The following is a 72,089-nucleotide window of genomic DNA, read 5'->3' as shown; positions in this document are numbered from 1 at the left end:
GTTGGGGTAGGGTTTCCCTGTCCTATTTTGTCAGGAGCTAGGGTTTCACTACGCACGCAGCGGCTTCAAACAACCTATAAACGGGTAAGCAACCTGTCCTAGTTTGGAATGGTCACTATAGATCCGAATATGCACTAGGTCGAATGGTCAAAGAGGGTGCCCCGGCGAAACCGGGGTTTGTGTTCCCATACTGGCAGAGCCCACAACCGGTCAGCCTTATGGTCATGCCTTGACAAGACAAGCCTCCGGCAAACCGTTCAGGAATAGCAGATGGCAAACACGGTGTCCTAGGCGCACCAATGCAAATGCAATGCAAAGAAACACACAAGTGTAGTCAAAAACAGATATCATGAGTTCGAGTCAAGTTCTCTAAATCCCCAGCAGAGTCGCCAGAAACTGTAACAAGCCCGCGGGGGACCTCGCTACAGCTCGGACTCGACTCTTGCAGTCACGGTTCTAAATCTGAACCAAAGAGTCCAAATCCGGCAAATCGTTTTAGGAAAACTGATTTTTGAAAGAAGTGCCAAACATGGACTGCTTTGCCAGATACAGAGTCGCCACCTAAATATTTTATTTTGGGAAATTTAGGAAACCCTGACTCGGTGCCAAAAGGCCACGTGTCCGTCATCACCAAAGTTGCCTCGGCTCGGGAACTTGGGTACGATTGGGGAAGGTCACTTCGTGAGCACCCCCGCTCGCCCGGTCATAGACCGGCCTCTACTAACCATGATATCAATTTTTGAAAACATTGTGAGTTCTTATTCCGGTTATTAGCCTAGGTTACTATGTGATGCTCACAGCATATAAGTATAGATCGGGTCGCCCGAATTGGAACAAAACATTTTATGTTTATTTTTGAAAATGGTTTGCTACCCGCAGGTAGGTTTGAAACATTTTGATGATTCATTCCAATTCAGATAACCCAACCTTCACCCACAGGCATTCAGGCAGATATATCAGATAAGCACATAGCCTCATGGTAAGCATGCTATCATGGCATTCACTCGCACGCATGCAAGGATGCTAAAGCATAAAACTCACCGAGTACTCCAAGCCAAAATAGAAACTATATTAGAAATCATGCATGATCCTAAGTGTACAGAAATGCCTAATGCAACACATGCAAAATGCAACTATAGTAGGCTCGGCTATTCTAAGATGGCATACGAAATGCTACAACTAACATGTATTCAACTTGGAATTGAAAGTACAATGCAGTTAATATGATGCGCCGAGCCCGATGCATGCAATACAGATGAATGATGCAAACATGCTGTCATACTGTATGCTAATTGAAATATGCCTTAATCTAACCATCAAAAGCGGATAAATAAAAGGGAGAAAGACGTGGGGTTGGAAGACATACATCACACTCACCCACACTTATTACAGTTGTGCCCTCACTCGGAGGGTCCGAATAAATAATACAGTCCAAATATTACAGTCCCCAAATAAAAGAATATTACAGTCCAAAATATTACAGAATTCTAATTAATTAATGAATTAACTAGAAAGCAAATAAACTGGCGTGCAAGCCGGGGACTGCCTTGCTTTTGGTGGATGATGCATGTCCGGACTGTCTTGCGCGGAAATCCACCGGAATGCCCCAATTAGCCTCTGTTTACACCTGTTATTCTTGAAAAGCGTGCCAAGTCCCGGAAAGTTGCTGATTCCTGGTTTTGCTGTAACAGAGAGCAGGAAAGGGGCATAGCAATGTATTTGCACAAATATATGCATGTCTCGATCCTCGTGCCACCAATCACGCATACCGAGGCATGATGGCCGAGGAGTCGAAATGCACAACTCAATATAGGATGAATGCACATGAAACTACAGCTAAAACCTAACTCCATCATGGATAATCCGGAGTGTCGGTGATTGGGGAATTGAGACACATTCCGTCACTCGGAGTACGAAATGTACCTCGTTTCCCGTGCCCGAGCTAACTCCTATTCCGGACACGATGCAATATGCATGATATGCACGAAATTCAACTAAGATACAATCCTAACGTACACAATGCTATGAAATGAGATGCCTCGAAATGCGTGCACGCGGGCACGCAAACCGAGAAAATGCAGAATGCTATGAAAATGAAATGCCTCGGAGTGCGTGAACACGGGCACACAAACCGAGAAAATGATATGTGTCTCGAAGTACGTGCACGCAAACCGAGGCGATGATATGTGTCTCGAAGTACGTGCACGCGGGCACGCAAACCGAGGCAATGATATATGTCTCGAAGTACGTGCACGCGGGCACGCAAACCGAGGCGATGATATGTGTCTCGAAGCACGTGCACGCGGGCACGCAAACCGAGGCGATGATATGTGTCTCGAAGCACGTGCACGCGGGCACGCAAACCGAGGCGATGATATGTGTCTCGAAGTACGTGCACGCGGGCACGCAAACCGAGGCGATGATATGTGTCTCGAAGCACGTGCATGCGGGCACGCAAACCGAGGCGATGATATGTGAATGACAAATGGGCTTATACCAACATGAGTGAGCCTCAGCCACACTCACATGGGATGCCGTCGGATAAAAAAATGAAGTGCCTCGAAATGCGTGCACACTGGCACGCAAACCGAGGCGATGCGAAAGCGATGCAAATTTCATGAAAAATGCAACATGGACTTATACTAACATGAAAGAGCCTCAGCCGCACTCACATAAGATGCCGATGGCAGAAAATGAAGTGCCTCGAAATGCGTGCACACGGGCACGCAAACCGAGGCAATGCATACGCAATGCAAATGACATGGAAAATGAAGTATGGACTTATACTAACATGATAGAGCCTCAGCCGCACTCACATAAGATGCCGATGGCAGAAAATGAAGTGCCTCGAAATGCGTGCACACGGGCACGCAAACCGAGGCAATGCATACGCAATGCAAATGACATGGAAAATGACAAATGGGCTTATACCAACACGAGTGAGCCTCAGCCACACTCACATCGGATGCCGACGGATAAAAATGAGGTGCCTCGAAATGCGTGCACACGGGCACGCAAACCGAGGCGATGGCAGAATGCGATGTAATGACATGAAATGGATGGCAATCATTCTAACAGAATTTCAGCAACAAAATATGGGGGAAAACAGTTCCGAAATGAAGCGAAATGACACCAAATGCATGAAATTGTCCCGAAATATGAATTTAGGCACCCGAAATGGCCTATAGCTAGGCCAAACATGCACAATATGGACATGCAATGCAAAGACAGAAGCTAGACAGTCCCAAAATAAACACTTTTCCAGTTTATAGCATGGCCAAACAGTAAGTATAGATATGGCAAAAATGGTATGCAAGAATACGGTATTTTCAAGGGGTAATGAAGCAAGTGATATAAACAAAACCCAAACTGAAAAATTTCCTTCTACAACACTGAAGATGGACCAAAAATATGAACATTTACAGTATATGGAAGCCTCAAAATCAGTATACAAATATGCTAAAAATGTGATGCAAAACAAAGCTCAAAAGGTGCTATAACATGAAGTATACAAAATAATCACCAAACAGAAAAAAAGTGTTAATGAAACATGAAGTATAGATCAAAATAAGACTATCTCTAGGCCTGTAAAATGGCCGAAAACAAAAGCATGGTAGGCTAACTAAACATGCAAGAAAACGATATTTACAAAGGGTATTGAAGCAAGTAGCATATGGAGGGCTCAAACAGGGTTGAGCCCTTAATGAAAAGTGACAATGAGCTCAAAAGAGGGCCCTTTTCAGTTAGGGCCGGAGCTTGAAACAAAAAGCATGGATGGCTTAGAGATGGTGCAAGAATGAGCTAGAAAAGAGGGAAATTGGACTTACCTTTGAAGACCAACACTTTTGTTGCTTCTTGGACCAGATTTGGTGACTCTAAGCTGCTGGAATTCTTCCCCTTGCTGCTGGAATGGAAGGGTGGTGGTAGAGCTTGAAGATGATGAAGAAATGGAACCCAAAACTTGAAGGAAATGGGGTGCTATGTATGTATCTCCTCCAAGAAAGCCTTGTAACCCCTTTCTTGAGTTGGGAGGTCAACAAAATTTAAGAGAGAGAGAGAAGAGCCTCTTCAAAAGTCTAGTGAAAAATGAGCCTTTTTCTTCTTTCAAAAGGGGCCCCGGATGTAGATATTCTTTGGGGGAAAACCAAGGCACAGCTGGAATGCACTCAACCTGAAGAAGCAGGCCGGCCAGTTACTTTTTCTGCATATGGCCGGCCAGCCACTTAACATAGCCGGCCGGCTAGGTCAAAGAAAAAAACGGCCGACCGGCCAGAAAAAATGGCCGGTCACCCCCTAGGATGAAGCCCCAGAAGTTAGCTTTCCAATGGCGCAAACCTTGCATTAAAATTCCTCCTGTAGAAAAAGTTATGCCCTTTTCCGTGAAGCCGCGCAGATTCAGTCCAAGCGGACTTCAACCAACCACATCTCTCCCCCCCGGACTTGGACTTGGGAGATTCTTGAGTGCAAAATGAAGCCCCGAAAGTAAGCTTTCCAATGGTGGTGGCCTCATATCTTAATTCCTCTTGTGCAAAGAGTTACGCCCGTTTCGGTGAAGCCGCGCAGCTTTTTCTCCTTCCCGGATTCATGCTGAAACACTTTTGACCAAAAAGAAGTTGGCTTTTTGGCAAAATTACTAGCCTCCCACCAACTTTTGGTGTCCTCTCATGTGTGTAGATCACATATATGTGGTTTGGGGTTGGCAACAGTGACTCCAGGGTGTTCAACATTGCATTTGAAGAGGAGGGGCAAAAATGGAAAGAAAAATTAATGGCCGGCCATAAACTTTTAGGGTCCTCCCAAGTGTGTACATCACAGATATGTGGTTCAAAGTTCAAGAAAGTGGGCCCAAGGTGTTCAACATTGGCCCGGAAGAGGAGGGGCAAAAATGGAAATAACAATTAATGGCCGGCCATGACTTTTTTGGGTCCTCCAAGGTGTGTAGATCACAGTTATGTGGTTGAAAGTTGGCAACACTACCCCTAGGGTGTTCAACATTAGCCCGGAAGTTGGAAAAACGGGCGCCGGGAGGCTCCGGAGGAGAGATAACTGGTTGCTGCAACAATTACTAGCCTCCCACCCTCCAGTGACCTTCCTGGTAATAAAACAGAGGTACCTGCCAAAAATGAACGAAAACCGATGCAAAACGAATGTTCGGGGGCCAAAACACGCAGTTCGGGGCCCCGGAAACTGCCCGTTAAACACCGAAAGTGGCGTTCGGCCACGAAGTGGGTTTCTCAGACCCCAGTGTCCCTCAAAAGGGAGAAAATAAGATGTATGCCAAAAATCAGAGCAAACGGAGATGGTTAGGCGGTTCCGAACCGAGGCACACGGCCTGACGGCTCCGAAAACCGGGAACCGGACTCCGAAATGGGCAAAATGGCCTACGGCCACCAAATGTAGCCTACGGACATTGAGAGATGGTCTACAGGACCTCTCCCTCCCCTCAGGAAAAGAAACAAAGAAAACCGAGTCTGGTTCGCAAACCGAGACAAGGCACAGAAGAGGGTTCGGAAGTCCGGAGGCAGGGCTCACGGCCGCAACTCTGAAGCTTCTGAACAAGCACATTATGCAACATCACCAAGCGCTCAATCGGTGACGTCTGAGTCTTAAGGTCGGTCAAAAATGGGGTGTCTACACATATAAATAGCCTAGTTGTTTCCATTGATCAACACGCTATACCACTACTTATCCTCTAAACCCTAAACTCAGAACACACACAAAAAACAAACATAACAAAAATGATAGAGTGACAAGATGTTTACAAGGTGGTGGTAGCCATGGTACCACTATAAGTAACCCTAATGTTAAGCTATGGTTCAATAAAGTGGTGGAAGATCTTCACCCCTGAAGAGTGCGACGCTGTGAACTGCATCGTCTGCTATTTCACCCTTCCCCTCTTCACCTTTGAGTTCACCGCCCACGTCGATCTTTTCAAAATGAACAACAAATTCATCGGCGTAGACACAATCTCCAAAGTCATCATAGTGGTTGTGCTTGCCTTTTGGGCTATATACAGTAGCAAAGGAAGCTATTGTTGGTCCATCACAAGCTTTTCTTTATATACATTGACTAATTCTTTGGTTGTAGACGTTCCTCTTTTGAAAGCCATGTATGGCCTGAACTACCAATGATTGAACAATCAAGTTGACAACGATCTGGACATACATGGCTTTTAAAAGAGGAAAGCCTACAACCAAAGAATTAGTCAATGTAGACAAAGAAAAGCTTGTGATGGACCAACAATAGCTTCCTTTGCCACTGCATTTAGCCTTAAAGGCAAGCACAACCACTATGATGACTTTGGACCTTGTGTCTGCGCTGATGAATTTGTTGTTCATTTTGAAAGGATCGACGAGGGTAGTGAACTCAAAGGTGAAGAGGGGTAGGGTGAAGTAGCAGACGAGGCGGTTTACAGCGTCGCACTGTTAGAGGGTGAAGATCTTCCACCACTTTATTGAAGCATAGCCTAACATTATGGCTACATATAGTGGTACCATGGCTACCACCATCTTGTAAACATCTTGCCACTCTATCATTTTTGCTGTGTTTGTTTTTTGTGTGTGTTCTGAGTTTAGGGTTTAGAGAATATGTAGTGGTATAGCGTGTTGATCAATGGAAACGACTAGGCTATTTATATGCATTATGTTTTTTCTATTTGTTTCAAAAAAAAAAAAAACATAATGCATATAAATAGCCTAGTCGTTTCCATTGATCAACACACTATACCACCACTTATCCTCTAAACCCTAAACTCAGAACACACACAAAAAACAAACAGAAAAAACAGAATGCATATAAATTGCATAGTCGTTTCCATTGATCAACACGCTATACCACTACTTATCCTCTAAACCCTAAACTCAGAACACACACAAAAAACAAACAGAGCAAAAAATGATAGAGTGGCAAGATGTTTACAAGGTGGTGTTAGCCATGGTACCACTATACGTAGCCGTAATGTTAGGCTATGGTTCAATAAAGTGGTGGAAGATCTTCACCCTTGAAGAGTGTGATGCCGTGAACTGCCTCGTCTGCCACTTCACCCTTCCCTTCTTCACCTTTGAGTTCACCGCCCATGTCGATCCTTTCAAAATGAACAACAAATTCATCAGCGCAGACGCAATCTCCAAAGTCATCATAGTGGTTGTGTTTGCCTTTTGGGCTAAAGGCAGTAGCAAAGGAAGCCGTTGTTGGTCCATCACAAGCTTTTCTTTGTCTACATTGACTAATTCTTTGGTTGTAGGTGTTCATCTTTTGAAAGCCATGTATGGCCAGATCGCTGTGGACTTGGTTGTTCAATCATTGGTAGTTCAGGACATACATGGCTTTCAAAAGAGGAACACCTCCAACCAAATAATTAGTCAATGTAGACAATGAAAAGCTTGTGATGGACCAACAATAGCTCCCTTTGCTGCTGCATTTAGCCCAAAAGGCAAGCCACTATGATGACTTTGGAGATTGCATCTGCACTAATGAATTTGTAGTTCATTTTGAAAGGATTGACGAGGGCGGTGAACTCAAAGGTGAAGAGATGGAGGGTGAAGTAGCAGATGAGGCGGTTCACGGCGTCGAACTGTTCAAGGGTGAAGATCTTCCACCACTTTATTAGGGCTACATATAATGGTACCATGGCTACCAGCACCTTGTAAACATTTTGCCCCTCTATCATTTTTTTCTCTATTTGTTTTTTATAGGACTCTAATGTGGTTGTGTGTTAAGTGGTTGAAGACTATAGGACTCTATATATTATATACAGGGGCACTGTTTCGTTTTTTTTTTTTTTTTCTCTTTCACTTGGTTCAATGTGGCCTCATTTTCCTTTTGTCAATTTTCAAAATTCATTTTCAAATCAAGATGGTGAGTCCCTCCTCAAAAGTTAAGGTTTTGTTAAAAAAATATAAAACAAAAATTCATACCTACTAAAAAATTGAACGAGTTTGATTGGTTTTAAAAATTAAAAAAAAAAGTAAAAACTTGTATGGAAATTGAATTCTACAATATTTGTATGTCTCAAAAATAACTAATTTTTTTTTTTAAAAAAAAATTGTATGGAAATTGAATTCCACAATATTTATAAAAAAAATTAAAAATAAACATAACAAAAAAAAAAATTAAAATAGATATACAAATAGGTAAAAATAACAAATTTGATCTTTATCACTTCAATCAAAATCTTTCTTAATTAACAAATTTGATCTTTATCTCTTTAGTTAAAATATTTCTTTTGCCTTTCAATATTTAATTTTAAATTTTAAAAATCTTTAAAGTCTATCTAAATAAATCTAATTTTAAAATTTGAATTTTTTGTTTTTTTATAATAGCTTCAAACAATCTCTGAATTTTAAAATTTTCAAAAATAAAAAATGTCATATAGTGATTTGGTACATCTAACAATATTTATGAAGTCTCCTTTACTCATTTTTCTAATTTTTAATTTTTTTTGGAAATAAACATAACAATTTTTTTTTAAATCAAATATACAAACAAATAAAATTAACAAATTTAATCTTTACGTTAAAATTTTTCTTAATTAACAAATTTGATCTCGCCTTTCAATGTCTAATTTTAAATTTTAAAAATCTTCAAAATCTATCTAAACAAATCTAATTTTAAAATTTGAATTATTTTTCCTTACAACAGCTTCAAAACCTTAAACGTAATTTCTCAATTTTAAAATAAAAAATATATTTAGCATAAAGTGATTGGTACATCTAACAATATTTAATTTTAAAATCTTTAAATTTCATCTAAACATATCTAATTTAAAAGATTTAATTTTTTTTCAATATCAAAAATAAAAGTGGCTCAAATCTATTAGTTATGGCATAATCTTACTGGATTTAACATTTAAATTTTAAAATTAACAAAAATATTGAGCTATATGATTTGAGGAATTCCAATACCTTATTCTTAATTTTTTAATGTTTTTACAAAATTTAAGTGCTAAGTGTTGATTTTTTTTTGGTTATCCATGATTTTATCCAAAATTGTTGGTTAATGATTGATCCCAATTATTTTTGTAGGCTATAATGATAACAATTGACTACCATCAATTTTAAATTTTTACATATAGTCTTTTTTTATAAAAATCATCATCAAGCATGCAATTTAAAAATTAAATATATTTTATTCTATTACAACTTTATTAAAAAGTAAATTTATTTTGTTACCGAAAATGTATATGCTTTTATTTTTAATAACAAGCAAAATTAAATTATCTTCTACTCATACATAATCTCTTATAAATATCTTAATATTTTTAAATTTTTTTATTATCCCACATTTCTTTGTTTTTGTTTTGTAGGATGTTTATTTTATTTTTATCTTCAATTTTCAAATTAGATTTAATATCTATCTTTTTATCTATATACTTATTTATATCTATATTTATACTATATACATAATCCAATACTAGTGGCTGATACACACAATGCATGTGCAAATCAAATAAATAAATAAATATACAAAATACTTGCTATATGTTATATGCAATTCAAATAGTAAAGAACCTTGTTATTAAATTTGTGGTTTTAAGTTCAAGTCACACCCTCTTTTCTATTTATTTTTTTTCTTCTCCTTTTTGTGAATAGAAAATTGGACAGTTGGCATAAAGAGAAAAAAAGTTTCAAAACACCAAAGTAGGTGCTCCCATATATAATTGTATAGATAGATAGATAATGTGTTCTCTAAAATATTCAAAATCTCAATATTCAATTCTCAAACAGAGTTGAGATTCTTTTTCCTACGTACCACTCTTTCAAAACTATCTTTTTAATTTTCCTTCATCCTTAACTTTTAAAATTTTGTAGGGTAAATTGCGCTAATAGTCCCTGTACTTTGGTTTTTGTGTCATTTTGGTCCTATAATTTCAATTGGCTCGATTTTGACCTTAAATTTATGATTTTGTTTCAATTAGGCCTAATTGATTACAACTCTTAGCAATTTTTTATGAAAAATATACATATAAGTGGCATGTGTCATATTTTTTAGAATAAAATTATAAATTTACTAAATTCAATGAGCTAACCTCAACTAATCTAGTGATTATTTTCCATCAAAAACACTAATGACATTATCAGTTGACCAAATTTGCACAAAATTTAAAATTAATGGTCAAAATTGAGCCAATTGATAGTGGAGTGACTAAAATGATACAAGGAACAAAATGTAGGGACCACTTGTATAAATTGTCCGTCTTTTTATTATCAGACTCCTGATCTTTTCTTATTTTATTTTTTATTTTGCTTAATCTTCTCCAGTATCTTCATTTATCTTTAATTTCTTATTTCTTCATTTTTTTTTAATTTCCAATCCTATCATTATCTCCAACTTCATTTTTATCATATTTTTCATACGAACCCTTTTTTTTTAAATTTAACTCGCACAACACTTCTTTATAACTTGTTGGCCCCCACGCATTTCACGTGTGGGGTCGCATCGCTGTTACATCATAAACTAAAACAAAAAGTAAATACAAAAGCGGTTACTTAAACATTAGGTAGAGGAAATACGACAACACAGCATCAACAATTAAAACTATTTAAAGTGATTGAAATGGTAAGATGAAGCATGTGATCGAGCAGAAATTTTCAAAAGAATTCATGTGTTACCCAAAAAAAAAAAAAATCAGAGAACTATTCCATGTGAAATACTGTCAAAAATATACTATCAAAAGTATAACTACCACATAAATGACACTGGAATGCAAATATTCTGCATTGGTAAATAGCTTACCCAGAATAATTCCATATGCACCTATATAGTAAGAGCTTATCAATGCTCCAAACCTCTCATGTCCAGCTGCAAATCAAAAAATTTAATAGCCTCATATCTAAATATTGAATAATATATGTTTGAATAAAATAAGTTAAGTAAAGCTTGTCCAGAAAAAAGCTTTTCTAAATTGTTGTTTTTGTTTGTGTTTGAAGGATAGATTGTAAGAAATAATGTATAGAGAAAGAGAGAGAGAATAAATTGTATGTATTATTGATTGATATAATGTTGATATCTATTACAATGATTCATGATTCCTATATATAGAAGAGGGTGAGTGTGTAGTAGGTAAGGAGTAGGTGAAGTGGAGGTGGTAGTGGTGTAGTGGGTTAGGTTTAGTGGAGTAGGTGAGGTGGTAGTGGTGTAGTGGGTTAGATTTAGTGGAGTAGGTTTAAGTGGGTGAAGTAGGTGGAGAGTAGGTGGATTTTAACAGCCCCCCGCAAACTCAAGGGGGATAGGAACTAACCAACTTGAGTTTGGAGAGAGTAACAAAACAAGAAAATACATAAAAATAAAAGATGATAAGAGACACTGTATGGTCGTGTCAGACCATTGGTGAAGACACTGGATGGTGGTGTCATAACGTTGTAGAGGACACTGTATGGGGGTGTCATAACCATGTAGAGGACACTGTATGGTGGTGTCATAACAGTGTAGAGGACACTGGATGGCGGTGTCAGACCGATGTAGAAGACAGTTTATGGGGTCATGTCGGACCGTTGTAGCAGACAATGTTGTGACAGTTGTGGTGACAGTTTACGGAGTCTTGCTGGACCCTTGTAGAAACTAACCGGAATCAATGTCGGGACAGTTTACAGAGTCTTGTCGGACCCATGAAGGAGCTAACCGGAATCAATGTCGGGACAGTTTACAGAGTCTTGTCGGACCCTTGTAGAAATTAACCGGAAACAATGTCGGGACAGTTTACAGAGTCTTGTCGGACCCTTGTAGAAACTAACCGGAATCTATGTCGGGACAGTTTACAGAGTCTTGTCGGACCCTTAAAAAGTCGCACCCTCAAAAGGTGTGCCCAATCTTTCAAAAGGCGTGCCATCAAAAGGCGTGCCCAATCCATAAAAAGGCGTGCCATCAAAAGGCGTGCCCAATCCATAAAAAGACGTGCCATCAAAAGGCGCGCCAAACACGCGGCGATGCACGTGATCGACAGTGCGCGTGTCGGCCTCTTCGTCATGTGCTATATAAATGAAGGCGGAGGCTGAGAGAACATGTGGAAATCAAACCAGTCTGAAACCTCTGAAAAACTCTTCGTGGGCTGAGAGAGATACACTGGTAACACTCTGTAAAAACCACTCTGTAACCAACCCATCTCTGAAACACTCAGCAACCATAACATGGCCTCTTCTTCCCGTCCAGCTACCCAGAACATGGCCTCCTCTTCCCGTGGTCTGCTTACGCTCTTTCCAGAACTGAACGAGTCCACAAGAGAAATAACTGGTGCGGTGGCCAGTGAACCCCAACCAAACACTTCTGGGTTTGCTCCTTTGAACTTTCCGATGCGGTCGGTGGAGCAAAAAATGGCGGTGCAAACTGATATTGAGGCCAATCAGTATACTCTGAAGTCATGTGTGGAAACCATGACGGCGGTCACAAACTTGTCGCACCGGCTGCAGAGCAGGACAAATGAAGTGCAACAGTTAAACTCCCAGCTGGCTCTGCTCCAACGCATGTATAAGGATGCGCGAGCAGAGATAAGCGTGCTAAAGATGGAAAACAAGGAGCTGAAGCGGAAGGCCACCGTGATGTTCCGTTTTGGAGGTCCACCATATGCTGCAGTGGAGGAGCAGGGAGGAGGCAACTTGCTTGGTGGTCGAGGAAGCACGGAGGCAACACCGTCAAGGACCGCCCAGGACGGAGGCAAGAAGAAAAGACCGGCGGAATAGGCGAGAAGAAAAATCCCACTGTTCCGATTTGTGTTGGTTGTGTTTTGTTTTGTTTTGTGTTTTTTTTTATTTTTATTTTATTTTTATTTTATTTTATTTTATTTTTTTTATGGTGTAAAATGCTGATCGGGGTTGATCCCCGGCATGAAGAAATGACAAGTTTGTAAAATGTTATTTTTTTTTTATTTTGTTTTTTTGTTTTTTTGTTTTTTTTTTTTGGGAGTGTTTTGTTGAAAAAATAAAAATAAAATGAAAGAAAACAAGGGAGAAAGAAAATAGATAAAAAATATTTATAGGTGGATTATATGAAAAACATCAGTGCGATTGTTTCAAAATAAAGTGGGGTATTTAAAAAAGAGGAAAAGTGATTTGGAAAAAATAAATAAAAATAAGTGATTTTTGAAATCAAATGGAGGAGAGAGAGGGACAAACCCATGTGATAAAGTGGAGAGAGAGTCGGTGAGTGGGGTGCAAAAGGTGAAGGAGAAATGATGGATTGAAAATGGTTTGGGTCAAAAGTGGACACTGTTAGTGGGGAACATGAGTGCATTGATTATTTGATATAATAATAATAATAATAAAAATAAAAAGTTAGAACAGTTGGAGAGAATGAGTGGAGTATGGTAAGGGTTTCATCCAAAGCCAAAATTCCTGCAGCGAATCACTTCGCAAATCCTAGCATGAGCTTTTTCTCTTTCCAGGCTTATTCATGAATTTCCTGGTGATTTCAAGAGCCTCTGGTGGCATTGTGGCAGAGAACACCCCAACCTGGATTTTGGGTGGCAGCAACTGAGAACACCCCAACCTGGATTTTGGGTGGCAGCAACTGGAAAATATCATAGATCTGATTTTTAAAAACCTCGTGACAGCATTTCATCAGCTTCATCCAAGACAAACATTTTGATGCAAACAGGGCGAAGTGATTGTCTCCGCAACATGTCAAACACACGACCAGGAGTACCAACAACAACATGAACCCCACTGGAGAGAATGCGCTGATCTTCGCGCACACTAGTCCCTCCAACACAAGCATGAACCTTCACACTTTGCTGGGCAAGTTCAAGAGTGGGTGGAAGAACCAAAGCTTGGCACTCAACCAAGCTATAATCTAGCTGCTGCAGAATTCCAGAGCAGAATGTTGCAGTGTTTCCAGTTCCAGACTGTCTCGTCATATGAGGTGAAGAATTCTTCTCCATCAGCCTCACACATGACTACAGTTGCACAAATCTTTGTTGATTTTATTAGCGGAATAGGTTGAGGTCCGGCGGGCGGCTAAGGTGAGGTTGCCGCCCGCCGGGGAAGCGAAAATACTAGGTTTTAAACCAGCTCTGATACCATGTAAGAAATAATGTATAGAGAAAGAGAGAGAGAATAAATTGTATGTATTATTGATTGATATAATGTTGATATCTATTACAATGATTCATGATTCCTATATATAGAAGAGGGTGAGTGTGTAGTAGGTAAGGAGTAGGTGAAGTGGAGGTGGTAGTGGTGTAGTGGGTTAGGTTTAGTGGAGTAGGTGAGGTGGTAGTGGTGTAGTGGGTTAGGTTTAGTGGAGTAGGTTTAAGTGGGTGAAGTAGGTGGAGAGTAGGTGGATTTTAACATAGATACATGTCAATATCTAATTTAAGGGCCCTCCTTCCACAACTCCGAAACCACTCGAACTTGCACAAACACTTCGGCAGTTATTTTTTATCTCAACTTTTCATAAAGGCACTAGTAGGGTTTTGGTATTGGAAAGTAGCTATTTTAGCAACTGTTTTAGCCGTTTCACAGTGTGTAAAAAACTACTCAAAAAATCGTTTATGGAACATTAGATTACCTAACCGCATTTTTTATTATATTGCTCAAGGACAATTTGTAAAATTCAAAAATTCATTGAAGTATAGTGTAAGAAAGTTGAAAAACCACCATTTATAGGCTTTTTTCGTTTCAAGCCCAAAAATAACTTAAAAAGGCTTAACAAGCCAGGTTACTGTGAAAATGAAAAACAGTACCAAAAAAGAAACATTCCTGTCTTGAGTCGGAGATTTATAACAAAAACATCCAAGAAAAAACTAAAAAAATTGTTACATGTATGAGGAGGAAATACTATTGGGATCCAAGAAATTTTCCACATTGAATAAACAAAATAGTTCCAAATAGCAAGTCATCTATGTTAATTACCTGTGTCCCAAATCGTAAGTTTCAATCTTTTTCCACCTACTGTCAGCAGCTTGATCTTGAAATCCACACGTGGAAATGGTCATGGCAAGGACTTTAAGCTCAATATTTAATGAATTCAAATAAAAAACGAGTAAAGCCCATCAAAAGAAAAATAAAGTGCACATTGATTTTTCAGTTTATATCATTACCATGCTTCACATGAAAACTATATTAGCTAAATAAGCAAAAGGAAACTACATTTCTAAGCCAAATTGCTGCATGGAAGTTCAAAAAACGCAAATGGATAAAAAAATTGTGAGGCATAGTGGATGTTCACTGCTGAGACTACTGATCCAATAAAAGGTAACATCTAGAGAATGCCGAGTATATCAAGGATGTCCTGCATATTCTATATCAGTAAAGTGCCCGTTAAGATAGCAAAGCCTTCCTATACAATTAGAAAGCATATTGCTACTGATACCAATGCTAAAGCCCCCTGAAATCTACTGTCCTACTTAATTCTGCAAATTAGCAAAATGCAACTCTGAGTGTGCATGAGCTCTGCATTGCTGATGCTGAACATCTAGATCATCCAAACTAAATCACCAAAATGGAATTTACAAATTGTAATAACATACTAAGTCGTATGAAGTATCTGCATGATATATGCCCCAACAATCATGTCAAGCGATAGAAATATGACATAAATTGATCTTTCCTTTCCATTCTTTTCGGTTCTTTTCTTTTCTTTTTAGGGGTTGCTCTTAACAACAATATTAATTCCATCTATCCCCCTAATCACCCATTCAAATATTTTGAAAGGTTGAGTTAAGCCCCCCCCCCCCCCCCCCAAAAAAAAAAAAAAACAAAAAAAAAAAAAAACTAATCTCTAAAAGAGTTTTCCTTTTGGTATTTTAATTGAAATAAATCAACAAACAAAGTCAAGAAAGTATGAATTATCCCAGTATGAGAAAAGAAACTTCTGATTCCCAAATGGACAATTCAAAGAGCACAAGTTTGAAATCATAAAGAAGCCAACGATGATCCTCAGCACCATCATGAAAAAATGCCTAAGACCCATTACACAGGCATGAGGTGTACTTCCATTATTAGCCAACCCAAAAACAGAGCAATCAAATTTGATTCCCCTATTTATGTCAATTAAATTCACCTTAAAACTACCAACATAGAAATTTGCAACTAAACCCACAAGCCTTCAATCAAATTTTCCAAATGTTCTATTTAAAATTGTTATAAACCCAGAATTTAAACCATGTTTATTGAAGAACCAACTACAAATATTCATAAACCAAGAAGAATCAAGTCCCACACACACCCATGTGTTTGTTTGTATATATGTGTGTATGGAGAGAGAAAGAGTGGGAAAGAGATGTACCAATGGTGGGAGAGAGATCTCCAAAATCAACAGAATAGATTATGCTAAAAGAGGCACCAAGGGGGTGCAAATCATATAAAAGAATAGACTAACATCTCAATTTTCAAAATTCACATTAAAAAATTCATTATGTAGTGCAATGAACAAGACAATATGAGGGAATGATTAAAATGATCTCCTATGATTTTTATCAAAAAAAAAAAAAAAGATCTTCTATGATGTGCCTAAACTCACCACTGACAAAAGGTTACTTATGCACATGTCCAGCTGCTAATTGCTCCACCTGTAAATTTCTTAGCTCCAATCCACCCAAGTGAAATACAGGAAAAATGAACCCCTGACGAACCTTCTATGAAATCAACAACTGATTTAGAATTAGAACCCATGTGGTGAGCCCTTCTACGCCCTGGATGTTTGAAGAATAAAGGTTAGTGAAGTGGTTTAAGAAATTATCTGCTCACAAAGTCAATAAAAACTGTATATAGCTCATAGTGGCAGTCCAGCAAGATCACTCAAAACTATGCCATAGTGTTTATTGATTACCAAGAATCACTAAATCTTGAATCACATTAACTTTCAATTCTAATGCAATAATAGTCAAGCCAGGCAATAAAAGGCAACGATATTTCATCGCTTGTCATTTTTCGAGTTACCAAAAAAAAAAAATTCAGATGTAAGAAAGCCATTCATCAGAGAATGAGAAAATAACATGCACCCGTTGTTCTCAGTCTCCATTCCTACAATTCGGCTACTTAAAACTTCAATTTGCCTTTGTTTTCATCAAATAAATCCCTACGCACTTATCCCGAAAAATAATCTTCCAAATTCTATTATACAATTTCACAAAGATAACATATGGCCACCTATATCACTGTTATTTGCCTGGGAATCAGATAGTAGGGTATATAATTGATTTCAATAAATCATGGTTATCCCCATTTCCAATCAATCTCAGTGTAGGCATGAAAACATCTCAACCATAAAGAAACACAATAGGCATCCCAACAACAAATATATGAATATCTCCCAACAAAAAAAATTCCAATAATAAGTGATGAGTGGTGAGGATCAATGCGGATACCTAAATTACTAACCAATGGAATTTTCTTATGGCAATTACCAGTTACGGTTAATGCTAATTTAGTACATTTTGCCCTATTATGAAATTTTTTATGGTTTAGACATATTGGCAAACACATGGTAGGCAAATTTTAAAGGGAACCAAATATGAATAAAACAAGAGCATGAATGTATGGCAGAAAACAGAATCAAATACTTCATTGAAGGTAGGATGAGACAGAGGAGAACATACCAGATTTTTTGGTTTGCTGCAGATCAGACAGAGGAGAACATACCGCTTGCCCAATCTGGAGGTCCAACCAATTCCCACAATCTGGAATCTGTATTATATCTACAGATTTTGGGGCAAAACCATAGCCACATCTTAGAGATCAATTTTACCTCTTCTCTTACAATCATGTGGAATACATACACATATCTGTGCAATTTCTTTCAGACAAGGTAGAAGGCAGAGAAGAGGCAACAGCCACATGTTGAAGCTAGAGTCTCCACTGCTTTCGTTTGTAGCACATTCAGAATAGAAACCATTGAGCCAGCAAACAGAGGTCAAGCGGTTCAATTTGTATGTTGCAAAGCGTTAGAAATGAAGCAAGCAGCAGCGTTAGGTTATAGATACTTTTTGTGTGACAAATTCATCAAAAACTCACCCAACACTTTTTTGATTACAATGTGCAATAAATTTTGGCACAACACTTTTTTCATGATTTCTTCTGCAGTTGCTTGAGAATAGGGAGCTGTTACAGTGTTCAACCCAATAAACCTATTTTTATAAATATACTTTTTAAAGCAATAACTATTTAAGAAAAGACAAATGCGATGAAAATATAAATAAAATACAAATTAATTTTTTCTCTATATTTTTCACCATGTTCTTTGTCTTTTGAATCTCTTTCCAAATCTATCTATGATTTAAACACAATCTTATATAATTATACTAGCGGTAACCCGTGCTATACACAGGCAAGTAACAAAATGTGGCTAAATATGTTAAAAATTAATAAATAAATACTATGATATTAATTTAGATAGGTATTGTCAGTAAAAATTATGTTAACTCCCAGTCAACAAGAATTACACAAAAGTTTTGACTAAACAATCAAACAATTGTGGAATTGATTTAAATGCTTCAAAAGAATAAGCAAATAAGCACTTCTTTGGAATAACTGAAAGTTATAAAGTAAATGAAACAAACAACAAGTAATTTTAAAAGTGAAACTACTGAAGTTTACAAAAATTTACAGAGTACCGTAATGAACTACTCCTATTTGGAAAGAGAAACTACTCCTAAATTATGCCAAGTCTAAAACTAGCTTTTTTATTGTTATTTGATGTCCTCTCTTGCTTCCTCCTTGAGCCTATTTATAGGCTTTTGTCCACATGATTTCCACTGCGCAACAATTGCTATAGGCAATTTCTTTACCCATTTGAGTCCATGTGTTCCCATCTTTTTAGCCACTTTCTTTTGCTCTTTCAAAAAGTATTTCCTTCTTTCTAGCCATTTCCTTAACTGCTCATTCCAACTCTCTTTTTCTACCCCCCACACACTTCAACTTGAAACCCAAGACTTGCCAAGATCACCACCAAACTTCTATCGACATACAACTTTAGAAATAGGTACAAACAACCTGCGTAACAATAATAATAATAATAATATAAATATATATCTCCATAACTTTATATTAAAAATAATCTAGGGTTCAAATCGACGGATCAAAATTCACAGGCCACAATTAATAAAATTAGATTTGGCCATAATTGACAAACCACAATCAATCAAACTAAATTTGGTCATAGTCGACAGGCCACAATCGACAGAAAAACAATTTATAGTTCGCTGCCCTTTTCTTTCTAAGGCAAGACTGATCTTCACAAGCACTGCTATACGTTCCCCATGAATTATTGACCCATATTGATAGGTCATCTTGCCATTTACAAGCACTAAATGTCTTTTGAAAATTGGCCCATCATTTAACTGCTTCTAATTGATCCACTGACTACCTTCAACACATGGCACATTCTTTGGCCCACGAAGTAAAACATCTTCAAGCTTCTTTGCCACATGTCATAAGCAACTTTTCACTCCCTGTCGACAAAAGAATTACAAAAAATGGGTGCAAACAAGTACTTAAATAATAGATTTGATTAATCTCAACTAAAAAGGAAAGGTAAGAATGACATTCTATAAATATAAGATAAAAATAAAAATAAATGAAGTTTGAATTTGAAGATAAACTATAAGAATATAGAAAGTGAAAATCAAATAAATCATAGAAAAAGAATAAATTTAATTAAAAATCAAGAGCAAGAGTGGACCCTATAAATATAAGATAAAGATTAAAAAAAAATCAAGTGTAAATTTAAAGATAAATTATAAGCATATAGAAAAAGAAACTTAAATAAATCCTAGAAAAATTGGGTAGAGAGAAATTTAGTAAATATCAAATGAAGATTGGAAAAAAAATCAAGTTGAAATTTAAAATTTCAAATATAAAATAAAATAAACTTGATAATAAAAAATAATAAATAAATAAATAAACTGATATAACTCTAATAATTGAAGAACTAGAGTGAATAGTAGTTTAAAAATTGAGTAAATTACAAATACACCCCTTGAGGTTTGCTTAAAATACGAATTGCCCTCTGTTGTTTGAAAAATTACAAATACCTCCCTGTCATATTTTTTTATTTAACAGAATTAATTGAAAAGCAAAATTTCTAACTGTTCACCTATACAATAATAAAATTATTTCAATTATTAATTGAAATAAAATTTTAATATTATTAAAACTGTTAATTAACTTGATGATTTATTAATAAAATGGCCTATTTGTTATGAAATTAGAAACCTTAGGGGGCATGATGTAACTTCTAAGACCACATGGGGTAATTTGTAATTTAAATAAATCTCAGGGGGTGTGTTTGTAATTTACCCTTAAAAATTAGATAAGAGTGAAATGCCACCTATAATTTTTTAAAATTTGTAAATAAAAATAAATAAAAAAATAAGAACTAAGGTAGTAAGTTAAAAATTATATAAGAGTTAAATGCCACCTATAATTTTTTAAAATTTAAGTTTTGCATGGTTAAAAAATAAGCATTTATGTAATCTTATTATAAAAATTTTAACTCTATTTTTTTGTCTACTATCTATAATTTTTAACAATTGTTGTATTCTAAAGCTATTTGTTTACAAAAAAAAAAAAAAAAAAATCAAGGATCACCTTTCTATTTTTTTTATTTTTTAAATTTGGTTTTGTTTTGTGTCTATAACCTATAAATTTCAACAACTTTTGTATTTTGAAGCTACTAAATAAATAAATAAATAAAAATAGCATCACTTTTTTTAAACATCTTACTTAATTTTATTTTTACTTTATGTTATATGATAATATAATCATTTATTTTAAATAAAAAGTCTTAAGCATAGAACGTGGATGGCATGAATATTTCTTTCGCAATGACACATGAATATAAAATTCTACAATGATACAAAAAAATTTCTTACCTGTGATTTTGGTCTAAATACATAAAACATATTTATTTAAATTAAGTTTTAAAATTTTGATTATTAATATGTAATGTGTTTATAATTTCAACACAAACATAGTTAAATAATAATTTTGTATATAAGAAATTAACCAAACTTTTATTGAAGTATCACATATTGAATCTAATATGTATACAAATTACATGACATTCACTAATGTAATTGAAATTAACTATTAAATAAGAATTAAGTAAAAAAACATGTATATTGAGTTTTTGTTCCTCGAATGGATCCCAATGACCCTGTCTACAATTAGTTTTCGTTATATAGACATATATAAAGAGTATTCTGAATTGAAAACAAAGTAGTTTATTTGTATATTTATTAGGAATTTTGAGATCCAATCTTGTGCTTCAAATGTTCCTTTGTACAGATGATTTTTTGCTGCAAAAGAGAAACTCAGCATTTAAAAACTTAATCTCACTTAATTAGTGAACTCACTACATATATGCAAATAAACTCATGAAGATCTCAAATAGAAAAATAAAAATGTACGCAAAAATATTGTAGAGTTACTACATAATTAAGTTTAGTTACATCTGGATTTAAATCGAGTGCCCTCCTTATATATTACAACAAAATCGAACACATAAATTAATATAATTGAAGAACAAAATATAATAAAAATAATAATTGAGATTGAACAAAAACTTCTTTCAAACTCGTGAATGTGTTCCAAATACTCTTTGTAACGTCCTCAAAATAATACATAAAACCTAACATTTATTGACATGCACAGACATAAGAGAATAAAGCATATTTCTATTTATCAGAGTATTCATTACAAAAGTATTACATGTTGACAACAAAAGTAAATACCCTACGGGCTTACAACTTTTCAAGCCAACACTTGGTTACAAAAGAAGAGAGTACTAGCTTAAATACACATTAAGCCTATGGCTTGAATTTACATGTAATACCAAAAGAGAACAACAAAAAGAACTATTAGTCCCAAACCTCCCAAGCTACGTCCTTGGAGGTGGCATATCACCTGGACCTGAAAATGATGTCCCATATAGGGTGAGCCACAGCCCAGTAGAGATATACTAAACCAAATATAAACAATGACTAAAACAATAACATTTGATAGATGGTTAACACTTATAAACCAATTAGATCACAATACAGTTCCATGACAATTATGTCCATGTTACATTTCCCTTTCCTTTACTTATCAAGTCTTCAATTCATAACATGGCTCAGAACCTGGCCAACAATTTAATGAGACTACGACTCATTTTAAAGTACTTCCTTTTTAAATGAGATAACAACTCATATCAAAACACTTCCATATTTCACAATAGATACACATATTTGTTGTATCAATGACATATTAAAACACTTCCATACTTCACAATAGATACACATATTTGTTGTATCAATGGAATCCATCCCCCATCTCCTCCCAAACCGTGGAGTACATCCCCTATCTCCTCCCACACATTACACATATTCCAAATATATAAACAATTATCATATACAAGGAAAATTCAATACACATAGTTGATGTATTATTCCAACCGTCATATTCAACGACATACTCAATGTGATTAGTTTCAGTTTTCCCTAATCAACATACAGTGTCTACAACAATCAAGACTATCCTCCACCGATAGCCCAAAGCAGTTATTTCTAAATAGGAAATAAATGCATTAAACAAATATAATATCAACATTTACGTAGGTGAGTGATAAATTAATCCAACTACACCATTCAATCTCATAACTTCCCGATTTCACAATTTCCAATTCAATTTAATATTCCCCCAAAGTAATTATACCAATTAATTTATCACATAACTAGGGCATTTTTCCCTAATCCACAATATCAACCCTAAGGTTCATTTTCATCAATAACACAACAATAATTTCATTTTTCAATGTCTTATCTACATATGGGTTTTATTATTTGAAAACCCCTCTTTTATAAATTACACAGCAACCCTAACTTTTCCCAAAATCACCCAACATCACCAACTAATCAAAATGGCCAAAATTTAAGACAAAACTCATAAGATGGAGTAGGGTATCCCTATCTCGAAATGAAGAGACCAAAGGAGAAGATGGTGAAAATCCAAAGTGCTCCAAATCCACAGATTTTCAAATTAAAACGTAGCCCAAACAACCCTCTATCTTTCTTGCAAAGAACTTAGGGTAAAAATACACTAAAAATAGATGAAACCCTAGAGAGAAGGCATATAGAGAGAGAGAGAGGACGGATCTAGGGTTTTGAAAGCAAAAGAGGATAAAAAGTGAAGTGTTTCCCGCTGCTGTCTACTGATATAACACAGGCTCGCTCGAGCGAAGGATTGGTCGCTCGAGCGACAAGACACAAGGAACCCTCGCTCGAGCGTAGAAAGCCTCGCTCGAGCCAACAATTCGAAGCTTCAGGTCTGCAACCCAGAAGCACGCTCGAGCAAAGAACTCCAAAACATAGTCCTCGCTCGCTTGAGCGAAGGAAAGCTCGCTCGAGCCAAGGATTGCAACTCTCAGGTCCAAAATCGGACGCAAGTGCAAGCCCGAGCGAAGGACTTCTCGCTCGAGCCACCAGATACAAAACTCAACTCTCGCTCGAGCAAAGGAAGCCTGGCTCGAGCGAAGGATCTAAAACACAGAGCTCGCTCGAGCGACAAAAGGCTCGCTCGAGCGAAGGACCAAAATTCTGGGCAGCAAACATTTGCTCCCAAACACAACCAACCTGTAACAATCCTGCCCAAAACATCCTATAACTCAAATACAAAGTATTGAAGGACGGAAACAATATATAAACCACAACCGACATCCACGGAACCAAGTCCGGATACAACAACCAAAGGAGGAAGAACCAGGATCGCTATACTCTTCTCAATTGGTATAATTTTTCTTAGAAAAAATGTATGAACTCCAACTGCATCGCAAAATATCATTCTTTGTTTTGGTCTTTTAGCCCTTCGTTACCATTGCTACTTTTTTCTTGTAGTTGTACAATTTTTTTTAAAAAAAAATGAATAATAAATTTGGAGGCATAAGCACATCTACTACATTATTATAATTTCCATAACTAACTTAGATTATGAAGAAAAAAAATTAAATACACCAAATAAACTAAAACTAAAACTAAAACAAACAAACAAATTTGCAAGAAAAAATAGAGCAAAAACCATAATATGAGATTTCAAAAATGTGTTTCTTTTCATATAAGAAAAATCTTGCATATAATTGGTTAAATCACCCGTTTAATTTCTCTACAGAGTTCCTTCTATTTACTAATATTTTTACTCAATTTCATATTGTCGTGGAAGTAAAGTTTTGAGATTTATAGTTTATTTTTATTTTATTTTTTTTTGAAATATCTTTGAGTAGGATATAAATTTGATGAAGGAATTTGAATTAGAGTCAAACTCATCTTTTATCTGTAAATATTTTGAAAATATCCTATCTATATGATATTATATATATCCATGCCATAAGAAATTAAAAAGTGAAATAAAATATATAAAAAAAGAGAAAAAAAAATAGGAAAATAGAATGAGAAAAGAATAAATGTGCCACTTAAGAAAAAGTTTAATGAGATGTTAGGATTGAGAATTTGGAAGAGACCACTACATTTGGTTATATATAGTACTAGTGGCAACCAGTGCTATGCATGGGAATGTATAATTTAAATAATTTATTATACTCATTTTTTTATTATAAAATAAAAAATTCTTATAAATTTAAAATATAATAGATATTTTGAATATGATAACTATCTAATACCTAAGTTCATACATTCATTTTTTCCATAAATTTGTCATTTGAAACATTGATTATAAAATTATCTTTATCCAAGTAGGTCATTTAGCAGCATGAACTATATTTCTATTGGACATTATTATAGCTTTAAAACAAATAATGTAAAAATGGGTACTATTACAAATTGTGTAAAAATGTAAAAATGAATACTGCCTAACCAATTGTGACATTGTTGATGGTTGAATGCAACTCGAATCTTAAATGCAGAATTTGAACAAAACTTTATACCCAATATACAAACACTAAAAAAACTGGATGGTATGTTAGAATATATAGCTCAAGTGTGAAGCATTTGAAAAATAAGATAGAAATGAAATTGGAGATCATTATCAGATAGAAATAAATTTGAAGATAATTATTAGATTAAAGATTAAAATAAATTAAAAAAGGGATCATATGAAAAATAAAATAAAAATAAAGTTGGAGTTAATGATAGGATTGGGGATAAAAAAAAAATTAAAAGGAAGAAATAAGAAATAAAGATAAATGAAGATACTGGAGAAGATTAAGCAAAATAAAAAATTAATAAACAGAGACAAGGAGTCTTAGATAATAAAAAAAATTAAAAGTAAAAAATTTAAAATAAAAACAATATTAAAAGAAAGAAATGTTTTTTATTGGAGAAAAATAAGGATGACGAAAAATTAAAAACATAACTTTGAGAGAGCGACATGTAAGAAATAGAATCTTAACTCTGATTAAGAATTGAGAATCGAGACTTTGAAAATTTTAGAGAACACACTATATTTGTTTATGTATATAGTATAGATATATACATAGGTAAAAAGATAGATATCATATCTAATTTGAAAAGTAAAGATCAAAGTAAAATAAACATCCTACAAAAAAAGAAGAGAGAAATGTGAGAATTCGGTTGCTGATAATCAAAATTTTAAAAAGATAAAGATATTTATGAGTGATTATGAATGAGTAGAAGATAATTTAATTTTGTTTGTTATATCAAAATAAAGGCATATATATTTTATTGAATAGTAGCAAATAAATTTACTTTTTTAATCAAATAAAATATATTTAATTTTTAAATTGCATGTTTGATGATGATTTTTTCAAAATAAAAAATACATTGATAGAAAATTTAAAATTGATGGTAGTCAATTGTTATCATCATAGCCTATAAAAAGAATTTTGGATAAAATCATGGGTAGCCAATAGAAAATCAACACTTGGCAACTTAAATTTTGTAAAAATTAAAAAAATGGAAGATTCAGAATAAAGTATTGGAATTCCACAAATCATATAGTTAGATATTTTAGTTAATTTTAAAATTTAAATATTAAATCCAATAAGATTATGCCATGTTTGTTAATTCAAAATTTAGATAATACACTAATAGATTTGAGCCACTTTTTTTCTTTTTAATATTGTAAAAAAAAAAGTTCAAAATTTTAAATTAGATATGTTTAGATAGAATTTAAAGATTTTAAAATTTTAAAATTAAATATTGTTAGGTGTACCAATCACTTTAAGCCAAATATATTTTTTATTTTTGCCAAAATTTTAAAATTGAGAAATTGTGTTTAAGGTTTTGAAGTTGTTGTGTGTGTGTGTACTTAATTGGGTGTATATTGGTTGTAGATGATCAAAAGAACTCTCATTTGAGAGAGTTTGAAGGAGCAAAGCTAAGATTAACTTTATGCAGAGCTAATCTTCTTGATTTCGAGAGTTTACGCGAATCCATTAATGGGTGTGATGGTATGATAGACATGAGATAAAATAAAATAAATTATATTAAATTCAAGATTTGATGAGTTTCGAATATGATTAAATTGAAGAATAAACACAAATCACAAATTAAAAAGCAAACAAGCCCAAATCATGCAAAATGTAATGATGAAGAAAATGAAAAGATGTGTATGAATTGAAAAATATTAGAAAAATATATATATACACACAAAAGTAATAGACACTGGAAATATACGTATAAGTAAGAAATAATATTATGAGCATAAAAATGGAGAAAATAAAAAGATGTGTAGATGAACTGAAAAATATTAGAAAATATATATGCACACAAGGTAACAAACACTGAAAAAATGCATATAAAGTAAGAAATAATATTACACTGACTTTGTAATGATTTTCACAGATCATCAAACTTGCAAAATATAATAATGGAGAGGATGAGTTATTTTGAGGAAAGATAGGTAAATGAGAGAATGATTGAATGTAATAATGGAGAAGATGAAAAGATATGTAGATAAACTAAAAAATATTAGCAAAAAGAAATATATATACACAAAAGTAATAAACGCTGAAAAAATGCATATAAAGTAAGAAATAATATTAGAAGCATAAAAATAAAGAAGATGAAAAGATGTGTAGATGAATTGAAAATACTGAGAACATAAATATATACACACAAAGTAACAAACACTAAAAAAATACATATAAAATAAGAAATAATATTACACCGATCTTGTAATGATTTTTCCAGATCATCAAACTTGCAAAATGTAACAATGGAGAAGATGAGTTATTCTGAGAAAATAAAAGATGGGTAGATGAGAGAATAATTGAATTTGACCGGAATAAACTAAATAGAGAAACATGTGTGTGGAAGTTGTAGGAGTCATGGGGGTTTTTTTTTTTTCATTTTTAAATTGAGATTGAGAGTGAGATAGATATTATTGTGGCTGATAAATATGGATGAATATTTTATTATTTTGAGATAAACATATTATGGACGATGGATATGGATCAATATTTTATTATTTTATATTTTATATAGGAAGAGAAAGTGAGAAGGCTTGAAGAGTGGGAAGGGATATGAACGGAAGTGCAACGTAATATTTGTTTTTCTTCAAAATTATGAGAATTTAGGATTCAAGTTTTAGAGCCTTTTACTTAACAACTACATTTGGTTTCTTTTTATTTTTTTTATTTTTCATTTTTAAATTGAGATTGAGAGTGGTATAGATATTATTGTGGCTGATAGATATGGATGAATATTTTATTATTTTGAGATAAACATATTGTGGGTGATGGATATGGATCAATATTTTATTATTTTATATTTTATATAGGAAGAGAGAGTGAGAAGGCTTAAAGAGTGGGAAGGGATATGAAGGGAAGTGCCACGTAATATTTATTTTTCTTCAAAATTATGAGAATTTAGGATTCAAGTTTTGGAGCCTTTTGACTTAACATAGAAAGAGAGAATGAGAAAGCTTGAAGAGTCAGAAGGGATATGAAGGGAAGTGCCACATAATATTTATTTTTCTTCAAAATTATGAGAATTTAGGATTCAAGTTTTGGAGCCTTTTGACTTAACAATTACATTTGGTTATATATATAGTATAGATAAATAGATAGATAGATAGACAGATAGTTATTGTATTAGTTTTATTTTTTGTACCTTGTTTTACAATTACCAACATTTGTTTTGAGAAAATTTATGATACACACCACTCTATCATAAATATATATATATATATATATATTAATATTAAAAAAATAACAAATTTTTGCAGTATTATTTTTTCCTTTTTTTTTTTTTTTTTTGAAGTTATACTTTATTCTTTGTGATAACTATATTTGTCACGCCCCGAAAATAATCCCACAAAACTATTACATCAACTCACTTCCAAGATGAGATATTAACCAGTTTCATTTACAAAATCTCAAATGTTTGCAAAAGTATTCTCACATGCCCTTATACATTTATTTACAACTAGTACATGAATCTATAACATGTAAAAGAAATCATTGAATCACACGAATAAGGCCCTCAAGGGCTTACAAGTTCCATGGCAATAGCCCGGTTACACATAATGGTCTCTCGGACCCGAACACAGTAGCCCTTGGCTTACAAAAAAAAATATCACAACAAAATAAGAGTTAAACTACTCTTCTCCAAAACATTTCCACGGCCTTAGCTTGGCGAGGTCACCACATCCTTACCTGCACCAATTCCCATAGGGGTGAGCATAAAGCCCAGTAGAAATTCCTCACAAAGTATATACAGTTATGCCAATTCCATCAACGTTAAAAAAAAAATGCATATGGAATGCCATGCAAGTGCCAATATTGAAGGAAAAATTTATTTCAATGCACTATTTCAAAATCATCATGTTCTCAATAATATTCAATGCAACATTTTAAAATCACCATGTTCTCAATAATATGTAGCAATCTCATCAATTTCAAACTTCCAATATTTAAATCAACAGGGGCGGTAAATACGACACTAGTAATCCCTAGGCTGGTGTCTGCAAGTAGTCTCTACGAGCACTACCAAACTGTCATTTTTACCGGTATTAACCGAAAAGCTCGACACCTATCCGCGCGGCTTTCGGGTCATTCACCCTGGACACTCAGGCCAACTTATCAAATTCATCTACACCTCCTATCCGGACTTACCAACGTATTTACCCCATACACATTTCCATTAGTTCTCATTACAATATAATCCTTCTCAAGTAAACATGATGAGAATGCAACAATGGTAATAATTCACTTCATAGACAATGGTGATATTAAATCAAATGGAAATGAGATGCAATAATTAATATTTCATAACACTTCTCTATTTTCAAAATGTCTTATCAACAACAATAAACAATGCCTTTCTCACTTTCACAAATACGTTTCTCATTTCGCAAAATAATCATGTGTCTTCAACACACCACCACAATTTCTCAACAATGATTCATCATGACCAACTCTTTCAACATGTCCAGCATGTCATCTTTCACTTTATTTTCCCATTTCATTAATATCAAACATTTTTACATCATCTATGGCACTCAACGACTTGCCATCTTATAACTCTACACAAATATACATTTATCAATGGACTTTAAAAGTGGACTTCCATTTTATACATACATCAAGAAATTGCTATTAGCAACTACATCATAAAATCAATGCTCATTCATCCTTCAATCACAAGAAAAGAAGAACTTCCATAGGCCTTTCTACTTTTTAAGAAAATCCCCAATTTCTAGGGTTTTTATTAAAAACAAAACTCCATAATTTTTTTAAGAAAATTCTATCAAAATCATCTCTCGTGAGTCTAATAGAGGAAAAACTCTCAAGAGTAGCAAATAGATTGAGATACAAGCCCATATTCAAAATCTCTACATATTGAACCACAACTTAAAACTCAATACAAAACTACAAGAGAAACCCCCATCAAAACATCTTTCTTAGATCAACAAGATGGTACCCTCAAAGATTGATCAATATTTTGAAAGTTTAAAGAAAAACCCCCTTTTTAAGAAAATCTCTACATTTTTGAAATCACAAAGTTAAAATCATCAAGACTAGAAGGAAACTCTTAAATCATCATTAAAGTAGCAAAACTTATATATATAACTCAAGAAATCCCTACCTCAAAGCTTGATGAAGAACAAGATGAGATAAAACCCTAGCTTTGAAAGATGAGAGAGAGCTTTGATTTTCTTCAACCCAAGTGAAGCCCTAGTTCTTGATCTCCAAGATCTAGAGAAAGAAGATGGAGATCTTGACCCAAGAATTTGCATAATCAAAGTGTTTGGATGTTTGGGGAAGTTTTCTAGAGAGAATGGGGAGAGAAATAGGGTTTAGAGTGAGAGTGATATGTGTAAAATGGGTGAGGCATTCGGACCAAAACGTTATAAGAAAACGGGCACGGACTACCCAGTTGGCCGCTCATGCGGCCTTCTCCACCACTCGAGCGCCCCACCTTGACCGCTCGTGCGGTCCATTTTCTCCGCTCGTGCGCTCTAGGTAGAATCGAATTTTCTGGGTGCCAAGCTTGACCACTCGTGTGGCCCCACCCACCGCTCGAGCGGCCCCTCTCCGCACGTGCGGCCTTGGGCCCGCACGTGCAGTCCTGGCCCAGCAGCTCAAACTTCCAACTTCGCTTCCGGCAACCCGAAATCACCCGCGCACCCTCTGGAACATCCGAAATTTAACAACAAATGAAAATACGAACCAAAAAATCATTCCCAGACATTTCAAATCCAACGTGGATAAAAGGAAACAAAGCGAAAAGGAAAAAGAAAAGGAGGAAAGGAAACGGTCGTCACAATATTTCTTTTTCTCTTCTATTGGTTTAGATATTTGATTTCTTTACCTTATCTTATTATTTTCCAATATTTATATATAAAGAAAGATTCATTTAACATTTTAAATCCTTAAAGTTAAATTTTAATAACAAAATTAATCTGGCTTTTCAATCAGCTACAACAAAGGGATATTTACAAAGAATTTTTTCTTAAAGAACGGATACTTAATTTAAATTTGTTGCCAATGATTTTTAATTTAATAAATGTATATGTACACCAAAAAAAAAAAAGAAGTAATTATAGCGATCCGGGTTTTTCCCCATCTTTTGTGGAATTCCGGACTCGAGTTTCGAGTTGTGTGTCGTTATACGTATCTTGTTTCCATCCTTTAATTTCTTATATTTGAGTTTTGGGATGTGTTGGGCAGGTTTATAACAGGTTGGTTGTGATTCGAAACATAGTGTTGCTACCCAGTTTTTGGTGTCTTCGCTCGAGCGAGGATTTTGTCACTCAAGCGAGCTCTGAGTTTGTGTCTCTTGGCTCGAGCGAGAACTCGTACGCTCGAGCGTGCATCTGTGTCTCTTTTGGACCTGAAGGTTGTGTTTCTTGGCTCGAGCGAGCGAGCTGTATGTTTTGTGTTTCTTCGCTCGAGCGTGCTTCTGGGTTGCAAACCTCGAGCGAGACTTTGTGCGCTCGAGCAAGGTTTCTTTGTGTCTGGTCGCTCGAGCGACCACTCCTTCGTTCGAGCGAGCCTCGCATATATCAGTTCGCAGCAGGGGTCTTCTTCTCCATTTTTTATTCTCTTTCTTTCTCTAAACCCTAGATCGGTGGCTCCTTCTCTCTCTACACACCTTCTCTCTACAAATACTCTTGATCTATAGCTCTTCTACCCTAGTCTCTTTGTAAGAAAGGTTGAGCATCGCGGGGGCTTCGTGTTGATCCGAAAAAGTTTGGGTTTCCTTGCTCTTTTTCAATACTCCGTCTATAGATAGACATGTGGTAGTTTTGTATTGCATGAAAATTATATCCATATTGGATTTCTTTGAAAATCATGTAAGGAAACCTAGGGTTGGTTATTGAGAATGAGTTTGTTATCATTGGTTGTTGTTTGGGCTAATTGGGGAGTAATCTAGCAAGATATAGTTGAAAGAAGAGAAAACCCTAATTTATATTGTGATTTTGGTAAACTAAAAGAGATTATGATTGAATAATGTTTGTAAATTACCATTGTTAATATGGGTTGTGTAAAAGTGTTAATGGCTAAGGAAATAACTATGGCATTGGGGTTATTTTGAAATGAACGTATTGAATTGGGATGGGTTGTGGCTTATTTACCCGTGGATTTGGTTTTGTGAAAATGAAAAGAATGGATTTGGTTTTGTGAAAATGGAAAGAATGGAATTAGTTTTGTGAAATGGGAAAAGTGTTTTGGAATAAGTGGTGAAATGTGTTGACCTGGAAAATTATGAAAGTTAATTTCGAAAATGGAAAATGAAATGATAACTCTATGTGAGTTTCGAAAAAAATAAATATGAGAGTTGAACTATTATATCTTGAGTGTTGAATACACACATTTGGGGGTTTTACCTTTAACTGTCGCACTAGTGTCGTTGTTGGGTTAAGATCTCTTGAGAGTTGAGTCTTTTTATTAGGTGTATTGAATACATGCATCTAGAGGTTTTGTCCTTGGTCATCGGTGGAAGATGACATTGTTGTGTTGAATTATTGTGTATGCATTACACTTGTGTTGGTTGAACATTAATGGATAGTTTATGTGTATGTATTACACTTGTTGGTTATGCTTGGTAGCGTTGAAATAATTGGTGTTATATACCGCACTTAGAATCAGAGGTACCATTACCTTCCAGCTAGCACCTGGAGAATTGGCCACGCTAAGAATCTGAGGTACCACACCCTTCCAGCTAGCACTTGGTAAAATGGAACAGAGGTACCATTCCCTTCCAACTAGTGTCTGGTAAATTGGAATATTGTCGTAGGTGTATCCTTACTTACCGTGCTTATAGCAGGTAGAGCAGAGTTTTTTATCATCATTGTCTCAGTGTATCTGAGTATGTTATGGGTTACGATGGTTACAGTTTTAAAAGGCCGAGTTGCCTCATTTGTTGATTTCATGCTTGTTGTTGCTTTGTTGTTTCCCTTTTTACTAAAGGTATGCATGTATAGATATGAATATGTTGGGAATAGACATAAATATTATTTCGTGATTTTGGAAAGTGTGAAGGAAATTGGGTATTTGTGAACATGTTTTTAAAAAAGGCAAATCTGTTATAAGTACGGAAATTGGGAAAAAAGTAATGGGCTTGGTGAAATTGTTTTTTCCAGAATTGTTATTGTCATGGAAGTTGGGAAAAAGGAGTAATAAAAAGAAAAGAAAGATGAATCGCCTTCAGTGTTGAATGCAATGGCTGATTTTGAGAAAAGTTCATGCCTATGTATATTTTTGTATAAACTGCCACATTACTATTCTAGCATGAAATTGAACATTCATGATCATAGCTATCTGTAAGTTGTTATTGTTAAGGACCATGTTGAGATCCCTACTGGACTATATGTTTATCCCACGTTGTTGAATCTTTTTCAGGTATTAATCACGATGTACTACAAGGTTTTGGATCTTCTTGTTTGTTGGCCACGGGGCCTCTTTTGTGTTGGTGGAATGCCATTTATGTAAAAGGGTTACACCCTTCTTCTTGTTATTTAAATGATGTAAGCCCACAGGCAGTTTATTTATTATGCTCATGTTGTATTTAATTTGCATTCAGATGAGAGAATTGTTATTTATTCCTACTCGTTGAACTAAAGAGTTTTCCGCATGTTATCTCTGATGATGAATTAAATTAATGATTTTGGTAATGATTACGAGTAATAAAAAGTGGGGCGTGATAGTAATATTTAAAAAAAATATTTTAAATTTGTAGCCAATGATTTCTAACATAATAAATGGATATGTAAAAAAAATGTAATATTTTAAAAAATATGCGTTTCATTTTTTGTAAAATATATAGTGAAATGTTTGACCCAATACGATTTTGACACTTGTAATATTAATTTTTTTAAAATTTTAATTTTTTTTAAATTAATAGACAAATTGGATAACAAGCTTGTTTTAGTGCAATTTGTCTTATCTTATGTTTAAAATAGATAATCAGAAATTATGAGTCAAAAGTATTTAAAAGTATTTATTTATAATTAGTTTTTTCTTTCAAGTTATTTAATATCATAAACTATAAGTAAAAATTATACCAAATATTTTGGTATATATTTTTAATTTTTTTTTAAAGTAAAAAATCAAAAAAGAAGAAAACAAAACTATAAGCCAATCCAATAAATTACACCAAATGGGAATGATATCATAGAAATTTTTAATTTTTTTTAGGATAAATTACACTTTAACCTCTTGTGTTTACCCAAAAAATACGGAGCCCCTTTGTTGTTTTATTTGTAACACTACAACCCCTAAACTTCATACCAAAATTCAATTTCAAACGGAACCGTTTGTTTCAACAAAGCGTGTGTTGCACGATCATAAAATCAAAATTTTCCCTCCTCAACCATACTGGATAATTCCTTAGCTTCTTCTTCTTCTTCCCAATTTTTGGAAAACCAAAAAAGTTGGTTCTCTCTCTAAAATGCTTCCCTCTCTCTCCCTAATTTCTCCATCTTTTCCTTTCATTTTTGTTTCATTATTCTTCTCAAATCTATGTTTATCATTTTCTTAACTCAAATAAAGTTAACTCATAAATTAAAATCAAGCTAGCCAAGCTCAACCAAAAAATTAAAGTTAATCACAAGATCACTTTTTCTCTTCCTTCTTTTCTCTTTTTTCTTCTACCAGCTCACAACATGTACCTCTTCTTTCAGCTAAAAGAATTAACCCAAAAAGATTTTTCAATTTCAATGCACATACCCACTACCTCTATTTTGTAGATCATAATTAAAATGTTTTTTCAAATTAAAGCCATGCACACACATACATATATATATATATACACACACACACACTATGTATAGGTAAATATGTATTATATATATATATATATATATATATATCATATATGTATAATTAAAACTACCCATCAATTCTTTCTTTGGCTACATTAGCAACAGTTTCTGTCATTTCCTTCTTTTCTTTTCATTTCTTTTTTTTTTTTGCATAGAAACTACCACGGTTACCCAGCCAAATTAGGCAAGAAAAATGACCCCACACAACCCACGAATATATAAATACATATATATATCTATATAACAATGGAAGGCTGATTTTGAATTCAAAATTGAAAATGTCTATGTGTCAAAATGTGGATCATTAGATTGTTTCAATCCAAGGGCTAAAAATGTCTCATTCTCATTTGTCCTGCAAGGACATTTCAATGGTTGAGATCAATGTTGTTATTCACTCTGGATGGTCCAGATTTAGCCTTTGCTCTTCCTCTCTCCTCTTTCATCTCTGTCAAATCCTCCCTCTTTCTCATTTCAGAGTAGGGATGGCAATTTAAAACCGGCCCGACGGGGACCCGACCCCCCGATCCAGAATGGGACGGTTTTTCCCCGAAAAAAACTCCCCACGGGCCGGGGATGGTATTAAAAAATAAATCCCCGATCATTTTCGGGCCGGGGACGGGGATAGATTTCCCAATCCCGGCCCCGGCCCGACTACTCCCCGTATATATCCCCGAATATATATACCGCATATATATGTGTTTAGGCTATTTTAAGACTCATTTCACTCCTCTCTCCCACTCACACTCTCTCTTCTCTAGGCCTATCTCTCCCTCTGCTGCGAATCTGCGATGCTCACGGCGATGGCGATGGCGTCGGCGTCGGCGTCGGCGATGGCGTCGGCGTCGGCGTCGGCGTCGGCGTCGGCGTTGGCCGCTCCTCCTCTCTCCCTCACGGCGTCACTTCTCCCTCTCTTCTCTCGGCCTCTCTCTCTCTCTCTGCTGCGATGCTCACGGCGATGGCGTCGGCCGTTCCTCCTCTCTCCCTCACGGCGTCACTCCTCGCTCACGGGGTGTGTTGTTGATCAAATCTGGGTGTGTTGTTAAATCTGTTGAATCTGAGTTTGTTGAATCTGTTATTAAATCAGATCTGTTATTAATCTGTTATTAAATCAGATCTGTTATTAAATCAGTTTGTTGAATCAGATTTGTTGTTGAATTTGTTGAATCTGTTATTAAATCTGAGTGTTGTGTTGTTAAATCCGTTGTTGTTCTGTTGTGTTGTTGAATCTATTGTTGAATTTGTTATTGAAGCTCTTTTCTTTTTTTTTTGGCCGGGGACTCTTCGGGGTCGGGGAAACCCGATCCCCGTTAGGGGGCAGGGGCGGGGGTGGTGACAGGTTCCCCGTCGGGGATCGGGGAAATTTTACCGTCGGGGATCGGGGACGGGGAGGGCGATCCCCGGCCCCGCCCCGCCCCGTTGCCATTCCTATTTTAGAGATATCCCTTCTCTCTCTTTCATATGCTATTCTCTCTCTCCCTCTCCTCTCGCAACGACACCGTCACTCACCAACTACCGACCACCTCTCCTCGCCTCTTGCTCTCCTCTCTTCTTTCGACCACCGACCACGAACTCTCTTCTCTCGCCCTCCTGATTCGCCTCTCTGAAAAACATAGTGAAAAACAGAGTGTTAGCATACACTAGATTGGTTCTCATTTCAGATTGGTTGTTGTTGTTCAGGTTTTTCGTCGATTGGTGTTGTGTTTGATAGTGTACATGCAAGGTCAGGGTTCAATGGAAGATCCAATGGTCGTCGATGCTGATGAATCGAAGAAAATGAACAGCAACCTAGAGAGCTTCTTCTTCTTCTTCACGGTCTATACATTGACCACAGAAGACAGAGAGGCTCGAGTTAATGCCTTACGCGTAGAGGTGGAGAGGTTTGAATGAGTGTGGTTTGAGCAATTCGGCGATTGCGTACTTGCTCGAAGAGACCACTCTTTCACTCTCAAAATTGGTCGATCAGATATATGAGAAGATGAGGGCGAGAGAGAGTGGCTCTGCTTCTGGGTTTTCCACCACTGTTGCTTCTGTGAAGAGCACTGTGCTTTTCATCTTGGCTTAATGGTCTGCACCTGCAGAAGACCTTGATATTCCCTTTAAGCTCAATCACTTCATTATAGAGCCGTTTCCGCTCAGAGCACTCTTCAAGGTACTTTTTCTTCAAATGTTCATGTTCAGTACCTAATGCGAAACAAAACAGACAATAAACTAATTAGGGTTGGGTTGAAGAAGTGGAAGAAGAAGAATAAAATTCATTTATATTTATTGGCAAAAGGAATATACTGAGGTCCTGAAGAGCACTGAAAACTTCAGAGCCAGGAAAAGAATTGGCAGTGATGCCGTTCAGACATGGATTAAGCTGTGCAACATTAAGACAAAACTTTACCTACCTGAGCTGTGCAACATTAAATGACCCAACAAAACAACAATGTAAGACTCCTAAATATACCAAAAACTAATCAAATTGGGTGGACAACCCAATAATACTTAGAGACAGTTCACTGCGGCACTCTATTTAGTCGATAATCAATATTGACACTTACTTTAGACTTTTTAAGTTTTATGCCAATTGTCAGTATAACAGCTAGCTGTGAAAGTCAGAAAGAGGAAAATGAACCTTAGAATGTCATAGGAAAAATAATTTTTCAAATTTCATAGCAAAAAATCATTTTACCTATATCCAATTTCACCAACAATCACAACCCAGAAATTCAAAGTTATATTGGATAAAAGAAGAGGTATTATACATCACTATTGTCAATAATGTGTTGGCTTGCTCTTCCAGTTGACTCTTGCAAGATCACCCAAGCCAGATGCACTCCTGATTTTTGTTGCAATTCTGTTACTGTCAACTAACCATGATTGCCTGCAAAGTTTACACAAAATAATTACAGTCACAATCATAAATTTTTTCTTTATAATATAAATGACAAAAGTAAACATTTATTATCTGCAAAATAGTTTCAAGATTGGATTCTTCAATACCACTTGCAAATACAAGGAGGCAGGAGCATAGAGATACAATGGGTAAAAACCAATTGCATTAACAAAAGTATAACAATGAAAAGTTGAGGCCTTAATCGTAAATCGTAATATAATTCTTTGCATTATTTTATTGTTATTAAGTTTGATTCAAGGTCCAGTCTTTCTCTGAAAAATTACACTAGATTCTAATGTTCTCAATAAAATATAAGCTTTCATGTATAGAAGTAGAGAAGTGTTAGTTTATCAAATGTATACATCAGATTCTATAATCAAAGCCAACACTTACTATCGAGTTGGCATTATAGGTATTAAAGAAAATGGAATAATATGTAGTCACTAACAATATTTGAGACAACTCTGCATGCTCCTTCTTTAAATTCTGAAACAAAATATAAAAATTAGAGACAACTACAAGAAATTTATAACCAAATATGTCATTGAAATCAATGTTTAAGAGTATAAATTTCAAGATTTACCTGAACTTGGTTGCTCAATTGTTCAAATTTCTGCAAAATTGGAAGAGTCTGCACTTCATCAGAACACATTTCTTGGGTTCCATGTCCATCCGAAACATCGCTATCCTCCATCAAAGCTGTATTTTCCCCAATAAATTCTATTTTTATTTATTTATTTATATATTTGTGTTTTCAATTCATGGCTATATTCAATCTTTGTCTTTCTTCAACCATTTGAAGCATTTGTTGGGTATATTTCCTCTTCATTGTTTCTTAATATTCAATGTCTACTATGTATCTGTAGTCTTTGGGAAACACTATGGTATACACTCCTTTTGAAGGTATCATATAAGCATTTGTTAAATCATTTCAGATTTGTGTCCTTTTAAAAACTTTCTAAGCTTCAGAGCATTTTTTTTTTCTTTTTGTTTCACTCAAACATGCAAATTAAAGCTGGACCATGCTGAGTCATTTCCACCAATTGAAAGCTTCATAGAATTCTTTTTGTTTTCTTTTTTTTCTTTTTACTTCACTCACAAAAAGAAAAACAGAGTGTTGGATTTGTTTATATAGATTTCAGATTTGTTTTATTTCTATGCTAGAGTTTGATTTGTGTTAAATTATTGAGTTTGATTTGGATTTGTTAAATCATTTCAGATTTGTGTCCTTCTAAAAACTTTCTAAGATTTTTTTTACAAAAAACAGAGCTTTTTTTTTTCTTTTTGTTTCACTCAAACATGCAAATTAAAGCTGGACCATGCTTTAGTCATTTCCACCAATTGAAAGCTTCATAGAATTATTTTTGTTTTCTTTTTTTTCTTTTTGCTTCACTCACAAAAAGAAAAACAAAGTGTTGGATTTGTTTATATAGATTTCAGATTTGTTTTGTTTCTACGCTACAGTTTGATTTGTTCTTCTTTTTTTTTTTTTGATTAATTCACATTTTCATCATCACTTTGTTTAATTTTAATTTTAAAATTAAAAAAAAAAAATTCAGAGGATTGCCCCACCGGACCAAAAACAAAGTGTCGGTCATATTATATAGATTTCATATTTGTTTTGTTTGTACTCAACAATCAGATTTGTTTTGTTTCTATGCTAGAGTCTGATTTGTGTTAAATCATTAAGTTTGAGCTTTAAGATTTTCTAAAAACTTTCTAAGATTTTCTATTTTGGGATCATAAATATTTTTTTTTTAATTTTGAAAATATTTGTTTGAGTTTTATTTTTGTCAAATTTAAAAATAAATAAATTCTAAAAATGAAATTAAATAGTGTGAGAGTATGGACCTGTTTCACATGGAATGGAATTACACAGTGAGTGTAATATTTATTTTTTGTTTGTTTCAATTTTGAAGACTTTTTTGAATCGGTATAAATATTTATTAGTCCATAAATTAGTAGTTTTTACCAAAAAAATTCTGTCATGTTTGGTTGGTGAGTAAGTGGAGGAAATAGTTCATAAATATTTTTCAGCCCCAAATTTTTATTTTATTTTATTTTTGTTGAGTTTCCTTTGGCTAATTATTAGTTTATGGTATCCTCTTTCTGTAATTTTGGGTTAGTTCAAAATAGAATTTTATCATTTTTTATTGTTATTGGATTAAATAGAATTAGTTTTTAGACCTGTGTTCTTTTGTCTAATCTTTTGTGATTTTATAGATTTGCTACCAAGTGACTTGCAAAAAATATTTGGCTGTCATATACGGTTAATTTTGTTTAAGGTTATTAAAAAAACATTAAAAAGATTTTTTTATGGTTGTTGATTAGCATTGCTAATTTTTTGTTTCTTGGTGTCTAATTAAATTCAAATTTCCAAATTCTATCATTTTTAATGTTATTTTTTTATATTTTCCTCTTTTAATTTTTTTTTTCTTCTTTTTATTCACTTAAGGATGGAATTTTTTATCAGAGATACATTTTGTTTCAATGATTTAGATTGTTCCATCCAAAATTCAACAGTTGAGATGCCTTTCATTTCCGCCCAAAATGCGCTCCAATTATCTACATTTGTTATAGAAAGACTCAAAGAATCTATAATTCTTTGAGGGCAATGAGTTTGCCACTTTACTGTTTAAATTTGTTTGTTTGTCTTCCATTTATTTTTATTTATATTTTCTTTTATTTTTGTTTATGAATTAAGATGTTTTATATGAGTGCATAGAAGTGGCACACAAAGTTGATTTCTGATTTCCCACAATACACACTGCCTAAGAAAGGCCATTATTGGACCATTTTTTTCTTTTTTGTCAACTTTGTTTAGTTGAATTTATTTGTTCTTTTTTATCAGAACTTTGTTTAGTTGAATTTGAACAAGCCAAAATTGCACTATATGTTTCTTAGAGAGCACATAACATTATTTAAAGTACAACTTTGTTTTTTGCACTGTTGGACATTGTCAACTTGGTTACCAATCACTCCGATTATATTCCTTTCTAATTTGAGACGAAGTTCAAATGAGACCAACCTCTTCAATTAGAACAAGAAAGTTTGATAACTTGGGTAAGAATAATAGTGATGCTATAAGAAATGAATAATTTTCTCCGAAATTATTTTGTGAATAAATTTTTCATGTACTACATAAAAGATTGGACATGAGAAGATTAATCCCAATATTATTTCCTCCGTGCCTTTAGGCACAGGCATACATTTTTTAATCCTGATGAGACTTTTGTCTATCTATCAAAATATGCACAATCAGATTTATTCAATCCAATGGTTGAAAATGTCTTACTCTCATTTGCCCTACTTGGACATTTCAATGGTTCAGATTTTTTTGGTGAATACCAATGCTTCAGATCAGTTTTACATTTAGTTTTTCGATTCTTACCCTCAGGATTAACTCAATTCACACAGACATCTTCTCTCACTCCCTCTCTTTGACTTTGATTTCAAAATTTGAAACTCCATTCTCTCTCACACATCTTCTTCCCACCACACATCTTCCTCTTTCTACCAAGCTTTGTCTCTTTAGAAGTTTAATCTCCGATGGTGATTTCCGAAATATAGCTCTGACGAAATATAGCACCACTGAGAGGGAGTGATTTCTACCATCTGCCTCAATCTCTACCTCCTCTCTCTCTACACAGCTCCAAGGTAGAAAGTTATACTCACTATTGTTTTTTTTGGAAGGTGTGAGAATCTAGGGTTTTTATTTGGGTTTTGGATTTTAATATGATAATAAATCTTTGCCTCATCTCCCTCTCCCTCTCCCTCTCACACTTCCCCTCTTTTATTTGGGTTTGTTTTTCTTTTTCTTTTTCCTTTTTCTTTTTTTTTTTTGTTATCAGCATAGAAATTTATCAGATGTAGTTATACAAAAATATTTCTATCCTGTTTGGTTGCTGAGAAAGTGGCAGCCAAAGTAAAGAAAATGAAATTTTGGTTATTGTCATTTTTGGGTTTGACTGAAAGGTCTAATATGAATATATTTTTATCAAAATTATTATTATTTTTTATTGGGTTTTGTACTCAAGAACAAGTGCTAATGTTCTGAATTGTAATTTTTCATAATTGACTTGGATTATTTGTTCGGGCACCATTAATCTATCTCTTTATGTTTTTTCTGCTCCATCTTTAAGCACCATTATGTGATCTGCTTCATAGGGTGCAACAACTTCAACGGCGACAATGGAGAAGATTAGGTTGTGGGTTGCTGGCTCTGTTTCAGTGTCTTGGTTTTGGTAGAGATGTTATCCCAAACAGGTATTTTAATTAGTTAGTTATGCCAGATATGTTGAAACCATAGGAAAAGTTGCTAGAAACTTTAATTAATTAGATTTGTAATTAATTATGCTGGATTTAATTAATTTGATTTGTAATTAGATTAATTAGTTTGTTTTATTGCTAAAATTATGATAAATTTGAACTATATCCTTTGGTACCTATTAATATTTGATTTTTTTTATTTATTATTATTATTATTATTATTATTATTATTATTATTATTATTATTATTATTATTATTAGCTGAAGTTATTTGTTGGTTATAGGGTGCTTGGTTTCCATTGGGAAACAAATTCCGTAGCAATTCGAGTTGACAATAATATTTGTGTGTGAGTTTTTTTTCCCCTTTTCTGTGTCTTGAGAATATTATAGCGTAGAAGAATAATATTTCTTTATATTTTCTTAGTATCTTTATCAAAAAAAATGACACAGATTTCATAAATTACAACTGTATTTTAATCCTAACATTATTTACATCGTGCCCTTAGGCACGGGCATACACTAATATATATATATTCAACAGCCATAGCAAAAAGGAAAGAAAAAAACTTAGAGAGAGGAGATAGTGGGTAGTGGCAAGAAGAAAGTGGGTAGTGGTGGGTGTTGGTTGAGTGGAGGAGATGGGATGAGGTTGGTAGGTGTTTGCAACTATGGATTGTTTGTTTGGGTCCAAATTCTAAAGACAAAAAGATTAGTGTTTGTTTGGGTTTTAAATTCTAGAGAGGAAGAGATGAGTATTTATTTGGGTTTAAATTCTAGAGAGAGATATGTATTTGATGATGGGATGAGAGGTGTGTGATTTGCCATGGGATGAGAAAGAAGAAAAAGAAGAGGAATACAAAAAATTTAAAGAAAAATGAGAGAATATTCAGATTTGAAATGACATTAAGAAGAAAATTAGATGAAGAAATGAGAGTAATTTATACTTTTTATAACTTCTGTTACATCCATCCAAAATTGCACTTTGATATGAAATTCAAGAGTTTAAGTGTTATAAATGAAACTATAAGGGAGCTCCGTATTTTTTGAGTAAATCACAAGAGGTTAAAGTGTAATTTATCCATTTTTTTTTATTATCATGACATGAATAACAGAGTAAAATATCTAAACATAACCCCTAAATTGTGCATGTTATAAGAAATTATAAGAAAGTCATGATTTTTTGCGATAAAAATTATAAATATTTATATTGTGTTATGTCACTTTGTGGGAAAGCTAGAATAATGAATATATGGTGTCCACCCTCAAGCTGCAAATGGAATAATTATGATATTTTTTTTGTCAAAAAAGTTATGATATTTTATAGTAAGAAAATTTATGACATTTTGTAATTTATATTATGAAATATTGTGAAAAAAAAGTTAAGAAAACCGTACACATGCTTTATAAAAATGTTATAAAATGTGAAGCTTAACTTAAGATTTTAGATAAAGCAGGAAATGAATGATTTTTTCTTATTTTTTATTCACTGATAGCACCTTGAGTTTTGAAATATAAACTATTCAAATAGGTTATTTATTCTAAATTGAGGGGGTTTTTTTTTTTCAATTAATTGAGTTGAGACCGAAATTTTTTACTCATAAATTTTAAGTGCTTAAAAGTCTTGGCGAAGATAATTTTTTTTTTTAACACAAAAAATTGAATATGTTCTAATAGATGTTTTATACTATTTTCAAATATATAAAAATTAAAAAATATATATTTTAACTTCTCAGAACTCTTATTCTTAAAACCTCATTTTTTAGTAATATATAAATGTATAAATTTTCTTACCTCCTTTGGATAACTTAGACATATACTATTTAAAAAAGAAAAATGCTTGGGAGCACTAATTAGTGCTCCCACTAATTAGGTGGCAGTGGGTCCCGCTATTAATGATGTGATGTTTTGGTCTTGGAGTTGTATTTTTATTTTTATTTTTTACTTTTTTAATACATTAGTGCTATTAGTGGTGATGTTTTTAGTGGGATGAATCATTGCTGTTTAAAAAAATAATTCATCTACATAATTTATCCCCCCTCCAAATCTTCCCGAATGACATGGCAAGCAACATTTGAAAAGTTGTCCAACATTCTAATGCTTTCTCAAAACTCTCCTTACATGCATTCTGTCTTCCCAACTCATTTGTGAGAATTGTTGGGGAGGAATTTCCCACAAATGAGATGGCAACTAAAATTTCAAAAGTTGATCCACACTCTAATTTCTTATTTTACTCTTATGTCTATTCTTTATCGCCTCCTATTTTTACAAAAAATAAAATAAAATAAAATAAATAAATAAAAACAAATAGCAATCAATAAAATCTCACATTTATTTTAAAAATAATGTCATATGCACTAATTAGTGCACTAACTAGTATACCAATTGATGATGTGACATAATTTAAGAGATTTTTGATATTTGTAATTTGTATAATAAATTAGGTCAATAATAATATCATAACTAGTGTGCTTTGTGCGCATCACACTCATTAGTAGTTCTTGAAAGTTCAAAATATGTAGCGTGCTCTACGCGATTCAAGATCCAAGACAAGACTTGGGTTCAACATGGATGAGATAAAAGTGAATTTTGCAAGCCCGTGTATTTGTCCCATGTGCTTGGTAAACAGAAAGATACAATAAAACAAGTATTTTATTTTTATTTTTAAAATTCAAGATCCAAACATAGTAAATATTAGTTTCTATTTTTTCAAAAAGTTAAATAGAAACTTATAAGAAATTCAAGTGTTTTTAAAAGAATAGCACTATAGAACAATAATGAGGCTAAGATGAATATTATAGACAACAGAAAATCCTAGTACTACAATAACTGGATGAACTAGAACAGGGAACAAAACACAAACACACACACACAATTTACAGTGTCGAGTAGTCAAGAGTTTATATTCGGACAATAAGGCAAAAAAGCAAAAGTAGTCTCGTTATGTGTACAGTGTAATAATCAAAATAATTAATGGCCCTGCTTGGAGCTGAGAATCTGTTAACGTGTTTGAAATAATTTCTACTTACAACTTATAAGGCAAAAATAACTTAAATAAGACTTAAAAATAATTTGTTATTGATAAGCCAGCCTATGAGAGGGATGCATTTACTTTCTACTCTCTAATTTTTAACTTACAGTTTGCAAGAAAATGCACAAAACAGGCTCAGTGAGACACCAATTATTCAAGAGACTACCTATGCAAAGGAATCAATGAGCATCAAATGCATTTCTAGGTAAAGCTAGGCAAACATGCGAAGCATTCAATATGTCATACACCATGATTTCAAGTTCAATTATGAAAGCAAAAAGAAAGAATTTGGCAAACCAACGGATGACAACTTTTATAACAAACAAGTTGAAGATACCAGCTTAAAATACCACAAGTTATCTAGATATAATATGAACTTGTTGGTCCTTCTGGCAAATTATGTAAAGCTTCAAGCATCATAAATTCAATAATGAACTACTATTAGATTTTTAGTCTAGTCACTAATACAATTATTGAATGTCTAACAAATCCTTGTTGGAACTCATATCTATAGGTGAGAAACCAAATTATAGTTGTAAAACACTAAAAATGCTAGTTCTACAAATATTCCTAATAAAGGTTGATACCTAGAAGATACAGTCCACAAAATGTCCTCGGATGACTTACAAGTGAAAAAAAGAACAAACAAACAAACAAAAACAATGGACAGAGTAAACCAGTCAAAGAAATGGAGTGATGATACAGAGTGACTGCACCACTTGAGCAACTGAAAGACAGGCCTGTCACACTAGAGAATTCGTATGAGCTCGTAGTCATGCCAATAAGACACTGTAAATTACATTCAGCAAACCCTACTATTATTTTCTTTGTTTTTTTTCCTTTTTCTTTTTGGACTCATCCATTTTCTGACAGAGCTAGTTTGTAGAGAGGTGGTAACAAAATGAGAGGCCTCAAACTCACTATACATGACACAGAAACTAGATCATCACAATTATGTATGTATTTATGAAGAATAAGGTCTAGAGAGAAACAGAAAACAGGATTTTTTTTTTTAGAGCAGGGAAGTAATTGGTGCGGATCAAAATAAAATCTCAAACCCATTTTATCAAACTGCATATTTAAAACCCGAAGCTCAAAGTTAAATAGGCAATTTTCTGCATTCAAAGTAAAGACAAAAGGTCCCACATATATAAAAATCCACTTATCCAAGCACATTTACAACCACTTACCATTAAAGCTGCAAGAAACTGCAAAAGCGCATTCAATAAAAACCTAGTTTCCTCCTACCATGATTCATGAATGAAGTCAAAGTTTCATCAAAATATCATAAAGGTCTGTCTTATTCAATTTAAGTAGAACAAAGGAAAACTCTATTCATACAGAAAATCCATACAAAGAAACAACACAAGAATGATGTGCCAATGCCATTTTTTTAAATAAAACTCATCTTCATGGGTGATTTGTTTTAAAAACAACGATCAACCTTGAGGCACATCACTCTGTATGGAAAAGTTTGTATGAGTTTTATGCCTGTATATCATTTCTCTAGAATAAAAGGACCTAATTTTCATGATCACACATACCTGTCAAAATTTCTTCATGGATATATGCCACAGACGACTGGCACAGCTGCCAAAATGAGCTGAACATTCCACAAGCTGTCCGGTACTTCACAAAGATTCCTGCAAAGACCAGTGTCAAAATCTTTAGACTTCGCAACATAATATTTCTAAACCATCCTCCTGGCAGCACACATATTTCCAGATTTGGCTGCAGCAAGCAACTCAAAAATTGCAGTGAAGAGAGGTAAGCAACAAGAAATAAAGATCAGCTTTCAGGTGTTCTAAGGAAAGTCACCCAGTGAGAAGATGAATTCAGTTCTATTTCATTCTGTTGCCCTTGATATTTATGTTTCAATGGGCTGACATGAAGTTCGGCGAGTCCATTTCTGATTGGGTTAGAGGTTATGTCAGTGAATTCAAGAGCCTTCAGAAACCTATGTGTAAATTTTAATTACAGAAACTGGGGAGGACAGAAATAACAGATGAAAATGTGTAATTGAAAGGCTTCTCACACAAATCAAGCCAATAAAATTTGCAGGTGAAGCAGCAAAACAACAATGACGATGGCAGCAATAAGAAGAAGAACAAACATTAGTAGTGTACATACATGCAGGCAAGGTAGAACAAGTTCAACCATAATAAATAGAAGCAGGAGACTGTTTAAGGATTATAAGCCATGGTGACCATGAAAAAGGCCATGGGAAAGCCATATCAAAAGTCATAAACAATTGCAAAAATGGTTTACAAGAAAAAAAGAAAAAAGCCGATTCAAGTATACCAGAAAGATGGGCTTTTAGAACAGGTGAGATGTTCGCATTGGGTTCACCAAATGCAACAATATTTGCAGATTTATACAATGCAGCAAAGTGAAGTTCAGAGGAGCCAAGCCTGTCAACTGAATGCATTTTTCAGAAGAACAGGTTCAACTTTTAACATGAACTCTGTCCATCTCCAGCAATGGGAAACGAATTTACAAACAATCCTGGCTTATCCTTCAAAACATTGTGAAAAGGGAGCATTCATCCCATTTTCTGAGGGAGCATTCATCCCTCTGTGTCAATGTTATCATCACCAGAAGGCATCTGTCTTGACTCTGACAGTGAAAGGCGCCTGGGCTTTGCTGAGCCTGCATCAACAAGCCCTTCTGAGGACAAAGCTAATGCACCAGCTCCAGAGGATGATCCCAACAAACGTCGAACAACTGGGGCATGAGGTGAAGATGACGCAGCGAGGTTGTATGTGAACACTCCCATAGGGTGATCAAATTTGCAACTTGGACCAAATTTGCAGATACCATAACGAGAATAAAAAATGCACGAGGGCTCACCCTGTAGAATATAAGAGAGGCTTACTCAACTTTAGTAAGTACTAATAAAAAACCTCCATTATGTAACAAATTATAGTCGTTCTTCAATGCATTTAGCTTACATTCGTATAGTCCATTTACGTTTACCATATCAACAACAATCCCACCCACCTTTCCCCAGCCACTTATTCACTATTTATTTGTCCTCTTACCAAGTCGTCCTGATTCCCTATCAACATCATAGGCTTTCATCTGTTTGCATACCTTTTAACTTGGCTTTAGCAAGGATCAAACAAAAAACAAGCTTCGGTGTGACTTTTGATTCTCTCTTTTGCTTTTTATTTTTGATTTTTTAATTTATATCCTGATTTGTAAAAATGATCAAAGCGCCTGAACTAAGAATACTTCAAAACTAAGATGAGAGAGTCAGAACCAGTTTGGAATCATTTTTATCTTTTATGTTTTTTGTTTTCATGTTTATGGGGAAAAATGAAAATTTTGAAAACACCCATCCTTTTGCATGTTTATGTGAAGCTAGTTTTCAGAAATTCAAAAAAAATAAAAACTTTAAAAAGTTGCCTAAAAATGAGGTTTTTAAAATAAAATTCCCAAAAACAGTTTGCCAAACAAGTTTTCCATGTCAGTTTTTGTCTTTTCTTTAAAAAACAAAAATGATACCAAACACGCCCTAAATGACTACTTGCTTAGCATGAGGTACTAAAAATGAATTAAGAGATCTGATTGAACAATGAGAATTAAACTCACTGGACGTAGTGGAAGGCCAATTGGACTCAAGATACAGTCTGGAGCGGGCAGTAGTCTTTCTCTGGGATGATGGAATCTACAAACTGCACCAAACTTGCAGTCTCCAGTCTTCATGTAAAACTGGCAATCAGGCTGGCCAGGTCTCTCAGGGAAAACATTCTCCCTCTGCAATGCATAATATCCTACAGGTACGGAACCAGAACGATATGGAGAAAGTGTTCCTTGAGATCCAGAATTTGCAGCTTCACTCTGGCGTGAAGTTCCATAAATTTGATTGTTTCCTGCTGTTTGCTGCTGGCTCTCGGAAGATGAAACTGAACTTGGATGACCCTGGAAAAGGAATCTCTCAGTAAGCAGAATTGCAGTTGGCAGAACTTTCAATCTTCAGAGAACATGTTTTTCCTTGACTCGCATTAAAAATTATAGCAGTTTCAATGAAAACATAATGAAATTCAGTTCCTTGCTTCTTGCACATCTAAGAAAAAGATTCAAGGGTTTCCAATAATCCAGTTTATGGGAATCCCATTTCATCTCACATTTTGCAAGTTAAATTGAATTTTATTTTTTGTCCAGCTTTCAAAGGCTATAGCAAATCTTGTCTATGATTATCTTAAAGGTTATTTGAAGTATCAGCAAAGGAAAAATTAGTCAAACATGCTCCTAGGGGCTATGTACTCAATGTAGACATCTCCATTGAATGGATAAGCTCAACATAACATATCATTCAATGAAAACAAAAAAGACCCACTTGAGTGAAAGGTAATCAACATTTAAATAAAAGTCAAATCAGCAATAAGAAAAGGAATTAACACAATCTTGCTTTTAGAAAAAAAGAAAATCTAATATGCTTCTTAAAATAGCTCAAGCATGACTGTGAAAGTGTTTCTACAGAAGAGCATTTTATTAGTGTCTAAGAGAAGTACCTTTCTTAAAAAAAAGAAGAAGAGAGAAGTACAGTATGACATTACCACCAACCACAACAAAAAGCCTTTTTTCTTTGTCAAGTTTTCTACCCTAATGGTTTACATTACAAGTAATCACAGCAGCAACTAGAAGTCATACTTTATTGAACTTCCTCCCGTGGAGACCCATGGATCTTATTGAAGGAAGCATTTTCCCTCAAAATTTCAATATAAACAAGCAGGCTCAATGAATGTTATCGCATCTCTGAAGACAAAGAACAAAAAGCTTACACTGTATGTGTAGCCTGGGACTGACATAACACCCTGAGGTAAAATCAGAGGAGCATAACTCGAAGGGCCTTGCCACCGTGGGCTGGGAATAAATGAAGCTCTTGATAAAGGCCAGTTTGTTATTCCTCCTGGATATGATTGCTGACCAGGAGTCGTTGGAGAATGAACTGTAGGATAAACAGGAGAACCACGCAGTGAGACCATCATATTAGATGGTTGAGGATGGTGGAATTTACAAGTGCTCCCAAACTTGCATTGCCCTGTCCTCAAGTAATATGCACACTCAGTTTCATTCTGCAAGCAATACAAAAAAATATAATAAAATAAAATAAGCACAGAACTTCATCCAACCTAAAAGGAAGTATGGAATTTAACATTGACCATGTCAGAAATGTGGGACACACTGATATGGCAGTATGGCCATGCCGTATCTATACACAAATTGGGTGCCAAAAACCTCAAAATAAATATTCAATCTTGGATCTCTCTACCAAAGATGCAATTAAATGGGTCTGACGTAGCATAAAGATGTCAGGACACTGTTTGAATTTCTATAAATACCTAGATGGGTGTATTTCTTTAGAAGAAAATATGAAAAAAAAAATAGTCTTCCGTATTCAGTATTGTAAATCAACAAACTATATATATGTTTGGCTGCTTTCTATTACTTATTAATATGATAAATTGATTCGCACATATAATTGATGTACTTGTCTTTAACAAGAACATGCATTATAGCTTGATGTATAAATTCTGAAGAATATGTGACCGTAGAATATTAGAAGCACACGTTGAATCTTTAGTTAATGAAATTATTGCTTCCTCAAATAAAATAACACAACAACAAAAAAAGGATTAGCTAATTGCCGTGTCCTTGTGAAGTCCATGTCCTACTTTCTGTCTCAGAATTCATAAATTTAGCATGAACAAATTAAATGGCTGTCTGTCATATCTGTGTTCATGCCATAGATCATCATCCAACCAATATATTACATTAGAAAGGAATAAGAAACGAACAAAAATAAAAGCATATATTTTGCCCCGTATGTGCAACAGATTGATGAACAGTTAGTATCAAATCATCAAATTAAATTTAGGGAAATGAGAGAAAGTAAACTAGTGAATGCAAACCGGGCGATGTGGATAGCCTAAAATATTTAGGGTAACTCTTCCAGCAATCCCAGCCTTGTCTCTAGGATGATGAAACTTGCATGTCGCTCCGAACTTGCAAGTTGCTGTCTTCAAGTAGTACTGGGGAGAAAGAAAGAAAAAAATAAACATAGAAGAAAACATTTTTAAAATGATGAACTGAGCTCCTAAGAAAATATAAGGGACGAGAAAATGTTGAGAATTATAACATGATGCTACACAATATTCAACCAATAGAAGCTGAATTCAAGCTCTAAACAGAATGCGTCAGGAACAATCACTGCACCTAAACTAATTCTTAGAGAAAACCATGTTAGTGTGAATACTAGCATTAGGTTGGCAATTTGATTACTTGTATGTGCAACCTTAGGTAACCCAAGTCACTACCATGAGGAAAGCACATTGGATTGGCTGCAACACCTTGGAAGCTTGAAGTGCTATAGGAGATCTTCACCGGCATCAAAGGAATGTTATGGAAGAACTTCATCAGTGTAAAGAAGGCTTTGGATGGGGTGGAGATCAAGATAGGATAGACAGTGCTCAATAAACCTATGTTTGTCAACTTGGTCAACCATGTTGAGGATTGCGGTCAACCATAGGATGGTTCAGAGAGCAGTCTGACAAAGACCCACAGGATGGTCAACCATCCCCTTGCATGTGGTCAACTACAGTAGAAATCCCAAGAGACCAAAAGGCCTTAGTACAGTATGGTTGACCATAGTGATTGATGGTCGACCATGGTTGGGTAAAATTAAAAAATATAGTCATTAACTAGCCAATATAATATGCTATATAAATACCAAATGTGCCCATTTGGTAAGATTGATGAGAAATAGCTGAAGTGAGAAGTGAGAACTTATGCACTTTCTATACTTCTTAAATCACATCAGGATTCCATCCTTGTCTAAGTGAGAGGAAGCTTGAGGTATTTTTTTCTCTTCTAATTGTAATATTTTGGGTATACACTTGAGCTATCATACATACACTCATAGTCTCACAGAGTCAATAAGAGGCTTTCGGTCTCACACAATGACACTAAGAGGGTACTGGTAAGCTGCTTGTATATATGTTTGATTAGGATTGTGCTTGGTAGTTGTTGGTTTTGGGTTGAGCCAAGCCAAGAAAACCTTATTGCTTGTATTTCTTAGGCCTCATTTGGGAACCCTCCTTTTTAGCTAAAAATTCAAAAAGTTATTAAATTAGCCAAAAGGCCAACAACCCATACCAAAAAGTCAAAGATTCTCTTTTCTCTCTACTTTTCGCACATCTTTTCGTAAAAAGTCAAAAAGTCATCCCAAATATACTAGTTTTTTCTAGCTCATATTTTAGCCAGATAGCCAAAAAATTACTAAATTAGCATGTTCCCAAACGAGGCCTTAATGTAAGGTCACATTTGTTTTCCCGCACCAATGGTAGGACTGGACTAAGATTGATGTGAGTCCCATTCATAACATGTTTGGTTGTGAAAATAACAACCGGATTGATAATCCAATTGGATTCACAAACCCACTGACTAGCACAGCTGGTAGTGACATGGGATTGAGAAATGAGTCCCATGGGATTAGTGTTTCAAAAACTATTTGGACCTTAGCCCATGCTTTTTTGGTGGAGCACTGTTTAAAAGTGGTGGTGGTTATATTTATATTGTGGTTAATTTATGCCTTTTTTTCAAATAATTTATCTGTAAAAGAAATATTTAAAATTTTTAATAAATAAGCTTGTTTGGTTTCGTTTTTCTGAAAACAGTTTTCAAAAAATTCGACTTTCTTATTTTTCGTTTTTTTTACAGAATTTTTTTAATATTTTAAGCAATTTTTTAATTTTTAAATATACCTAACATAAATATACCTAAAAAGTAAAAAAATTGTGAAAAAAAACCTTTTAAAAATTCACTAAATACCAAAAATACAAGAATTCAGTACATTTTTTTGTATTTTTATGTATTTATTAAATTTTTTAAAATATTTTTTCACAAATTTTTTACTTTTTAGACACATCTAAGTAAGGTACATCTAAAAAAGTAAAAAAAATGTTTAAAATTTTAAAACTATTCATTAAAAACAAAAAAACACGAAAAACAAAAAATTCAGCTTTCAAAAAAATTAATCCAAAAAACTCAAACCAAACACAATGAATGATTTTTTTAATATATTTAGTGAATTTTTAAATAATTTTTATGCAAAATTTATATTTTTAAGTGTTTCTAAATTAAGTGAACTTAAAAAGTACAAGAAAAAAATAATTATAACATTAAAAAATGCTAAAAATTAAAAAATATTAATTATATATATTAATACTATCTCTAATATTACTAATTCGGTGGCTTACGAACAAACACTCATAATCCTACATCTCCAACCTAATACCACCATACTAATAATCTCCTCACTCAACCCCACCGTTTCTTAATCTTCTCCATCCTATGGAGCCAAAGAAACGAGCCAAAGGTTGTAGGTTGTTCTAGGGAAAACCTATTGCTATAAAGGGTTTGGGTTAACCTAGGAAAACCCATTTGACTTAGTAGAGAACGCTAACAAGGTAGGCCTGGAATGAACATGGGCACAAGGGTGTGCCAAATCACAATAAATCTTGATATGAACTTTAATGTATGTTTTGGATGGTTGAGATGAATGAATACATTAATCTTGATAGAATGATTGAAAGAGTATTATTAGGTTTATATTATGAATGAATGTGCCTTGATTGTAATACTTGGTGATTGACATTAAAAGAGGAAACTAAAAATTGCCATAGTTGAAAGATTGGCCTTGGAATATAAAAGGTAAACGGTTTGCAGTGACCAATCCAAAACAATTAACAAAGGCAATTAACAAGCAAAATTTGAGCGATAGGACTAAAGTGCGAGACACTACATAAACCAAACCAAAACACATCTATGTTCATTTTCAGATAGAACAAATACTGCAGCCAGCAAAAGTAACAGTTTGGTGTTCTGATACTAAAGAGAATAATTCATATGCAAAAAAACAGGGGGAAAATACAAGCCAGAAGTCTCCAATCTATAATTAATAACAGATGGCTGGTCAATATGTTTTCCCTGCTGGCCATAACACATCTGAGGACATTTTGTGATGGCTTGTTAAATGGACATTGATGAAGCACTAGGGTAGTGGATGGAATCTTGTAGGAAATAGGAAATATATTTTAATCTTACCTCCCTGCATAGTTGTTTTACGCAAGTACTGCCTCTCCAAATCTTAGTACTTTTAACCTCCCTAGGTTTTGATGGCAAAGAGTTAGTCAGTCAAATTCAGTGGTTGAGAAGAGGATGGAAAATGACATGATGGAATTTGAACCAAAGTGAACAAATATAGGAAATTATCACAATTTTGCACTAATATGCAGGTTTCCTATATACTATTGAGCTTTTTCTCTGAATTTTCTAGTCATAAGAACTTGATATTATTTGCACAATAAAGACTTTAGTCTAGTAAATTTATGAGCAGATGCCTAAGTTCCTAGTTAACATTTATGAGAAAGATAAATTTCTAATGATTTCACAGGATATTTGGACCAAATAATTGAACATTGAAGGGGTATCTGCTTGGTGGGTCGTTTGAATCGAATCTTTTCTCTGCCCTCTACAAGTTGTTGATGGTTCACAGTGGCTAGCCCTCTCTCATCCATGGACATATATTCAGGAGCAATATTCTCCCTTAATTGCATGATGCATCTCAATGTTGGAATTGCTTCTTGGGTGCAAACATAGCAGAGATAGCAACTAGAACAGTCCCATTAACTTATGGGTTGCTTCAACCCTAGTAAGTTCAACTGTTCAACCAAAAGGAGAACAAGAAAATAAAACATATCTGCAACACATTACATTGATTGCAACCACTCACGTAAAAAACAAATGAATTTTATATTAGCTACCAGACCAAAGAATCCATCAATCAAGACATCTAAACAATGTATAGATATATCTAAATCAACTAGGACAGTCTAGTTATCAAAAAATATCTGCCACTCAATACAAGAACCTAACAATTTCAAATATCAGATAAGGAGCTGCTCTTGAACGGTTCAAAACTGAGTTGGAGAGACATGGCCACAATGACAAACAGCTTTATCTAACAAAACTAACATATATCATATAATCCTACAGTCACAAAATCGTCCAATCAAATTATAATAATTCTTTCAACATGGTGCAAGAAATATCTCATGCCCTGCTCTAGAAACCATCCTACTATTAAATCCAATTGGACGTGACAATGGGTTAGTAAACCAGCAGAGATGAGTTTTAAACGACATATGGATTCTATGTAGTGGCTTTTTGTTGCAATAATAGACTGACCCAAAAAAAAAAATTAGGACACAACATACACCAAGTAGATCACCCCATTCACAGCTATTTTCCCTCAATGCAGCAGGGCTTCGAATATGACAAATGCCATAAAAGCATTGAGTCATTAATAGGGACGGTCCAATATCAGGGAGAAAACATAAGTGTTAGGATCTTAGTGCCAGTGATCAGCTATAGTCTTTCAGTAAAAAGAGTTCATATACCTAGACACAAATGTAGACCAGCCACTATCCATGTTAAAATGCATAGAAAAAAAAAATGCATCAAACAATAAACATATGCTCTGAACACATCTTAAAATCTGTTTAGCTCATGACATTATAACGTCACATCATTGTGTAGTTTGAGGATAAGATAACGTAGAATAATTTCTTATGGCATAATGTTACTATTCAAAGAAAGTAATATACTTTATCCTACAGTACATTTGGTACTTTAAAAAGTACATAACAAAACCACTGACATTTTTTTATTTTTTTATGGGAGAAAATGGAAGATCAATGCATACCTGACATTCAGGCTGTCCTATTCTTTCTGGGAACTCCCCCTTCATCCTTGAAGTGGCAATAGCCTGGAATTCAATAGAATCTGATTGAACAGTCAATTGGAAAGGAAAAAAAAAAATAGCAGTAATATATCAAGATAAATCTTGATGGCACATGAGACTAAAAAAAACAGAGTATATCCAAGTCATTCATTAGGATAAGACTATGCTTAGTTACTATTAACAACCCAAAAAAAAAAAAAAAAAAAAATCCATTGATTTATGAAATTTAAACTTTTTAACAATTCTATATATCTATGAAAAGCAAGTTAAGGCTTCATAAAATAAGACTAAAAGCATGCATATCACCGTGCAACAACAATTCAACTAAAAGTTGTGAGATTGTACAATGATAAAACAGAGATCTCAAAATATATATATATATATATCTAAAAACCTGGTCAACAATTTACAGAAACTATTTTAACTATGCATTAACAAATTCTAAATTCTAAAGTTTTCCAATCTATCAGTGGCTTTTACCAGTTTCCTATTAGGAGGATGGTTAAATCGGCATGCCGCACCAAATCTGCATAGGCCAGTTCTGATGTAATAAGAACAGTCCGGCTCTCCTTCACGCATAGGATAAGGTCCGGATTCCATTATTTCACTCGACCTCAAGTTCATTTGCCACAGTGTATCTGAAATATAATTAAGAGTAATCAGTTACGAACTTCAATCATGTGAACAACATAGTTCAAGTAACAAGCTTTGATTTATTATTAAAATAAAGAAAACTGCTACAAAAGCAAGTTCTTCTCACCACTTTTTCTTTTCCCACATAAATAAGAGTCGGCTCCATTTATATTCAGTAATGTCTCACTACCTTAAGTATGAGTAAGAAAATGTAGGTTCGTGTAATATTACTCTAGAATAAATATTCTAACTATGCAGTTCCTTTAATACAGTCTTGAAAAATATGCTACTTTGTACATTTGAAATGAAGCTGCCATTCTATTTCAAATAGGAACTCAGCTGGGGAAAGCAAAGGAGAAGAAAAATAGATATTAATACCACCATGGGTTCTTACAATTTACAAAAAAAATGAAAAATGACAAAAGAGGAAAATGAATGATTAAAAATATGAATAAAGGAAAGCCACTTTCAATCTTTTTCTTTCTTTTTTCTTTTTCACACTATTTCCAGAAGCCAAACTGAAACTGGCAAAAATTCATTGTTACCTAAATGACAACTAAAAGGACAAAATGATAACAACAATACGATACAAGCCATCAATATAACAATGATGCCAAACAAACAGAGAACAAAGAAAACATGAACAGATCAATGAACCCATGACTCATGCTTCCCTAAATCTTCGAAATTACCAATGCAACATCATTTATCTCTCTCTCTCTCTCTCTCTCGTGTGTGTGTGTGCAATTTTTTTGTGGAAAAAAACAAAAAGGTATTTCCAATACATAAGAAAGCTAGAATTTTGAAACAGGAATCAATCATTATCAAAACAAAAGTTAAATAATAAAAAAATAGAAAGGAATAGAAAAGCAATATTTGGATGCAAAAGCATTGGAATAAAAGACAGCTGAATACAAATTCGTTTGAACTTAAATCAAAACAGTAATATCGAAAACATCCAAACGCGATCAGATTCTTCAGTGATCAATCCCAAATTAACCAGCAAGAAGAGAGAGAGAGAGAGAGAGAGAGAGAGAGAGAGAGAGACGAATTCAAAGCTGAAAAAGGTCGTAAACTGAATTGCAGTCCTACATTTGAACCTGACCTTCATCCAAAGGCGGAGACAAGGAAGAAGGAGCGTCGGTGACAGCGGCTTGGGACATCGGAATTCCGGCGTCGAATTCCATGAGAGAGAAACCTCCATAATCTCACCAATCTCCCATCACCGCCATCTCCACCTCCGCCGCCGGAACTCGCATCACCGACCTCGTTCTTCTTCTGCACCGAATTCAAGCCTCGTCGCCGATGATAATGAAATGCAGTGAGAGAGAGAGAAAGAGAGAGAGGTGGAAACGTTCTCTCCTCTCCACAAACGAAGAGGGACGGAGAATAAAAACCAACCACCCAACACACACACACACACCCACACACGCACACAAGTCATCTGTTGCTTTTTTTCACCCGCGTTTGAGGCGAGCAAGGATCCTCTAGAGTGATTTTTTCTTAAAGTTTTCTAAAGTGTTACATTGTGTGGTTGAGATTTAATGGCAAGTCATATCAATTTTTTTGATGTAACTTGCCAGTAAATTTCAACCACACAATATAGCACTCTAGAAAACTTTAGGAAAATTTCACTCTAGAGAATCCTTGGTGGTTTGAGGCAACAACGGCTAAAATTATTCCACCCTCCAATCCCCAAACACTAGTCTATACCCTATTATAAAATGGGTAAATTAGATTATCTCGTTTTATGTTTACTATTTTTTCACTCTAATCCTTTTAAATTTATTTTTTCCATATTCATCTTTTATGTTTTAAATTTTTTTAATTTATTTCAAAACTTAATTTTGTTTAGAATTAAACAAAAAATAATACTTTGATAGTCATATAGTATAAAAATATTTTATTATGTATAATTCACACATCTTATATAAATCCAAACTCTAATATAATAAAATACCTTTTATATTATGTGATAATGTAATATTTTTTTATCTAATTTTGAATAAAAGTTAATTTAAGAATAAATTTTTAAAAAAAAAAACTTGACACATGTAACTCTAAAATAGAAAAAAAAATTAAAGGCCAAAGTAAAAATATGATAAAACATAAAAAAAAAACAAAAATATAATTTACTTTACAAAATAATGAATCTTATCATCTCTACCAATTACAACACTGGTGAGGATCACTCATACAAAAATTGAGAACTGGGCTTGTTTTGAAAAATATAAAACCTTATTTTTTTTAATTTTTGATTTATTTTTACAAAATATATATAAAAAAATAAAGAGGTAATGTAAAAAAAAAAATTAAAAAGTTTTAAAAAAAAATGACTTAACCGTGGTTGCCCAAGCAAGCCTTATTACTCTTCCACTCGCTTCCGTACTTGTAGTGCGACCCACTCGCTCTCAACGCCGAACACGTGCTCACGTTATCAGTCTTGGTTAAATTATAACTAACCCGTGCTACGCGCGGAATAATTATACATATTTATATTTATTTTAGATTTTTTTTAATATATAAATTATATTTTTTAAGATTTTTTATAAAAATAATTTAATAATTTTATCACTAATCATAGTATATGGAAAAAATTAAAAAGTATACTGCAGTAACTGTAGACGGATTGTATCTATAATTATTTGTATGAGGGGATTTTAAATGATGATCAAAAATTTTGACCAAATCAATAATGCAGGCATGTGGAAAGACATGTGAATTGAAAAAAATTAATAAATGCTAATCAGGAAATTTTGACCAAATCAATAAATCCTGAATTTTTTTTTTTTAATAAGAAATTTAGAAAATTCAGATTAGGATATTGAAACTCCCCCAGGCCTTAAGGTTAAAAATTCCATTTTGCTTAATATATAGTACTAGCATGTCACCCGTGCTATGCACGGATTGTGTTTACAATTATCTATATATGTGAATTGTGATTTTTAAATATTTTTTTTTTTTAAATGTCTTCTTTTTTTCCTTTTTTATATTATATTAAAGTTTAATATTTTGATAATAATCTTATGGGTTGGACTTTTCAAAAAATTAAATGTCTTTTTTTTTAATTATATTATATTAATATTTAATATTTTGATAATAATCATATGTGTTGGACTTTTTAAAAAAAAAATTATGCTTGTTCTTAATGCGTTAAAGTGTTATTATGAGGGATAATAATCATATGTGTTGGGACTTTTCAAGGAATTCATGTGTTGGATTTCAAAAAAAAAAAATTTATGCTTGTTCTTAATGCATTAAAGTGTTATTATGAGAGTAAGACTTGGGAGTTGGGAGAAGTTAATAAATGCTAAGATTTTTTTTTTAAATCCAAAAATCAAGAAATTTAGATTAGGAGATTGGAGCTCCCACAAGACTTGGGGTTAAAAACCTTTTTTTACTTAATATATAGCATAGATAGATAGATAGATATTTTCAAATGCCCTCGGTTTAAATTTGACAAATAATAAATATTTTTTTATTAAAAAAATTTATTTAACATAATTAATTAAAAAATAAAATTCTTAATTGCTCTCTTATATAATAATAAAATTATTTGAATTATTAATTAAAATAAATTTCTAACATCATTAAAATTATTAATTAATTTAATGATTTATTAATAAAATAAATAATTTATTGTGAAATTATAAACTTCAAAAAATGAGATGTAATTTTCAAACCACATCAAACAAATCATGTTTTAAAAAAGTCTTAGAGATGTATTTATAATTTATCTTTTTTATTCAAATTTTATTTTAGTTCAGAATTTTAATTATGAATAATTACACCACAGTTGGTATTAGGGGAATATATATATATATTCATAAAAAAATTTACAATTTTAATTATTAATATTTATAAAAGTTCACACTAATTTTTAATTATTTTTTCAAAACTCCATTGATGAGGATAAGACTTGGGGGTTGAGAGAAGTTAATAAATGTTAAGTTTTTTTTTAAATAAAAAAAATCAAAAAATTTATATTGAAAGATTGGAGCTCCCACAAGGCTTGGGGGTTAAAAATCCCATTTTGCTTAATATATAGTATAGATTGTAAATATATTAAGGAAAATGGGGTTTCTAAACCCCAAGCCTTATGGGAGCTCCAATCTCTCAATCTTAATTTTCTAAATTTTTTATTTAAAAAAAAAAACTCAGCATTTATTGATTTGGTCAAAATCTCCTAATCAACATTTATTAACTTTTTCCAATCCACATGCCTGCATTTATTAATTGGGATTTTTGGTGAGAACCCCCTTCCATGAGGCCTATTTTGTCTCAAGCCCACGGATGAAAACAATGGCCCCAAAAGCCCTCAATTAAAAAAATAGCATGAATTGACCGAAATGTCCATCCATATATAAGGGTGGAAATATGAAACAATTACACCGTTTCTCTCCCTTCCCTCTGTTTCATCGATTGAAAACCCTCGTCTCCTCTGAATATCATCGTTTGAAATCCCTAGCAACGATTGTAACCCTTCTCTAAGTCTCATTACTCTGGCTCTCTGGAGCTACTTCGTTACAGTTTCGTCGATTGAAACCCTAGCAAGGTTACAGGTTCGTCGCTTGGTTCATCGCTTGGCATTACGCCTTACTCTCTCTCTTGGACACACATTTTACAGGTGATTTTTTCCTCTTTCTGCTAGGTTTTCCATATTATGAAGTCTACGTGGGTTTGTTTTCATATTGGGAGTGGTGTATGAGATTACGTTGGGTGAGTAGAATTTGGGATTTTTGGTTGGACTAAGGATCATCTGTTCTACAAATTTTATGATTATCTTAGAATACTTTATATTACTAAATCATGTGAGAATGTTAAGGTTTAAAAATTTTGAACAGAGTAAAATTTTACTTTAACTCTAGCCTTTCCTCATTACGTTTTGATTTTTGTAGTGTTTTGCTCCTGCAATTTCAATGCTTTGAAATTCACTTGCTTCATGAATTTTTCAGAGTAAAATTTTACTTACAACCAGAGTAAAATTTTACTTATAATGAGAGTAAAATTTTACTTGCAATCAGAGTAAAATTTTACTTTAAATCTAGCATTTGTTCATTACGCTTTGATTTATCATTTTGGGAGTGGTGTATGAGATTACGTTGGGTGAGTAGACTTTGGGATTTTTGGTTGGACTAAGGATCATCTGTTCTAAAAATTTTATCATTATCTTAGAATACTTTATATTACTAAATCATGTGAGAATGTTAAGGTTTAAAAATTTTGAACAGGGTAAAATTTTACTTTAACTCTAGCCTTTCCTCATTACATTTTGATTTTTGTAGTGTTTTGCTCCTGTAATTTCAATGCTTTGAAATTCACTTGCTTCATGAATTTTTCAGAATAAAATTTTACTTCCAACCAGAGTAAAATTTTACTTATAATGAGAGTAAAATTTTACTTCCAATCAGAGTAAAATTTTACTTTAAATCTAGCATTTGTTCATTACGCTTTGATTTATGTAGTGTTTTGGTCCTGCCATTTCAATGCTTTCAAATTCACTTACTTATAATGAGAGTAAAATTTTAATTATTACAGAGCAAAATTTTACTTTAACTCTAGCCTTTGCTCATTGCCCTTTGATTTCTGTAGTGTTTTGGTCCTGGCATTTCAATGCTTTCAAATTCACTTGCTTATAATGAGAGTATATTTTACTTATTACAGAGTAAAATTTTACTTTAACTCTAGCCTTTACTCATTACGCTTTGATTTCTGAAGTGTTTTGGTCCTGGCATTTCAATGCTTTCAAATTCACTTATTTATAATGAGAGTAGAATTTTACTTAATACAGAGTAAAATTTTAATTTAACGCTAGCCTTTGCTCATTACGCTTTTGATTTCTGTATTGTTTTGGTCCTGCAATTTCAATGCTTTCAAATTGACTTGCTTCATGAATTTTTCAGAGTAAAATTTTACTTCCAATCAGAGTAAAATTTTACATCCAATCAGAGTAAAAATTTTCTTTCAGTAAAAGTAAAGTTTTACTTTCATATTCACTTGTTTATAATGAGTAAAATTTTACTTATTACAGAGTAAAATTTTACTCTAACTTTAGCCTTTGCTCATTACGCTTTGATTTCTGTAGTGTTTTGGTCCTGCAATTTCAATGCTTTCAAATTCACTTGCTTCATAAATTTTTCAGAGTAAAATTTTACTTCCAATCAGAGTAAAATTTTACTTTCAATAAAATCAAAGTTTTACTTTCAGATTCACTTGTTTATAATGAGAGTAAAATTTTACTTTAACTCTAGCATTTGCTCATTACGCTTTGATTTCTGTAGTGTTTTGGTCCTGCAATTTCAATGCTTTCGAATGCACTTGCTTCATGAATTTTTCAGAGTAAAATTTTACTTCCAATCAGAGTAAAATTTTACTTTCAATAAAAGTAAAGTTTTACTGCCAAACAGAGTAAAATTTTACTGTCTCATTACAATGCTTGTGCATTTTGTTTAGTGTTTATTTGTTTTGTCACATTGTTGTTTATAGTAAAATGTTACACTGTTGATATAGGGAAACTTTTTAGTATTTGAAAATGGTTGTTAGAAGAAGCAAATGTGGTGATGATGATGATGATGATGATTTTGAAGTTCCACCAACGGTTATACAAAAGAAGAAAGTCCCTAAAAAAAAGAGCAAAAGTAGTGAAGAAAGTCCTTCAAAGTTGAATATTGTACATGGAGTACGGGAGAAGGAGAACTATATGAAACAATATAGGTCAAATATTGTTTCATTGATAAACATAATGCAAGACACGAGGTTCACTAAAAGACACATCACTGCCCTTGAGAGAACACCTTTTGGGATGTTGTTTAAATGTTTTTGGAAGAAAGATGATGTGGTGTTAAAGAAGTTCAAGAAAGTTGATGATAATGTCATGGATGTGATCAAATCTTATGACTTTCATGCAAAGGGATTTAAGCTTGGGGGAAAAACATGTGACATACGGGATAGTGATGTTACTTTGATTTTTGGGATAAAATCGGGAATGAAAAAAGTAGATGTGTCATATGGGAAGAAACAAGAATCACCTTTTGTGCAGAAAAGGTTTCGTAATATGTCAAGAATATCTGTAAAGAGTTTGCGAGAGGCATTAGGAGATGCGTTGGAAGGCACAACGAGAGTTGATGTTGAGGATGTTGCACGAATAATGTGTCTATTTGTTGTGGCGACTTTGCTATTACCAACAACTGGTCTAACAGTTGGATGGGCCTTTGTCGCCCTTGTAGAAGATTTGGAAATGATGAATTCGTATGCATGGTCGACTGCAGTTGCATCCACGTTGACGACGTCAATCCATTCTTCATTAGGAAGTCCTGAAAATGTCACTGGATGTGTACTTCTTCTTTTGGTAAGTAAATTGAACTACTTTAAATATTATGCAATGTATCTTTAGAGAATTAACTAATTTTGATTTTTTATTTTATAGTACTGGTTATACAAGCATACTACCCTCATTCAACCTCAAGGAAAAAATTTGTGTCCAAGGCTCCTTCGATGGGACTTATCAACATTGAGGAAAAAGCTAATGAAGAGGTCATTACAAACACTAAAGCCCGAAGAGGTATCATCTTTCCAAACTCAGCCTTACTGGTTCACTTTGTTTAAAATTATACGTACATAATTAAATCTTACTCTTGAACAGAGTAAAAGTTTACTTACAGTCAGAGTAAACTTTTACTTTGAAACATAGTAAAATTTTACTTACTCTTGAACTGAGTAAAATTTTACTTACAATCAGAGTAAACTTTTACTTTGAAACATAGTAAAATTTTACTTACTCTTAAACTGAGTAAAATTTTACTTACAATCAGAGTAAACTTTTACTTTGAAACAGAGTAAAATTTTACTTTTACTCTTGAAGAGAGTAAAAGTTTACTTTAAATCAGAGTAAAAGTTTACTTACAATCAGAGTAAACTTTTACTTGAAATCAGAGTAAACTTTTACTTGCAGTCAGAGTAAAATTTTACTTACAGTCAGAGTAAAATTTTACTTACTCTTGAACAGAGTAAATGTTTACTTTAAATCAGAATAAATGTTTACTTTAAATCAGAGTAAACTTTTACTTACCGTCAGAGTAAACTTTTACTTACTCTTGAACAGAGTAAATGTCTACTTAAAATTAGAGTAAAAGTTTACTTACAATCAGAGTAAACTTTTACTTTGAAACAGAGTAAAATTTTACTCTAGTGGTTAAAGTTTGCTTAATTACTGGCTTCTTTTCTTTTTCTATTTTTCAAATGCAGGTAAATCACAATGAACTGAAGACCATTTCCAGAGAAGAAATGGCCCTCATTTGCAATAATGATGAAGAAGATGCATTAGAAATAGAGGAAAATTTGGAGACTGAAGAAGATGCATTGGACATGGAGAAAAATTTGGAGACTAAAGAAGATGCATTGGACATAGAGGAAAATTTGGAGACTGAAGAAGATGAAGATGATGTAGCTGAAGCTTTAGGAGATGATCAACCTTTGAAGGACTTCATTGATCTTCAAAAGGAAAACAAAAGGCTGAAAAGTGAGAATATGGCGTTGGTTGAAGAACTGAAGAAAATGAGGGAAACAATGCAAAAAATAGAAGAGGATCAAGAGGCAAAAACAAAAGAAACGATGGAAAAGATGAGCAACACAGAGAAAGAAATGGAGAAACTGAGAAAGGAGATTGAAGTACTCGAATCTGAAAATAAACAGTTGGTTGAACAGATTGAAGAAAATGCAGTTCATGCGGCTACCCAAGGTTTTGCTTCTAAAGAAATGCCACATGCCGAAGGAGTAGAACAAGAGCAAAACATTGGGATTCAAAGTACATTGAAAGAATCACCTATAGTCGTAGAGCCATTGCAAACATCCATGGTCAGGAAAATCAAAATCAAGGCGAGGAAGAAAAAAGAGATGTTTGATTTTGAATGTGAGCCAAGAGAGGCAAAGAAAAAAAAGACCACAAAACAAGCAATTGAAGTGATGTCAAAAGAAGTGATTTGTGTTGACAACTTGTCTCTAAGCCAAGCAAAGCCAGTTGAAAGGGTTTTGTTTTCAGATAAGGCTGCAATATCCAAATTGCTTGATGAGAATGATAAGTGTCTACTGAACAAGATTTACAATTTGGAAACCACAGAGTAAGACCATTTTAAATTTGTCAAACAACAGATTTTTTTTGTTATCAAACTGCAACGTGTTAATCAACATTTTTTTTACCTTATGACTAGTGCAATCATATGGTCCGGCACAGGAAATGGAGTATATGTTACATTGCACGATGTGGATGCAATTCTGAGAGATGGTGATACTGCAAATAATGTAAGTGGCCATACAAGTTTCAATGACTAGTGTTCACTTTAATAACTAAAAATAGTTTATTTTATTAACATATATTTAATTGATTTTTGTTTTTGTAGGTCATTGACAGCTTCATAGAAATGCTTGAGATTGAGCAACAAGTCAAGAAGCCAGAAAAGAATAAATCATTCTTTTTCTCAAGCCTTTGTTGGGTAAGCCATCAATTTGTATTTAGTTTGAATTGATAAATTTTTACTATGGTTTAGTGTAACATTGTACTGTATTTTGGAGTTAATTTTTACTATTTGGTTTGCCAAAGATTGACAACTCATACAGTGTGTCACTAACACAACTTGAGACATGACACTCTTATATGATTAAATGTAGTCTTTAGTGAAATGGGATTATGGGGAGCTGAGAAATCATTTAATTGATAAAGTCCTTCAACAAGATTTGAGTGGATATAGATACCTTCATTTTTGCATGAATTCCAATGGGAACAAAAAGGAAGAAAAACCCTACCACTGGACACTTCTTGTATTTGACACTGAACTTGATGAGTGGAGACATTACAATTCTTTAAGGCCAAGAGACAACAGAGAAGATCCTTACCTAAAGGATGCAAAAAAGATTGTAAGTGCTTTGCATCATATTAACAGTATTTTTTGTTGTGTTTTATTCTTGAATTTAATTGTGACCAAACAATTATGCAATGATGTTAGATAATATATGTGGATAGCAAGTTGGCCAACAAAACGAAGAGAGGTAGAAGAAAGTTTGCAAACTTGGTTTCGGTGAAAGATAGTCCACAACAACGCCCAACATCGTAAGTATTTCACGCTACTATTACATGCTTGAATTGGTAGTTTTCAAATTTGACTAAATCTAACAAGATATTGATTTTTATTTAACAGTGTTGATTGTGGAATTATTGTATGTTATATCATGCGCCAAATCATAAAAGATGAGCCTATTACAAATTCTATGGAAGAGGATGAAATTAACAATTTCCGAGCGTCAATAGTGCATCAATTTTTGAATAATTATCCAAAAGCATAGACTGAGGAACAGTTCAACCTCAAACAAAAAATGAGCAAGAGCTAAGACCTCAAGGATGACAATCTGGACAAGTTCTGGGGAACTACTGTGAATGATTTTTGTAATTTCGGTTTTTGTAAATGAAAGAACGGTGAAAAAGTAATTATAAGTGAAAGAATACTAAAAGAGTATTAGATAGTTGATGCTATGTCAATTGTTCTAGTAAATTTTACTGTAGTTTGGTGATTATTATACAAGGATATTTTGTTTTGACTGGGAATGAATGTTGTTATGGATAGAATACAATGATACAGGTAGAGGCTTAAATTTTTTTTCACTGAATGTTGCTATGAATGTTGGAATGAATGTTGCTATGAATTTTGTTTTGACTGGGAATGTAAGTGAAATGAATGTTGCTATGAATGTTGTTTTGAGTGGGAATGAATGTTGATGATATATGTAGTTGTGCTGTTAGATTTTTTTTGCACAAAGATTGCATGATGATCATCAGGGGAGTTTGTGTGTTGTGGATTTTGGTGCAAGTTGGAAATATTTTTCTAAGGGGACTAACATATTTTCGGAAATAAAGCAAAATTTTACTTTCAAATGAAGCAAAATTTTACTCTGAAATGAAGTAAACTTTTACTCTACATAAAAGTAAAATTTTACTTTATATTTTGAAAGACTCTGTATCTAAAAGTAAAATTTTACTCTGCATAAAAGTAAAATTTTACTCTGAAATAAGAGTAAAATGTTACTAGAAGAATCTGAAAGTAAAATTTTACTCTGCATAAAAGTAAAATTTTACTCTAAAATAAGAATAAAATGTACACTCTGAATCTAGGAGCAAAATGTTATAGCCGGAATAAGTAAAATTTTACTCTGTATAAAAGTAAAATTTTACTCCGTACAAAAATAAAATTTTACTCTAAAAGGCGAGTAATATTTGGACACTAAATCTAAAAGTAAAATTTTACTCTGTATAAAAGTAAAATTTTACTCTGTATGAAAGTAAAATTTTACTCTGAAGGGCGAGTAAAATTTGGACTCATCTAAAAGCAAAATGTTACTCTGCACTAAAGTAAAATTTTACCCTCCATACAAGTAAAATTTTACTTTGAAATAACGTAAAATTTTAATATAAAAGTAACATTTTACTCTGAACATGGTAAAATTTTACTGTGAAACCACAAGCTCCTCACACCCATAGACAACCATTCAACGACAAAACAAATCAGAAACTAGAACAGACAACCATTCAAGAACATAGTAAAAATGTCTTTTATTGCAATGTCTCCTGACAAATCTAGTCTAAAAGACTATACTATTATTGCTATGGACTACTTATTGCAGAAGAACTGCATTATTTTCATACTTCTATTATAAAACAAATCAATAATGTCTTTCACGGCAATGCCTCCTTGCAAGTCTTCCTATTATGACCGTACTTCTCGCATCTACCACACTGTACTCGTCTTAGCTTCTCACCCCTAGATGGGATCCTATTCTTCCTTGGCCTACCAGGTGGCTTCTTACAAATTGGAGGAAGGACAGCAAGATCATCCATAGCTACAAGAGGTTTCTCAACAGTGGGTATTGGATAAATGGACTCAGCATAGCAATCTTTGAACTTGCTAGTGTAATAAAATGGTTCCACATGTGCATACAAATCACCTCCGCTCTTTTGGATAGCAGTCGCCGCGTGAGCACAAAGAAATCCATTCAATTGCCATTGGTAACATGAGCAAGTTCTATTCAAGAGGTCAACGCTAACCAATGGCCGGGATTGAACTTCAAAAACGTGATCACTTGAACGACTAACCAGCCAAGTTCTTCCACTTTTAAGAGCATTTACTAATGTTGAATCCATCTCCGGACAAAGAAAAGTATTCCATTTCTTAGCTTGTTCTCTCCTTCTCGACATCAAATCCATGATCTTCAACCTAATTGAATCAATCATCTTTGTAGTGGGCAAATGGTGAGCTTGACGGATCCATGAATTGAAAGACTCTGCCACATTCGAGTGCATTTCACCGTATTTTTGTCCTTTAAAATATGCATTACTCCACTTGTCATAGGGAAAATTGGATAGAAACCCACAAACGATCCCTTTTCCCTCATCTTGTAATTCTTTCAAGCACTGATTAAAACATCCCACTGTCGGAGCGTAAGCACACAAAGAAAACAAAAAAACTATTCTACTCCTGAAAGTATTGCTGAAACTTGGACCAGAGAACCTATCCCTCAAATTGGCCTTCAAGTGTTGGAGACAAAAATAGTAGTAAGCAGTAGGTAAAACCTTGGGTAAAGCCTCCAAAAGTCCAGCGTTCCGATCAGATATGAAGGTAATTGGTCTTTCATCCAACAATATATTCGACAAATGCATAAAAAACCATTCCCAACTGTCTGTAGTCTCTGTATCGACAATTGCCATTGCAAGCGGGAAAAAACCTGAAAAATAACATTTTACAATTAGTAAGTATCTTAAACGAAAAGGACAAATAAAGTAGATTTTTACTCTGAATAACAATAACATGTTAATTTGAGAATAAGTAACTTGTTACTTTGGAATAAACTATAGTAATATCTACCTTGATCCCCATCCTTCGCTGTAGCTGTTAACAAGGTGCCCTTATATTTCCCCTTCAGAAAAGTTCCATCGATAAACAATAGAGGACGACAATGCCTAAACCCTTGAATGGAAGCATTAAATGCAACAAAAAACCTCTTGAACCGTCCACTTTGATGGTTATAGTCAAGATGCAAATAGCTACCAGGATTTGTGCTCATCACAATATCCATATACCATCGAATCTCATCATAAGACATAGAGAAATCTCCAAAAGTAGTAGTCCTAGCTTTCTCAACTCCCAACCAAGCGTGATTGTACGTAATGGTGAGCCCGTATTGATCTGTAAATTGATGCACAACATCAATTGGACGAGTTTGGGGATTCCCACGAACTTCATTAACAATCAAACTTGCAACCAAATTTGAACTCATCTTTGAGTTTTTAGAAGTACGAACTGCAGCTCCACAAGTATACTCATCATGTAGAGTCCTAATGTAGAAAAAATTATTAGCACTTTCCAGAGATGCATGTACTCGCCATAAACAAGCTTTCGACTCCCGCATTGAACACACAGCAGTGACCCGACACTTCTCATTCTTCACATACACAAACTCAAATCCTATCTCAATGGTATATTTACATAATGCAGTCCGAAAATCCTTTGCACCTCTAATAAATCTTTGACCTACATGAGTAATTCCATTCACCCATTCACAAGACAACAAAGTCCTTTCTTCATGTTGACAAAACATAGGGAGTAAATCCATTTCATCATCAGTAATGTTGGATCCAGTAGCGTCCCCTGATTCTCCAACTCCATGTTTTTCATTTGAAATGCCCATTTCAGTAATAGTCACATCAACCGGGTCAACACCAAGGGGATAAACAAGCGACAACATATTCTGAAAATCAGAATCATCATCAATCATGCATTGCGAATGTCCAGGCAAACAGTACGATAACAGTATGCAACCATTATTGTCAAACTTCTTCAATTTACAACTTAAGAAATCAGTTAAATCCTTCAACGTGCAGTTTGACACAACCTTGAACACAATGGTACAATCACCATACTTGCATAACAACATAAGAGGTGGAACCATTTTACAAATCTGCAATCAATTAACAGTAAAATTTTACTCTGCATAAAAGTAAAATTTTACTCTGATATAGGAATAAAATGTTACAAAAGGAATCTAAAAGTAAAATTTTATTCTACAAAAAACGTAAAATTTTACTCTGCATAAGAGTAAAATTTTACTCTGAATCTAAGAGTAAAATTTTACTCTGAATGTTGCGGCCTGAATTTGAAAGTAAAATTTTACTCTCTATAAAAGTAAAATTTTACTCTGTATAAAAGTAAAATTTTACTCTCATTGTAAACAGAGCAATCGAATCAGAGTAAAATTTTACTCTGATATAGGAGTAAAATGTTACAAAAGGAATCTAAAAGTAAAATTTTATTCTGCAAAAAAGTCAAATTTTACTCTGCATAAGAGTAAAATTTTACTCTGAATTTAAGAGTAAAAATGTTGCGGCCTGAATTTGAAAGTAAAATTTTACTCTCTATAAAAGTAAAATTTTACTCTCATTGTAAACAGAACAATCAAACAGAGTAAAATTTTACTCTGATATAGGAGTAAAATGTTACAAAAGGAATCTAACAGTACATAAAAGTAAAACTTTACTCTGCATAAGAGTAAAATTTTACTCTAAATTTAAGAGTAAAAATGTTTGTGGCCTAAATTTGAAAGTAAAATTTTACTCTGTATAAATGTAAAATTTTACTCTCATTGTAAACAGAGCAATCAAGCAGAGTAAAATTTTACTCTGATGTAGGAGTAAAATGTTACAAAAGGAATCTAAAAGTACATAAAAGTAAAATTTTACTCTGCATAAGAGTAAAATTTTACTCTGAATTTAAGAGTAAAAATGTTGCGGCCTGAATTTGAAAGTAAAATTTTACTCTACATAAAAGTAAAATTTTACTCTCATTGTAAACAGAGGATTCGGACCAGAGTAAAATTTTACTCTGATTCTCTGAAACAAAAGGCACAGCAATAGAACCAGAGTAAAATTTTACTCTGATTCTGTCAAACGAAATCAGATCAAACACAACAAAAATAAATCAAACAAACAAAAATAAAAAAAATTCATTACAAATCAACATACCTAATTGAGAAGAAAAACCTCTACAACTCGTTCAACAATCATAAATCTCAATGAAACTTTCGTTTAATTGAGAATGTTGATCATCGGCCACCAAGTAAGAGATGTTCGGCTGCGAGATCGTCTATTGTTGAACAAGTGAGAGATGTTCGGCTGCGAGATCTTCAGATCTGAAAATCGTCTTCATCGATTTTGTGAAGTATGATCGATTTGGAGCTCAGATTTCAAATTTTTACGTATGATACTATATAAGGGCAATATTGTGATAAAAAAAATTAGAAATTATAAAATGTCCTTATTAAGTTAAGCATTTCTTACTTAGGGACTTTTTGAAAGAAAATTAATTGGGTTATCCTTTACCCTAATAAAAAGGCCCAAAAGGGGGGTTCCACCAAAAATCCCTTATGAATTTGGACAAAATCCCTCATTAGCATTTAAAATCTTCTCATACAAATAATTATAGATACAGCCCGTGCATAGTTACTGCAGTAGCCTTTTTAATTTCTCCTGTACACTATGATTAGTGATAAGATTGTTAAATTATTTTTATAAAAAATCTTAAAAAACATAATTTATATATTGGTTTTTAATCCCAAGTATTGTGGGAGCTCCAATCTCCCAATCTAAATTTCTTAATTTTTTAATTTTTTTTTTTAAAAAACTTAACATTTATTAATTTCTCTCAACCTCAAGTCTTACCCTCATAATAACACTTTAATGCATTAAGAGCAAACATAAAAAAAAAAATTCTTGAAAAGTCCAAC

At 33.6% G+C, this 72,089-nt stretch overlaps 2 protein-coding genes and 2 long non-coding RNA genes across 8 annotated transcripts; all 4 read right to left on the bottom strand.

Moving 5' to 3' along the window:
• Positions 1–10,219: 10,219 nt before the first annotated feature.
• Positions 10,220–18,203, bottom strand: LOC114300756 (uncharacterized). Its single transcript, XR_014330471.1, has 3 exons — positions 17,531–18,203; positions 14,844–16,624; positions 10,220–10,800 (listed from the first exon to the last, which is right to left on the bottom strand). It is a non-coding gene; the product is annotated as an uncharacterized LOC114300756 (long non-coding RNA).
• A 27,024-nt stretch (positions 18,204–45,227) lies between these two features.
• On the bottom strand, positions 45,228–47,267 carry LOC145823193 (uncharacterized). Its single transcript, XR_014365440.1, has 3 exons — positions 47,129–47,267; positions 46,372–46,470; positions 45,228–45,575 (listed from the first exon to the last, which is right to left on the bottom strand). It is a non-coding gene; the product is annotated as an uncharacterized LOC145823193 (long non-coding RNA).
• On the bottom strand, positions 46,990–57,727 carry ZFN3 (zinc finger nuclease 3). 5 transcript variants are annotated; one of them, XM_028245619.2, is made up of 7 exons: positions 57,376–57,727; positions 56,118–56,275; positions 55,599–55,661; positions 50,746–50,865; positions 49,615–49,908; positions 48,422–48,751; positions 46,990–47,678 (listed from the first exon to the last, which is right to left on the bottom strand). In XM_028245619.2, the coding sequence occupies exons 1-7, from the start codon at positions 57,455–57,457 to the stop codon at positions 47,394–47,396; spliced, it is 1,332 nt and encodes a 443-aa protein (XP_028101420.1). In that variant the 5' UTR covers positions 57,458–57,727; the 3' UTR covers positions 46,990–47,393. The 5 variants fall into 5 exon arrangements, with proteins under 5 accessions (XP_028101420.1, XP_028101423.1, XP_028101419.1 ...); XM_028245622.2 differs by having other exon boundaries at positions 55,599–55,678; positions 57,376–57,707; XM_028245618.2 differs by having other exon boundaries at positions 57,363–57,681.
• Positions 57,728–67,989: 10,262 nt separating this feature from the next.
• Positions 67,990–70,259, bottom strand: LOC114300743 (uncharacterized). Its single transcript, XM_082889905.1, has 2 exons — positions 69,176–70,259; positions 67,990–69,035 (listed from the first exon to the last, which is right to left on the bottom strand). Exons 1-2 carry the CDS (start codon positions 70,257–70,259, stop codon positions 67,990–67,992), a joined length of 2,130 nt encoding a protein of 709 aa, XP_082746031.1.
• Between the last annotated feature and the right edge of the window lie 1,830 nt (positions 70,260–72,089).

The sequence above is a fragment of the Camellia sinensis genome, chromosome 1 (genome assembly GCF_055761805.1).
Source record: "Camellia sinensis isolate YWXY chromosome 1, ASM5576180v1, whole genome shotgun sequence".
Taxonomy (NCBI): Eukaryota; Viridiplantae; Streptophyta; class Magnoliopsida; order Ericales; family Theaceae; genus Camellia; species Camellia sinensis.
Note: the sequence above shows the minus strand (reverse complement) of the source record. Positions and strands in the feature narration are given on the sequence as shown.

Excerpts from the sequence above, each read along its gene's own strand:
- ZFN3 (XM_028245618.2), bottom strand. The coding sequence starts at position 57,474 with ATGGAGGTTTCTCTCTCATGGAATTCGACGCCGGAATTCCGATGTCCC. Across the intron at positions 56,276-57,362 it reads GATGAAGGTCAGGTTCAAAT|ATACACTGTGGCAAATGAAC; the intron begins GTAGGACTGCAA and ends ATTATATTTCAG. Across the intron at positions 50,866-55,598 it reads TAGGACAGCCTGAATGTCAG|TACTACTTGAAGACAGCAAC; the intron begins GTATGCATTGAT and ends CTTTCTCCCCAG.
- LOC114300743 (XM_082889905.1), bottom strand. The coding sequence starts at position 70,259 with ATGGTTCCACCTCTTATGTTGTTATGCAAGTATGGTGATTGTACCATT. Across the intron at positions 69,036-69,175 it reads AGCGAAGGATGGGGATCAAG|GTTTTTTCCCGCTTGCAATG; the intron begins GTAGATATTACT and ends GTTATTTTTCAG.